The sequence below is a fragment of the Halictus rubicundus genome, chromosome 13 (assembly GCF_050948215.1).
Source record: "Halictus rubicundus isolate RS-2024b chromosome 13, iyHalRubi1_principal, whole genome shotgun sequence".
Lineage (NCBI taxonomy): Eukaryota > Metazoa > Arthropoda > Insecta > Hymenoptera > Halictidae > Halictus > Halictus rubicundus.
The window spans coordinates 80,844-141,791 of record NC_135161.1 but is presented as its reverse complement, the minus strand read 5'-3'; the positions used below and the strand labels follow the sequence as shown (position 1 = coordinate 141,791).

The 60,948-nt window shown below is 44.9% G+C and overlaps 2 protein-coding genes across 2 annotated transcripts; both read left to right on the top strand.

Annotated features, from left to right (window-relative positions):
- The first annotated feature begins 547 nt into the window (after positions 1–547).
- Positions 548–5,637, top strand: LOC143360306 (uncharacterized). Its single transcript, XM_076799020.1, has 2 exons — positions 548–3,335; positions 3,371–5,637. Exons 1-2 carry the CDS (start codon positions 548–550, stop codon positions 5,635–5,637), a joined length of 5,055 nt encoding a protein of 1,684 aa, XP_076655135.1.
- A 16,485-nt stretch (positions 5,638–22,122) lies between these two features.
- LOC143360652 (uncharacterized) lies at positions 22,123–30,349 on the top strand. Its single transcript, XM_076799693.1, has 5 exons — positions 22,123–22,706; positions 22,820–22,992; positions 24,856–25,266; positions 25,350–25,741; positions 26,510–30,349. Exons 1-5 carry the CDS (start codon positions 22,414–22,416, stop codon positions 30,347–30,349), a joined length of 5,109 nt encoding a protein of 1,702 aa, XP_076655808.1. The 5' UTR covers positions 22,123–22,413.
- Positions 30,350–60,948: the final 30,599 nt, after the last annotated feature.

Here is a 60,948-nt window from a genome sequence, read left to right as displayed (position 1 = left end):
GTGTCGGCAGCGTTTCCGCGCCGACGCGGATCGGCGCCCCGCAATTGGCTGGATCGCGGAGAGAAGCGAGATCAGGAATCGATTGTTAGATCGCTCTCTAATTGGCCCGCGCCGACGAGACGGGTTACGATCGATTATCATCGTTTCGCCGGCTCGCTCGCTCGTCCAGTTCGTTTCTAACGCTCTATCAAACTATCTCGCAATCGATCTTGATCTCGACCTCTTGTTCGCGTGAACGCTTCGCGTCTTTTTGACCGGTTTCGTGCTACAAGAGCTATCTACGGCTCCCGAAATAGACGGGAGATATCCACTTCAAGCTAACTGTTCAAACGTGTTTATTTGTGTTTACAAACTGTACAAAGTAATCGGTTATAGTTCGACGATCCTCACGGTGAAATAAAGTCGTTGTGTCAGTAAACCGCGGCTCTTTAGTGTTCGCCTTCCGATCCCAAACATTTGGTCCTTCGAGCCGGATCCAGTATACAGTCCACTAAAGCAAACGTTAAATATATCGTGAAAGATTTCGGTTGAATTCGCGAAGGAGACAATGGCCGACCTTGTCGACGAACAACGTACGCTCGCGCAGCGAATCTCCCGCGTCGCGATCAACCTTAAGAAGAAGGGTAAGGCGAACATTACTCTGGGAATGCTTCGGGCGGCTCACTCTTCGATCCAAGAATTCTGGGCTGACTTCTCCCAGGGGGATCTAAAAATAAGAAAAGCGGCTAAGAACGACGCCAAGTTGAGGGATAGCGCTTACATCGCGGAAGACGAATTCAGCGATGTACATACAACATATTTGGAGCAAGCTGGAGTTCTCCTCGACATGATCGCCGAATTTGAAACGGCGGCAGCCGTTAAGGTGCCCTCTGATTCGAACGTAACGCCCGGCGAGGCGTCGTTTCAGAGGTCACGCGCAGTGTTGCCAAAGATGGCTCTCCCCACTTTCGAGGGTCACTACAAGGACTGGCCATCCTTCCGCGACTTGTTTACCTCACTTATAATCAACGACTCTTCGTTGTCTCCGGTGGAGCGCCTGCATTACTTGAAAACATGCATGAAGGGCGAAGCCATGGCGCTTCTGAAGAACATTCGAACTACGAATGACAATTTCAACATCGCGTGGAACAAGTTGGAGGATCGCTTCAACAATCCCCGGCTGCTCGTTCAGGCGCAAATAAGAGCTCTATCTTCCGTAGCTCCGCTGCGCAAGGAGTCGGCCGCTAAGATGAAACGTCTCTTTAACGAAACGTTCGATGCCATTGACGCGCTTGAGAATCTTGGCCGGCCTGTCACTAATGCAGTCGACTGGATCGTCGAATTGACAGTCGAGCGATGGGATCGGCAATCGCGTCGGGAATGGGAGGATTCCCTCAAGCACTCCAAGGACCATCCTACGCTGGAACAGCTGAGGACCTTTATGGAAGGGCGCATACAAACGTGTGAAGCGCTCGAACCTCAGACGGACGAAGCGTCCGACGGGCGGAAAGCTCACGTGAAGTCCGCGAAGGTGCATGCGGTGTCCAGAGCTAGTTCGTCCGCGAAGGTCTGCGCATTGTGTCAGGGCAATCATTTTGTCTTGTATTGTGGCCGGTACCAGGCGAAGACTCCTGCCGAGCGGAAGGAAACAGCCAAGACACTAAGCCTGTGCTTCAACTGTCTCGGAAAGCATCCCGCGAGTGAGTGCACGTCTCCCAAGCGATGCCAAAAGTGCGAAGGGAAGCACCACACGACTATCCACGAGGCCGCACCATCCACCAAGTCAACGAAGTCTCCGGAAGCCTTCGTGCAGCACGTCTCCATGCACGTGAGTCGCTCCTCCTTCTCAGTTCTCCTCAGTACAGCGCGCGTAGCAGTTTCAGGCCCACGGGGACAGGGCTGCTCAGCTCGTTCTCTTATTGACCCTGGCAGTGAAGTCTCCCTCATCACGGAAGCGCTCGCGCAGCGGCTCGGTGTCAAGCGGAGCCAAGCTCGAGTTCCGCTTCTCGGCGTCGGAGGTGCAAGGGCAAAGTTCACACGAGGAAAAACCACGCTGGTCATATCTCCTCCTGGCAGAGGAGAACTCCGCTTCCAGATCCCTGTCTATATCCTGCCTGAGCTCTCGCGATACCGGCCGTACAACTTACCTGCTCGAGTCGACTGGCCGCACATCCGAGGACTGGAGCTCGCCGATCCGGGGTACCACCTAGCCGATCCAGTCGACATCCTGATAGGAGCGGACTCCTACAACATCATCCTTCGAGAGGGGGTCAGACGGGGGCCGCCACACACTCCTGTAGCGCAGGAAACGGCTCTAGGTTGGATCCTCACCGGAGGCATCGACTCGGGAAACGCCGATGGGTCATCGAGCAGGGCGGAGGTTCCGGTCCATCACTGCAATATAGACCGCGAATTAATAGAGTTTCTCACCAGGTTCTGGGAGCAGGAGGAAGTCGAAACTTCGATTCCAGCCACCGCTGACGACAGGAAGGCAGAAAAGCACTTCCTAGACACTCACCAACGGCTTCCTGACGGACGGTTCATGGTGCGTCTGCCGTTTGCAAGGACACCAGAACTGGGAGACTCTCGCCTCATCGCACTGCGTACACTGGACTCGCTGAGCTCCAGATTCCAGCGTTCTGCCGAATTTCGCCAAGCTTACGGTGAATTTCTGGCAACCTACGAAGCTCTGGGGCATATGGCCGCGACGACGCATCCAATTTCCCGCGCAGGGTATTATCTCCCGCACCATGGAGTAATGCGGGAATCGAGCACCACGACGAAACTCAGGGTTGTCTTCAACGGCTCGAAGGCATCCTCCAACGGGAAGTCTCTGAATGAGTTTCTGCTTCGGGGACCTAACTTGCTGCCGAATCTCGCGGACATCCTTCTACGCTGGCGGCGGTACGCTCTCGTATTCACAGCGGACATAGAGAAGATGTACCGACAGATCATCGTCCATCCTGACGACCGGAAATGGCAGAGGATCCTGTGGAGGCCTGCAGGGAAAAGCAGCGTCGTTGACTACGACCTCAACACGGTCACGTACGGACTCACCAGTGCTCCATATCTGGCGATCCGATGCTTGCACCAACTGGCTAAGGTGGAGGCACAGCGTTTCCCCTTGGGATCTGGCATCTTACTCGAGGAGGTCTACATGGACGACGTCCTCACTGGAGCGGACACACCCTCAGAGGCTAAAGCCAAACAAAGGGAACTACGGGAGCTCCTCATGGCGGGCGGTTTTCCTCTGCGCAAGTGGGCTGCCAACGCGCCGGGTCTACTTGAAGGACTGTCCCGCGACGAGAGGAAGGGCATCGTCGAGTGGGACTCTCCCACGCTCCACAGCGTCCTAGGTATCAAGTGGTTGCCCTCATCTGATTGTTTCCAGGTCTCCGCTGTGAAGTCTCTACCGAGCTCGGGATTCACCAAGCGTGCAGTACTCAGCGGGACAGCGCAGCTGTTCGACCCACTCGGCTGGCTGGCGCCAGTCACGATCGTAGCCAAGGTGCTGATCCAGTCCCTGTGGCTACTGAAGGTCGATTGGGACACGCCACTACCGGAGAAGGAGGAAAAGCTGTGGCGACAGTTCCAGAATGGAATCCCGGAGCTGCAGCATCTCCAGGTACCACGATGGCTCGGAACCAGCTCCTGCAGTTCGCCTCCCGAACTCCGTCGCTCATCGTCGCCAAGTCTAAGGTGGCTCCTCTGAAAAGGGTCTCGCTGCCAAGACTGGAACTCTGCGCCGCTTTCCTGCTGACCAGACTCGTCGAACACGTCGTCCGGGTGCTGGACTGGCCGTCCGTCGACGTACATCTGTGGTCGGATTCCGCGGTGGCTCTCAGCTGGATCCGAGGACATCCCACACGCTGGCCCACTTACGTGGCCAACAGGGTCGCCGAGATCCAGAGGATGCTTCCAGCGGCGAAGTGGCACCACATCCGGAGCGCGGAGAATCCGGCGGACTGTGCCTCCCGAGGGTTATCTCCGGCGGAACTACCGAAGTTCTCGCTGTGGTGGCGAGGACCCGAGTGGCTCGCCTCACCCGGTCCACTTCCAGAGGAAATCAGGTCAGAGGCAACGCACGAAGTAGAGGAGCACCAGGTTCTGCACGTCACCAGCCGGGAGAAGAGCAGTTCCTCGGAACTAGTCGAACGCTTCTCAAGTTTGAATCGGCTGCTCCGGGTCCTGGCCTGGTGCCGCCGATGGGTTCCTGGAAATCGACAAGGAGAGTCACTCATCACGGCAGCCGAGATTCGGACAAGCAAACTCACCCTTCTACGGCTGGAACAGGCCGCAGCGTTCGCGGAGGATATCGCCAACCTTCGGAAGGGTCGACCGCTAGCCGCCAGAAGCCGGCTAGCCAAGCTGTGTCCAATCCTGGACAAAGACGAGGTGCTGCGCGTGGGAGGGCGGATACAGGCCGCGAACCTCCCATACGACCGGACTCATCCCGCGATCCTTCCTGACGAATCCTCCTTAGCTAGGTTGTGGGTCGATGCTGCCCACAAACGATGCTTGCATGGAGGAACACAGCTCACACTGGCTACGCTACGCCAGGAGTGCTGGATCCTCAAGGGTCGCCACTTAGTTAAGGCCTGCATCCATCGGTGCACCACCTGTATACGCTGGAAAGGCCAAACAGCCCCACCAAAAATGGGAAACCTTCCATTATCTCGAATAACGCCTAGTCGTCCCTTTTTCAGATCAGGCATCGACTACGCAGGACCCATACACGTGCGAACCAGTCGGGGTCGTGGCAAGCTGACCTCGAAGGGATACATCGCGGTATTTATCTGTCTGGCCACCAGGGCTGTCCACCTGGAGGCTGTCTCGGATGGGTCCACCGAAACCTTCTTGGCAGCACTGCGGAGGTTTATCTCTCGGCGAGGCCGATGCGCAGAACTTCACAGCGACTGTGGTCGAAATTTCATCGGAGCCAACCACGAGCTCCGAACGCTACTAAAGCAATCCGTGGCACAGGGAGGTGGCCCATTCGCTGCAGCTTCCAGGGAGGGCATCACCTGGAAATTCAATCCCCCTTCCGCTCCACACTTTGGGGGCATCTGGGAAGCGGCCGTCAAATCGGTCAAGCACCACCTGCGGAGGCTCATCGGCGAACAGCGGCTTTCCTTCGAGGAGCTTGCCACGCTCCTGACTGGTATCGAAGCCTGTTTAAATTCTAGGCCAATACTACCGCTGTCCGATGACCCTGAGGATCCAGCAGCTCTAACTCCGGGACATTTCCTGGTCGGGGAACCGCTCCTCGCTATTCCAGAGCCCAGCCTCGAGGAATTGTCAGTCTCACGGTTATCTCGGTGGCAGTTGGTGCAGCAGATGCAGCAGCACTTTTGGAGGCGCTGGTCCCGGGAGTATCTGAATTCACTGCAACCGAGGGGCAAGTGGCGACGAGATCAAGCATGGGTCAAGGCCGGGTCCCTCTGCCTAGTAAAAAACGAAATACTGCCACCCACACAATGGCCACTAGCGCGCGTCGTCCACGTACACCCGGGGCCAGATGGCTCGACTCGCGTGGTCACGTTACGCACCTCCACTTCACAACTGCTGCGACCGGTGCACAAGCTCATCCCGCTCCTGGCTCCGGAAATCGATGAGACTGGCCACGGGAACAACCTCGAGGCTGGACTCTCGGCGTAACTACAAACCATGTAACTTTTTCATTTCGTGGTCGATTCACCTCATTCCATCATGAAGTCATTTCACTCACCTGGTACATAGCTCACTCTGTAAATCATCACTGCATCACTCGGCACCATCTTCGCGTTCACTCGTCACTTGTAACTTCGTAAATTACTACGCACTTCTTTCTGTTGTAGAAACTACGCAACACGTTGCTGACCCATTCAGCCGAGCCATTCATCTGTTTCGCATCTCCCCACCACCTCCACACAGCGGTTTAATTTCGTCATTGGCTGACGAGGCGGGCGGAAATGTTTGAGATTGGCTGAATGTGTCGGCAGCGTTTCCGCGCCGACGCGGATCGGCGCCCCGCAATTGGCTGGATCGCGGAGAGAAGCGAGATCAGGAATCGATTGTTAGATCGCTCTCTAATTGGCCCGCGCCGACGAGACGGGTTACGATCGATTATCATCGTTTCGCCGGCTCGCTCGCTCGTCCAGTTCGTTTCTAACGCTCTATCAAACTATCTCGCAATCGATCTTGATCTCGACCTCTTGTTCGCGTGAACGCTTCGCGTCTTTTTGACCGGTTTCGTGCTACAAGAGCTATCTACGGCTCCCGAAATAGACGGGAGATATCCACTTCAAGCTAACTGTTCAAACGTGTTTATTTGTGTTTACAAACTGTACAAAGTAATCGGTTATAGTTCGACGATCCTCACGGTGAAATAAAGTCGTTGTGTCAGTAAACCGCGGCTCTTTAGTGTTCGCCTTCCGATCCCAAACAGCGGGTATGCGGAGATTACCGCCGTTTGAATAGCGTGACGATACCCGATCGTTACCCCGTGCCTCACCTGCACGACTTCCCGGCTAACCTTCACGGCAAGACCATTTTCACGGCGCTAGACCTGTACAAAGCGTATCATCAGATACCCGTAGCTGCCGAAGATATTTAAAAAACTGCCGTCATCACTCCTTTTGGCCTTTTTGAATACTGTGCAATGACCTTTGGCCTCCGCAACGCGGGGCAAACTTTTCAGAGATATATAAACCGTGCTCTCGGCGATCTCGATTTCGTTTTCACGTTTCTCGATGACATCCTCATCGCCTCTTCCTCTCCGGAAGAGCATGAGACCCATCTGGCGATCGTCCTAGAGCGTTTACGTGACTTTCATCTGCGCGTGAACCTGGATAAATGCCGTTTCGGCGTATCCGAGTTAGTTTTTTTGGGACACCTAGTTAACTCTGAGGGGTTTAAACCCACTCCAGAGAAGGTCGAGGCTATTAGTCGTTTCCCCAAACCGCGCACGATCGACGACCTGCGTCGTTTTCTAGGAATGGTAAATTTTTACCGGCGCTGTATTCCTCACGCTGCCGCCACTCAAGCTCCGTTGAACGCGTACATGCAGGACGCGCGTAAACGTGATAAGCGACCCATCGTATGGACGCCCGAAGCCGAAGCGGCTTTCGTTAAATGCAAGGATGATCTTGCGAACGCTGCCCTTATAACGCACCCCTGCGAATCGGCCACCGTGCGCCTTGTCTCAGACGCTTCCGACGTGGCCATGGGTGCAGTCCTCGAGCAGCTGTGTGGCGATAGTTGGAGACCGCTCGCCTTTTTCTCGCGAAAGTTTTCCCCGGCTCAGTGCAAATACAGCACATACGACCGTGAGCTTACCGCAGCTTACGAAGCTGTGCGCCACTTTCGCCACTTCCTAGAAGGTCGCGAATTAATTATCTACACCGACCACAAACCGCTCATCTACGCCTTTGCGCAGAACTCTGAGCGTGCGTCTCCTCGGCAGACTCAGCAGTTGTGCTATATAGCGCAATTTACGTCGAAGATTCTCTTCTTGCCCGGAAATGAAAACGTCGTTGCCGATTCGCTCTCGCGTACCGAGGCAATCCGTCTGCCGACGCAATTCGATTTGAATGAGCTCTCTCGCGAGCAGGAAAACGACCCCGAGCTCAGGGAAATTCTTGCATCGCCAGACCACTCTCTCGCCCTTAAGAGGCTCACGTGGGGCACAGATCACTCTCCTGTGTATTGCAGCGTATCTGAGGAGTGCATCCGTCCGTATATCCCCGCCTCCATGCGCGAGCGGTTGTTCAAGCTTTTTCATTCTCCCGCACATCCGAGCGCGAAAGTCACTGACCGACTCATACGACAGCGATATGTCTGGCCCGACATGCACCGCGACATAGCTCGCCAGTGTAAGTCGTGTGTTGATTGCCAGCAATCCAAAATTTCTCGACACGTCAAGCTGACTCCGTCCCAGTTCGTCGCGCCCGACGGACGTTTTACTCACGTACACATCGACCTTGTCGGTCCGCTGCCGGTCAGCGAAGGCTTTCAATACTGCCTTACCATGATCGACAGATTCTCTCGCTGGGCTGAGGCCGTTCTCCTGAAGGAGACGTCCGCTCAGACGGTCGGCCGCGCCTTTTTTGAGCATTGGGTGTCACGTTTCGGCGCTCCTGCATTTTTGACGAGTGATCAAGGTCCGCAATTCGAGTCACAGCTTTTCTCAGCCCTCCTGGCGCTCGTTGGCTGCCGGAGAAAGAGAACTACCGCGTATCACCCCGCGTCTAACGGCATGGTTGAGCGCTGGCACCGCGTCTTGAAGGCAGCAATTATGTGTCACGCCAATCAGCAATGGTCGCGCGTCTTACCTATTGTACTGTTAGGGTTGCGTACTCATATCCGTCTCGATACTAACGCTTCTCCTGCCGATTACGTTTACGGAACCTCGTTGCGTCTGCCGGGCGAATTTTTCCTATTAGATAATTTTAGCCCTGATCCGCAGCCATTCCTCGAGGAATTCCGACAGTATATGCGTGCCGTCAAGCCTGTGCCCGTAGCGCACAAGCGTAGCGTTAAAACCTTTGTATACAAAGATCTCGGATCATGTTCGCATGTATTTATGCTTGTTAAATCCGTGCGTAGACCGTTGGAACGGCCTTACACGGGACCCCATCGGGTGCTCCAGCGTATTTCCGAACAAGTGTATTCAATCGAGGTCAACGGTTTACCGCGCAACGTCTCCGTAGAGCTGTTGAAACCCGCGCATAGCGTTTGTGAGGGACTTGCAGTCCCAGTATCGAGCGGTGCCCCGTCGCTGCCGAGCGTGCCTGTGCGCACCTACTCGCGTAAAAGAGTCACTTTTGCGGACTCCGTACATTAGGTTAAGGTTTTGTAAATATACGCGTAGCATGTAAGTCGTAGTTTATAAGAGTCGTTTGTAATTCTATGTAGCCTTTAAGCAAAGTATCTGTTGTTCGCTGCCGCCTTTCCTTGGGGGGGGGGGGGGGGGGAGTGTGTAGGGGCTACGTATGCTGCCGTACCTTGCCGCAGCGCTAGCATCGCCGGCATCAGCCGCGTGCAAGCGGCAAGAGTGAGTCGCCGCTCTCGACTCTACGTGTCCGACGACCCAAGGCGGATGTGCCGCCGCCGAGATTACACAATCTCTCTCTTGTAACAACCTTCGTCGTGATAAGACGTAATAAAGTTTTCTGTACTACAACACGCAACAGTGCCTTCCATCCAGTTTCCGGTTTCCCGGCGGTAGTAGGCCGCAGTCTGGAAATTCCCCAGACCGTAAACCTACACCATCACATGATTAAACGTGATTGGACGTGACTGATGTTCCAATCTTTGCTGCTATTGGACGCTACTATTCCTGCCAAAACCACTGCTGCATGGCATGAATGATCGTGTGACTCGTTGCGGACTGTGATATTATAACCTTCAAAACCTTCTTCATATTGTTTTAATAAGACAAAAATTTAAGTGCATTGAAAATTCGAGTAATAAGCCCAGGAAATATTGAAAAAATATTGAAAAAAACTTTGCTCAGTGTCGAATCAATTTTAGAAATAATTTTTCAAAATTGAGCGAACTCGGTGAACTTATTTCTGAGCTTATTTTTCGACTTTTACTTTGTGCATTAATTATAAAATTTTTTTAAGTTTGTTTTAGGATAGTGAGGTGCAGAGCAGTGCAGCAGCAAGTGTAAAGAGTGTACAAAATAAGTGGATGAAGATATTATCATTTGTATTAGTTTGATATTATATGTAATTATCTGTTACATGTATAATTATGTATTATTATGTTTTGAAATAAAATATTGTAAAAATAATGTATTGTTGCAAAACATATTATATCCTTTTTTTTTATATAAGTTTACTTCTAAATTTATGTAGTAATCGTACTGTACAGTAGATATATGTGTATGTGTATATGCGTATGTGTGTGTTTGTAGAATCGTATAGCTATATATATATATATAGCTTTTAGTTGAGGTCAGGAGGGAATGGGTCTAGGTGGCACTGCTAATGTCCACACATTATATATGGGAGATTGCCCTCCCTAGCTCTAGAGCCCCCCGAGCGTGAGACAGAAAAATACATTGGGTGATTGGTCTACTTCTATACCTCGTCTGTGGTATCGAGCAACATACTGTATTGGTAAAACAGGAAGAGAGAATGTACGAACGTACGACGTAGCTTCGTTGTGGGGCCGGCGGCACAGCCGCTCATGTGCCGCGCAGTAAGCGCTACTGCGCCTGCGCGACCGCGCGATAGCGGTAACGAGCGCGTTGCCGACGAATCTTTCGCTCTCTTCTCGTGACGCCTCTTAAAGTAACCGGACGTGTTCTTTAGTCTCCGTCCTACGCCTCGTCTCTCGGCCGACGACGTCGGGTCGTCGTACAGTGCCGACAAATCGCTTGTTTTCGGCACTTCTCGTAGTTCGGTTATTAATGCATATATACAGGAAATTTTTTACAGACAATTAAATCACCCATATAGTTTATAATTTCAACAAAAAAAATTTATTATTCAAAATTAACAAATTTATTTTTAAAAACTAACAAGTTCAGAACAAAATTAATAATAAATGAACCATAAAATTAACAATAATAAACTTAAACAAATTATAATACTAGTGAATAAAATGAATAAACTCAACAAAATGCTATCCGAGCATGCTGCTGCTGCTTCGCTATCCGAGTCATTCTCAGTACTTTGATTGCGATTCAAAATCATTGACTCTCGTGATCTTGCACATTTCAATCTATCCTTACATTCTTATTACTTTTTCAATAGTTATAAAACATATATTAAAAACAAATTAAAAATACATAAAAATGATTGATATATAATTATTGCAAAATTGTATTATGCATAAAAATGGTTATTATATGATTATTATTAACAATTTCCATCCTAATACGCATGTTTTGCAAAAGAAATGTATTTCATATCGTGATATACACGAATATTGAACTTTCCCAGTAAATTCCCCACTGTAACTGTGGCGAACAAATGGCAAAATTTTTTACAACCAAAATTGTTTACAAATGTATACTTATTGTTAATTATTTACAGAAAATGAAATTTAACAATATAACTAATAGATTTAACAAGAAAATAACAAATTTTCCACGATAGATCCTAAAGGAAAGGTATGGACACTTCTGTAAAAGTTTATCAAATTGAGAGTCGCAAAAAGTGGCAGACAAAACTATGAAATTCTTAAACTATAGTCAGTAATGTATCCGAATATGCATAAATCTCAGGATATATTTTGCCGTTTTTATTTTATGTTAATTTGAAGTTTTATATGCAATTAACAAATAAAACCACCGTTGAAAATTTGTACAAAAAATAAATCTACTTTATTAAATGTATAAAGAATGCATATTCCTTGGTAAGCACTTTCCATTACACAGAATTATTATTGCACACTCATTTACAGTTAATATAACAGTTTTCGATTTTTGGCACTTTAGAGAGTGCCTCCATGGCCAAATTTTTTTACAAAAATCTAAATTTGGTTACTAATGCATATGCAATGGTAATTAGTCATAAAAAGTTAAATTTAACAATAAAATTAATAAGTTGAAAAAAAATTACTTTTATGCATAAAAAAATTTTTAAATGAATAATAATATGCATTTCCTGCTAATAAAGAGTTCTGCCAAAGGAAATTTTCGTGCATCGTCAAATAAAAATGTAGTGAGATGTGCCGACTTGTCCGCACTGTGCGTCGTGCCGACGAGTATGCTCTTTCGCGATTAGTAACTCTTAGCGGGCAGACGTGTTTTATATACCGTGTATTCTGCCGCGTAGTATCTCGTCGCCGTGCCGGCTCTCTCTTTGTACACTCTGTCGCGACTCATGTTCGAGTGTCGCGTGCAGCACCATTCTCCTTTCGTTGCTGTTAATAAAGCTTGTTGTTCGATCGTTAATATACCTGTTTACTGCACGTGAGGTGTGGGCCTCACGCGCGTAACATAGACGGGCCTCACGTAGGCGGTTCGCTCGTGCGTTCTCTCCGGAGGACGTGTGGCCTCTGGCCACTGGTGACCCCGAATACTCGTTGGTTACGAGTTCTACGTTCCACTCCACCACGTCTGTGGTGGGCGGACCATTCAATTCCCACATCGTTGTGGGGATTATTGGTACTGTCCTCCGCCACAGAAGTGGTGGAGTGTAGCAGACTCGTAACAACGAGCCTTCGGGGTCACCAGTGGCCAGAGGCCACACGTTCTCCGAGGAGAATGCACGAAATAACCGGCTTCGTGTGCCGCGTCCAAGACAGACGCGCCACGTGGTCGCGGTAGGAATAAGAAAGGTTACGCGCGTGAGGCCCACACCTCACGTGCAGTAAACATAAGAATTAACGAACGAACAACGAGATATATTGAACAGGAGAAGAACGGTGCTGTTCGCGATGCTCGAATTCGAGACGCGACGTAGTATAAAGAAAGTCAGCACGACGGAAAATTACTGCGCGGCAGAAACACGAGATACGGAGTACAATATTCAAGAGAGAGAGCGACTCGACGGCGACAAGCATGTCGCCGCGATCGCGCAGTAACGCAAGCGCAGTAGAACGACGCGCTTGCTGCGTGGCACATGCGCAGAAGTGCCATCAGCCCCACATCGTTCGAATAGCCGTGCCGCGGCACACTCACACACCGCCTGGTCGGCGTGTACGTGTGCCTATGAAGATCGCAAGGGTCCGGGATGCCTCAAACCATTTCCCAATAATGCAGAGTCGGGACTTGGTCGGCGAGGACGTGTACCCACGAGGGTTGGAAGGGTCTGGAATTTCCGCAAGCCATTACTGGATAATAGTTCGCACTAGATAAAAAGATCAACCTAACATGCTGAATCCCTAAAAAATCCGCAACAATTATTGTTCACGAAATGTAACAAATAGTTTGACAAACTATATTTAAACAATAGATTTTTTTCTAGTTTTCATCTCCAGATAGAAGTGAACGCATTCTAAATATGTTACGGACTACAGAATTTGAAAAGGGTTCACGAGGTCGTAACGGAAACTATTGATAGGAAAGGAATGCACAGAAAGGATCTACAATTTGTAAAAGTCAGCTTCACTGTATTTCACAAAAATGTGTCAGAAGAATACAACTATTGTACTGTATGTTTAATAAAGCCGATAGAAGGAAAAGATAAGAACAATTTGACACGTGGTTTCTGAGAAACGGTTGTACACAGAGAGAGCGCGCCGTCGGTTCTCTCTCTCTCTTTTATTGTTTTGATCCTTTTGGAACGTTCGACACGCACCGGGACTTCCGGTTGTCGAATCGAGAGCGTTCCAGAAGGATCGAGACGCATCGCGACTAATTACGTGGTCGATCGGTTGCCCGCGTAATTTTCGGTGACGCTGATTGCTCGCGTTTTGGCGGGATCACGCCGCGTGAGCTCGGCAATATGGTGCTCGCGCGCGCCAGTCTTGAACAAAATATTTTCAGTAAAAATTTGATTTCTATAACCCTAATGGTCGAAAGCAACCTGTTGCGAATTAGCATCTTGCGCCGATGGCCGGCGCCGTGACATTGACACTAGAGAGTGTCATAAATTGCCCCCTCCCCCCGGACACTGTCCCGCCGAAGACGAAAGAACTTTCTTGAAACCTCGGTGCAAAACACAGTCATTCTCTGAAGTTTGAAACATCGCCGCTTCATATTTTCTCTCTTCTCTCTGTTTTACCGATACAGTGACTGCTGACGACGAGAGAGATCGGGAACAGAGTATAGCACTCGTAGCGAAAAATGCCGGAAATATATTCTGATGAAATACTCAATGATCCAATTTTTCTGGGTGCCTTGAGATCCTATATGTTCCCGCTAGGGTGAAAAGTCCCTACGAACTCCATACGAGCTCTAAATCTCTCGATATTTACAATAATGTCACTCGACAATCAGCATGCTGCTGAATATTGCAAATTACGGCTAAAAAACGCTAAAGTAGGACTTCTGAGGAACTTTTCACCCTAAATTGAACTTTTATCTAGCGCTTTTGAGTACAGAACAGTCCTATCTTTGCATTATTAACAAATGAGAGCGGGCATCCCGTACCCTGGCAAATCTCGTGTACGTGTGTGGAATTAGGGGGGGGGGATGCACCCACAGAATCTTGAGCCCTGGCGCCCCCCTCAATACTCGCACGTGAACATCCCTAGTAAACAATGCTTGCTTTGTTTGCTTTGAATATGGCACCATTTGTATCCAAATTCCTATCCATGTTATGAGCCAGGGCTGCGAGCAACGCGAGAGGCCGGCGAGGGGATTATTACCTCCAGGAATATGGTTTCAATTTGTTAGTTAGGTACGCGGACGCACCCAATGCGAAATCGGAGAGTCACTAGGATAGACACGCGGCGAACCCGGGTACAAAACCGGGAAACTGCTAGGAGGTTGTATAACAGCGCGGACGAACCCAATGCGAAACTGGGAATCCGCTAGGAGTTGGATAACTCACAGACGCACCTGATGTGAAATCAGAGTGCTGCTAGGATACGGAAGAACCCAATACAAAATCGGGGATCCGCTAGGATGGTATAGTTTTCGTGGACGCACTCAATGCGACACCGGGGAGCCACTAGGTTGGAGAGATTGTTGGTTTAAGTTTAAGTTTTGTAAGCCTGCGACGAAACAGCGTTTCACGCGTTCCGTCGCGAGCTTGCGGCATACCCAAGCGCGAGCCAATCCACGAGCCGAGCTCCTCGCAAAGCGAGGCTCACGTAATGGTCCGCGCTCGCCTATATAGACCCGGCCGAAACGAGCGAGCAGCGGATCATGGGGGGATTGATCATCATTCTCTCGCTACCCCTCGTCGAGGGCGCACAGGTGTATACCTGACACCTCGAGTCAAATAATCGCCGACTCTCGCAATTAACCACCGCGCGTGCGCATCGCGTAATCATACGCACACCGCACGAACAACCCAACTCACCCCCGCACGACCAGCAACCACCACCTCCTGCGGACTTCGCCTCTGCGATTCCCTCGGAGGACAGAAAGCAGCTGCTCCCCAAGCTAGAGCTTGGGGAGGAAGACACCAAGAAATTGGGCCCATGGACCAATAAAAGGAACTCCAGAAGAGCCGGAAAACCATATCCCAGTAAAACTACAGGACGCTCACTATCTTTATCAAACTCCTACACAGCAACACTCACTAACACCAGAGAAATGCAAGGAAAGGTAAAAACCCCAACCCCCACACCCCATATCCAAATACCCACATCAAACAGACATCGGCATCGGCATCTTCCAGGACTACATTCATACTGACGACACAGACACACCACCCAACACTTTCACCCAACCAACCTCCACCCCCCCCCCCACGACCCATAAAAACAACCACTTCACCTTCCACCTCCAAACGAACTAAATTTCCACCCATATACCTACATAACAAGAACATAAACCACCCACTATTCATCCAAAAACTTACCCAAACATACGGCACCCACTTCCACACCAAATTCACAAACGACAAACCTAAAATCCAACTCGACAACACCCAAGATTTTCAAAAACTAAAACAAGAATTTTTTTCCGTGGAAAAATGCTTTTGTCATGAAGCCGGGGTTATGTGCGACTACCCCTGGGGGCTATCCCCAGAGGCTACCCACTAAAAACCCACGCCCACCTAAGCTAAAGGGGAGATCACGAATATTCGACAGGACAACTCCCAGCTAACATCATACCCGAGGGAGGGGGTTAGCCTCCCCCATTGCCTACGCTATAAGACCCCGGACTGGAGCCTTCGGATTGGGCTTCCCGAGCCCCAGCTCGGTCCACCCACAGCTCCCGGAGTCTTCGCGCCCCGCTCGGAGCCGGTGTCCCGGAGGAACCAGCCCCGGCCGAGGCAAGAAGACGCCGCCACCGGACGGAAGGGCCGTCCGAGGCGCGATCCGGCACGCCCCGACCCTTCCTACCCCACCCCCCACGGATCCCCCTCCCCTGTTGGGGCGGGACGTACCAACACCCCCCATACCGGGAAACTAACCCGGGGGGTGTCGTCCTATCACGGGGGAGCTATGCTCCGCCCATCGGCGGAGGCGCATCAGGGCGCGGGAAGTCTCCCCGCGCCGACCCCACTCCGCTCCCCAGTCTCGGGGACACCGGTTGACGCGGGGGGGCCCCCGCGCCCTCCCTTCCCTCGCCATCCCCCTCGTGGAGGGCACATGTTGGCGCGGGGGTCGTCCCCGCGCCCAGACTCTCCTAGCCGAGCCCGGGTCACGCTCCCGGGCCCGCTCGGCGGCCTCCTTCTGCAACATAACCTCCTCGCAGAAGGAGGCCACCGCCATCCACGACCCCTGGCTGCCGACCATGTGGTCGACCACGGTCGCTAGCGAGAGGTCCCACCCGCCCACCGCGGCACTCAGGACACGACGCGTCCCTGCCCATGCTGGGCATTCCTCCAACGTGTGCCGCGCCGTGTCGACATCTTCGCCGCAGTGGTCGCACTGCGCAGTCGGCTCCCGCCCCATCTTGTGCAGGTACTCTCCGAAGCAACCGTGGCTGGAGAGCACTTGCGTGAGGCGGAAGGTCAACCTTCCCCGCCTCCTGCACTATATATCGAATATGCCCGGACAATCGGACGCGCGGAGGACGCCAAAAGCGCCCTCAACTCCGTGAACATGTCCGTCCGGGCCTGGCGACTCTGAGCCTCGAGCTCTTCCTCCTCCTCGCGCGTGAGTTCCACCCCCGGCGGGCGACGGAATGAGCGGGCGATGTGGTAATGCTTCGCCCGCTCCGCCGCCACAACATGGAAGGGCGGAACCACGGCGAGAGTCCCGCCGCCTCGGCGGAAATGGTGCGGTAATCCCGTATGGCCCGCAGAGCCAGCCGGCGCCGCACTCTTTCCAAGAGTGCTTGGCTGTGCCGGCCGGCTGCGAGCCAGCGGTGCCATACGGGTGCCCCATACAGGGCAATCGACCGCACCACCTCCACATAGAGGCGGCGGACTTTCAACTGAGGCTCTCCGATATTGGGCAGTAGCCGCGCCAAGGCGGCCGCCGTCTTCTCCAGTCGGGGGGCGAGGTGCTCGAAGTGTCCTTCGAATCGCCAGCGGCCGTCTATGACCAGGCCCAGCTACCTCATCCTGGGCCCGACCTCGAAGGAGGTTGCAGCGACGCGAATCCAGAGGTCCCGACCACGGGGTGGCCGCCACGACCAAGACGGTCCGTACAGCCAGATCGCCTCGGTCTTTGCGGCGGCCACGGTCAGCCCCATTCTTCGGATTCGCCAAACCACGTAGTCCAGGGCAGCCTCTCCCAGGTGCCTGGTCCTCCTCCAGTCCCACCCTGGGCATAAACCAGGGTGTCATCCGCATAGCAGATGACACCCGTATCCGGGGGAGAACGACCCGCAGCACCACGTCGTACGCCAAATTCCACAGGAGCGGCCCGAGGACCGACCCCTGCGGGACGCCGCGGTGCGTCTCCCTCGTGTGCACGGTGTTATACCGGCCGGTGAACACCACCTCTCTGCCGCGAAGATAGTCGCCGACCACCTCCCGGAGATTAAGGAGCACCTGGAAATGATCCAGCGCCCCCATTATCTCCGTCCAGGGCAGGGCGTTGATTGCGTTGGATATGTCCAACGACACGGCGATCAACACCCCGCCCCGAACGACAGCCCGTTCCCGGTGGAGGCGCAAACGCTCCAGGGCGTCAATAATCGAGCGCCCCCTCCGGAATCCATACTGGCTGTCGCTCAGGTCGGGACCACCTCGCGACAGATGCTCGACGAGGCGGGCGGCAATTATTCTTTCGCACAGCTTGCCCGCCTCGTCGAGTAAACACACCGGCCGGTATGCAGAGGGAGACTCTGCGGGTTTCCCCTCCTTGTGGAGGAGAACCAGGCACGCACCTTTCCAAATCGTAGGGAAGACCCCCCGGCGCGGGCTCGCGTCCATGACGCTCCTGAACGCCGGGGCGAGGACCTCTAGGGCTAAGGCCGCTACACCACCTGGAACCCCATCAGGGCCGGGGGCCTTCTTGCCCCTAGCCCGCAGCTCCCGGACGGCCTGGTACAGCTCCCACTCGGTGACCCGGAACTTGTCCGACCATCCCATGATCCGGCCCGGGGTGCGTTCCCACCTCCCCTCCTCCCTATCACTGAGGGGGAAGAGGGTATCTAGGACGCGCCCCAGGAGTTCCGGGTCTAACCTCTCCGTGACCGGTGACGCCCAGGGGCGGAGCTTCCCAAGCACCGCCTTGTACGGGCGTCCCCATGGTTCGTCACGGAGGGTGAGCAGGAGCTCATCCCGGGCCTTGGCCTTAGCAGCGGCTATCGCACGCTTGAGGGCCACGGCCGCCGATCTGTACTCCTTGTACAGCTCGGCGACCCTCGGCTCCGCGTCGCCGCCCAGAAAATGGCGGCGACGGGCGCGGGTGTACCGGCGGCGGGCTCGGCCTGCCGAACTGCGTAATTCGGCCAGCTCCCCCGACCACCAGTAGACTGACTTTCTCGGGGGCTGAGCTCGGATCCGGGGCATCGCCATATCGCAAATCATTTGCAACGTGTCCCGGATCCAAGCCGCCCCCTCTTCTACCCCGCGCTTCCTGGCCAAAGGCCAGGCAGAGCCGATAATCACGGCCCTCAGTAGGTCCCCGTCCAGTCGTTTCAGCACCCATCTGGGCGCCGACAGGGTGCCTCGTCGGAGGGGCGTGTTCACCGGCGAGTCCGAGGCCACCGCAACGTCCATCAGGACGTAGCAGTGGTCCGACAACGTTTTACCATCCCAGACCCGCCAGTTGGACACACGGCGAGAGGCCGCGGCGGTCAGGAACGAAACGTCCACTATCGACCAGCCGTTCCACCTCACGCACGTAGGCACGGAGCCCCGGTTTATTAGCCGGAGCTCCATCCCCTCTGCTCAGTCTGCTAAGACTCCGCCTCGGGCGCTGATCCCGGGGTTTCCTCAGGTAGAGGACCTCGCGTTGAGGTCCCTCAGGACCAACACCGGACCGGCCATATGGGGGGCTATCATAAGCCCCAGCCGGTCCAGGAACCTCCCCAGTTCGGCGGGGATGGCTCTTTTGCGCACAGACGATTGCGCACGACGGCATGGCACACGGTTCTTTTGGACACGGTATTATTGGACACACGGTTTTTTTGGACACAGTAACATTGGACACAGTGGGTTTTCGCACACGCAAGGATTGCCCACATGGTTAAGACGCACACGCTGAGTTACGCACATGTAAAATTGTACTCACGATAGATTGCGCACAGAATGAATTCAAACTGTTGTTTATCATCTTGTGTTGTGCTGTGTGATTACATAGTCTATGATTATATACCTTCTATGCAGAATGTGTCTAAAGTATCAAAATTTGTCAGTGATTTTAATTTTATAGGTGACTGTGTAAGATGTGCTTAAATTATGAATAGTTGATAAAAATGTGAGAAAATGCTACGGTTTTAAGTAATTTATTTTGTGTACAATCTGTGTCACAAGTGTTATGTTAAGTACTATATTTGTTAAATGATCGTAATATACGCATGTAAATAGTGAAGAACATGAAGAAGCTGTAAATAGTTGAAAAAATATTTATGTTGCAGCAGATTCAAAAGGATTGAGAATACATAATTTGGGAGCTAGAATTTGATCAGATTAAGTAAGGTAAGTATTTCTATCTATCAAAAAGGTACGGATGGAATAAACCAGATACTATGTGGCTTATTTTATTTTCTTTTTACTGATGATATAGTGATTGGCAAACAAGAATACGTACACGAATATTAAGTTGCTCTTAAAAATGCGTATATTGACCTGTTGCGGTCCTATTTACGTCGACTTAGTCTAGAAATGTTATTTTTGCACAACTGCTCGCGTATTTTACATATTCATATTCCATTCATGAATAATACCATAATTACATATTATATAAATACCATAATTACATATTACATAAATCCCATAATTAAATATTATATGAAAGCAATTCTAGTTTTCACTGTTCTAAATATATTGCTAATATACTTATTTTATCTGGATTAAAGCTAAATTGTATGATATTATAGCAAGTTCTAAAACTATATGAGATGGAACTGTGTGGACCGCAAGGGATTAAGCATTCTAACAAGGTGTGATAATTTCACCAAATGTGTATATACGTTAGTGAAATAATAATAATTTTTTTATATGACAAATGATCCTTAATTATGTCTTTTATTTAAAATGTAACGACAACTCTTTGAAAAAGCATAAGCAAAAAAATATTGAATTTTTAAATTGTAATATATTTTATGTGTTCTTGATTTAAACACAGTGATTGTTGACACTACCTATCACGATAGAACCATTGATATTAATAAACTTGTAAGTACAAGGTGTATTACCTAATTTATTTCAGAAATCCTTAAGTCATTTAATGTTATTTACAACATTAATAGTAAAAGATGCTTTCATGTTTCAGGTATTTCTTTACATTTTACTTATCTTTTTTTCAGAGCTAGTCCAGTGTATTTGTTATATATGTTACAATAATTATATTTTTATATTGAACTTTACTTATGTACATAAAATAATAGTTACATGTATTAATTCTTGAAAAATTGTTTTAGGTCATTATGTTGCCACTAAGATATGCTGCAGTATTTCTTCCGCCACTTTTGTGGAATACTTACTGTTTACGAGAAAAGCGGTGGTCCGATCTAGTCCAAGACATACATATATATTGGCAACATGTTGGAGACAATTTAATGGGCGATTCTTCAAGACAGTACGAGACGAAAATCAAGAATAAAACATGGTGATATTAATTTTTAATTTATTAGTGATTACACATCCTCCTGATTCGCCAATCCGTATATCTATTTTATATATCTATCTCTAACGCTATTTCATTTATTAGCGTACTCTGTATTGCTGTTAAGCATTTTGTGAATACATTTTTATCAATACTTATCATTTTTGCTCTCGTAAGTTTATTATTTATACTTACCTATACGGATCTATCAGTTAATAAGTAATATGGCATAACATCTCCTGTCACAGTGTAATAGTATCACACGTCGTTACATAATTTTATTTTCTAAAGCTATGGTTTCTTGAACTTTTAACTTGCATTGTTTAAGTACAAAATGGTAATAATATTTGGTCTAAGAGCCGCTTTTGAAAAGATTCGACATTCGTACAGAATGCTTCATGGTGTAATGAATATATATATATGCGTAATTTTGGAGGCATTTAAGAATATCAATCTAATTTCAAGCGGTATACTCTGTACATTTATGGTGGAGTCCGAATATATACCAATTGGATGCTAAAATCTGACTAAAATATTTGAGATAAGTAAATTCTATCTGTAAATAGTTAGTTCAAATGCAATGAACATGATACTTTGTGATTTCTTTAATTATATTTTACAGGCGCAATCTGTGTCAAATAAAATTCTCTGAGGACTACCAAGGATTTGAGAACCTGTTATTGAGATACTGAAAATAAAATTCTCTGCCTCTGTGTATTGAGAAAAAAATTTTCATCATTATATTTTCCATCAATGTATCTATAATATATCCTCGTTCTAGAATACTGTATGTTGCATGTCATTTTAAAGTGTGTTGTTAAATGCAACTTATCCTAGCTTTTGTGACACCATTATGTTATAGTTTCACTACACGGCACACTATTTTGAGTATATAGGCATTTCAAATAAAATTCATAGCTTCTGAGCTAATACTTATTGAACTTAACAACTCCAGTATTTAAAAAAAAATACATATATTCATATATAGCGATCTCAATTTTCTACTAGATAGAAAATTTTTCACTAGTTTTTTCAATTTATATTTTATTCTGATCTGATTACTGACTAATTTTTCTATAAAACTTTTTATATGTATTTATATGTGTATTTGTTATATGTATTTATATATTGTGGATTTTAATTGTATTCAAATCTGATAGTATGCTGCATCTGTGAAAACATGAAAGATACATACAGAATGTACAAGTCTTATTCGTTTTTCTGTTATTATATGCTCACTTATGTTTGGAATATAGAACGTAAATGCCCAATTGTCGTGTAATAGATCTTTACTATCATTTACTCTTTATTAGTGCAAAATTGTATATACCTAATTCTGTGTTTACACGATAGATACGTTCCCGAAGAAAATTCGTGTACATTTTTTTATAGGTATTCTTCGGGAACATCTATCGTGTAAAAACAGAATTAGGTGTATATTATTTAGATGAAAATGTTCTATTTTCGTGCATGTGAAAGACTTCGGAATAAAAAAATATATATGAGTGAAGTAAGTAATAAATAAATAAATGAACCAATCCTAGCTTTACACACGGTCTCTGCAGTCATTTGTTTTGTCGTTAACTTTCGTTTGTTTCAGATACTTCTGTTCGTAACTTCATACATGTTCATTTGCTATTCAATTCTCTTATAGTGGTTTGTATCATTTATATTGTGCTACTTTCACTGTTACGTGCTGTTTTAAAAATGGAAAAACTTCCCGGAAAATCCGTCGGTAGCTTTATTTACGTATATAATAATTATACGTATAATAAAGACAATCGCACAAAAAATATTTTTCGCTGTAATACACGCCGTACTACGGGGTGTCGCGGGGCAATAATGGACGTCGGTGATGGTTGTATTAAATTGTTACACGATCACAATCATTCGAAACTTTTGCATAGGATCGATCAAGAGAAAATGAAGCACGAAATGCTTCAGCTTTGTCGAGAAACGGCGTTTCCATTAAAGCAAATATTCGACGATGTTTGTAGAAAGTAAGTATTAGTTTCTAGTATTTATTAAAAAGTGTGCACTGTAAAATGTAGTCTTTAAATTATGTATGTGTATATAAATTGTGGATTAAGTAATTTATTTTCTTTTATGAAAGATATCCTGACGCTGCATCTGTGCTTTCATATAATAGTGTGAAAGCCACACTTCTTCGTGAGAGACAGAAAAGTTGCCCTCCCATTCCACCTTGTTTAGCTGCTTTATACGAATATTTAAGAACCTCTTCTTTTATGGAAAATATTTATAAAATAATGATAAGCAATGGAGATGGTAAAGTAGCAATTTTATTTTCCACTGAATTGCTGTTGCAGACCCTTAATACCTCTCAATGTATTTATGCTGATGGTATTTTCTCTGTAAGTAACATACAGATTGGTATATGTGATTTAATTTTATGAAGTATGTAAAAATAGATAGTGTTCGAAGCAGTAGGAGCAAAATTAACATTTATTGTCAATATGTTGTTTTATTAGTACATTGTAAAACATAATTTTGATATATTTTAGATTATAAATTACAGTTAATTACAATTAATTTATTGCTCTCTGCTCAATTCGCTTTTATGAGAAATGTTGATAATGCATTTTTCTATAAACATGTCTTTGTTGAATTTGTCTCTACTACATCAAACGTTTTACAATATTGAAAAACCAATGCTTCTCATATAAATGCACCATACACATATACTATATGCTTTTGTATAAAAAAAAGTAATTTAGACAAGAAGGGAGTGATTCCAAGAAGCTGCAATCTGGTATATTACTCGGTTTCTTTATTGATGAATGTGTGGACCTTATATTAAAGTGACATACATTTTTTAAACGGACTGCTATGTAGTTTAATGAACCAATCCACGAAGCTTGTTGCCTTTTATGCAAAAATACTAAACCATTTTAAGTAAAATTGTGATTAATTTTCCATTTTCATTCGAGACCTACATAAAATAAATATCGGTTAAACCCATTGTTATTCAATATAAACGATTTAGTACCTTTTTTCTAAAAAATGGCGAACTGCATCAAATAATGCAACAAAAAATATGTGATTCCATTTAAAAGAATGAAATTGACGATCACATGTCCTCTATGCGTTGATACGTAACAAAATGTACTTATCAGAATGTTGTTTCCAGGAGACTATACACTTGTCCAAAGTATTTTTCTATGGAACATATATTGTATGAATAATTTATATTTATATCATGATATACATAGTTATTTTATTTTTTAAGGTTTTACCTACTCGGCCACCTATAGCACAGTTATATATTATCCACATTCAGTATATGGATACTGTGAGTACAACAATTTATGTAAATATATTATTTTAATGCACTTGTGCAGTGATTACATTTGTACAACTAGTATAGAGATATGTATCCATGTTTGTCCAATATTCCAATTTATACTTATGAAAGCTTTATTTTAAAAGGGAGTTGCTACTGTTTTCGTACTGTGTGAGACATTAACAAAGACTATGTATACAACACTGTGGCGCAAAATTAATGAATTATCTCCTATGCTTAATAAGAATTTAAGAATGACAATGACAGATTATGAAATTGCAGCAATGAACACATTGCAGCAACAATTTCCATTAAGCTGTGTAAAAGGCTGCTGGTTTCATTATAACCAGGTTTGTATACAGGGAGGTCCGTTTAAATAATAAGACCTAAATGTCTCTTCAGGTTATTGCGATGCAAAAAATATTTGTTACGTAATGTGCATGGAGTCAATGGATCAAATATTTGGCACGAATATTTTTCTCAGAGGGTCAGTTTTTTCGGAGTTGTCAAGGTCATCGATGTTTTTTGATACATAACTACATTTTTATTTTATTGCATCTAGTAACTGATGGAAAAATACATTCAGATATGTATAATGACATGACCTTGATCCTCGAAAATTGGCGTTCCTTTGCACGGACCATCTCTTTCGGCTATTGTGATGCAAAAATATTTGTTGCGTAATGTGTATATCATCAATAGACCAAATATCTGGCAAGAATATTTTTTTCCTAAGGTCATATTTTCGGAGTTATCAAGGTCGTCCATGTTTTTTGATACATAACTACATTTTTATTTTATTGCATCGAGTAACTGATCGAAAAATACATTCAGATACATTCATTCAGGCCGGAGACACGGTAGTGATCGTGACATAGTGCAAACGGGTGTACCAGACAATGACGCTGGACCAAGCGGCACAAGACGGGCCCAGGATAGTGAGGAGAAAAAAGAAGATAGTCACCCCGGTTCGCGTGGTAGTATAGCAGGCTCAGGAGCCTCAAGCATTGTGGCTAGGAAAAGGAAACTGGAATATCAAGCGGCGGAGGCTAGGACGAAATTGATGAAGAAGGCGCTCGAAGAAGGTGCTCGCTTGGAAATGGACCTAATACAAAAACGACTGGAGGCCGAACTAGCAGAACTCGACGAGGAGGTCGAATTCATAAACGAACATCCAGAACCAGCAAACAATTCGGCCACAGCGCAGAACATAACGGAATGGCTGAGGAATTCGGAAAAACAATCAACGGCAGCCAAACGTAATGAAAAGTCTATAGATCAGGAGAACGATAAACTCGATAAATTGACAACAGTACTAACGGACGTGATTGCCACGCTAAAGCCACACGCAAAAACGTCACCAACAAACCTAATGACAAGACTCACGTCTGCTCGAAAACTGCCTATATTCGAGGGAAATCCACGGAATGGATACCGTTTAAAAGGGCTTTCGATATCACCACCGAACTAAATGGCTTCACCGATAAAGAAAACGTGCTACGTTTATGTGAATGTTTACGCGGAGAAGCAAAAGAGACAGTGGATTCATTGTTGTTGACATCTGGAAGTGCAGAAGATATTATGGCATCGTTAGAGTTGCGTTTCGGTAATGTCGATGTCATATTGGGAAAAGTCGTGGAAGAAATGAAACGACTGCCAAGAATAGGCACAAGGGGTATGGATCTTCCAACGTTGGCAGCAAAAGTGCGAAACTGTGTAGTGAGCATGCAAAGCGTAAATCATCTGGGTTATTTGCATAGTCCGGAATTAATTAACAATATTATCCAAAAAATGTCATCTGCGATGATATATAATTATAATCGGTTTGCGAATATGAGACCGACCGATGAACCGAGACTCGTCGGTCTATCGACATTCCTAACGATGGAGGCAGAAATGGCGTGCAAGGCAGGGACTAGTGGTGTCACTGTAACCTCAGGGAACGCTCGAAAAGATGATTCTCGGGGGAAGGGACGAGGAACAAATGAAAGGAGAGAAAGAACAAGACGGGTGTATGCAGCAGCGAAAGGGAAAGACAGCAATGACAAACAACCAAGAAGCAAATATAGTGGGCTTAAATGTAGTTTCTGTAATCACAGAGAACACCGTCCAGTGGATTGTGAGAAATTCCAAACAGCAAATGTGGATCAGAGATGGAGATGGGCAAAGAGACACAATTTGTGTTTCCGCTGTTTGAAGAAGGACCATCGCCGGCTGCAGTGTCAAGCAGAAAAGTGCGGTATTGGAAATTGCAACAAGTCACACCACAGACTGTTGCATAAGAAAATGGTAAACCCCAACACAATGACTACAGCAAATAGTGAGGGTGGGACGGACGTCATCACAGAAACAACAGTCTACGCGCGGAAGGAAGACTGACAGAAAGGGCAGAGCCAAGTGTTTCTGAAAATTGTTCCGGTAATACTAAGTGGTCCGGCGGGTCAAGCGAAAACGTATGCCTTCCTGGACGAAGGATCAACAATTTCCCTAATCGACAAACAGATTGCCAGGGAAATAGGTACAAACGGACCCGCGAGCAAACTGGATATACTTGGGGTTGGTGGAATGATGACAACGGAAGGACGAAGCCAACGAGTTTCTTTGGAGATCTCAGACATAAGAAGAGTACAGAAACACTTAGTGCGAAATGTCCAAACCGTAGCAAAGCTGAAGCTACCCCATCAAACATTGCGGAGAAGCGATACAAACAAACACGAACACCTTAAAGATTTACCTATTTCTTATTATGTGAATGCAAAACCTACGATTTTACTGGGTCAAGACAACTGGTATTTATGCATTCCAAAAGAGTTGCGAGTCGGAGGTCGGAATTTACCGGTCGCATCACTCACCGAACTCGGTTGGGTGGTTCACGGCTACACAATGACGGACCATGAGTTTACAAATCGTTTAACAAAGGCCTTTGGGTTGACAGAACACTCAAAGCCAGAAACTGACCACGCCAAAAGTTTAAACGAAGTGATCCAAGAATATTTTGAATTAGAATCCATTGGAATTTCCAACATACTTCGCACGAACCGGCAAGAAGAAAGAGCGCAGCACCTTCAAAATACCACGACTAAAAGAAAGCTAGGGAGATGGGAAACTGGATTGCTCTGGCATACAGAAAAGGTGGATCTACCGAATAACTACTCGTATGCTCTTGAGCGGTTAAAAAATTTGGAAAGAAGGATGGACAAAGAACCAGAATTAGCAAACGCATATACCAGACAAATAGAAGATTTGATCAAAAAGGGATACGCAGAAAAATTAACTGCGCAGCAAATTGAAACAGGATCTCCAGTGTGGTATTTGCCGCACTTTGGAGTAAAGCATGTGGACAAGCCGAATAAACTGCGTATTGTCTTCGATGCAGCAGCGAAATGTCATGGCACTAGCCTCAATGACGTGCTCTTACCAGGACCGGTCTTGTTGAATTCGTTACTCGGAGTTTTAATGCGCTTTCGTCAAAGAAAGATAGCGTTCGTCGCAGATATTAAAGAGATGTTTCTTCAAATAAAGATACGAGAAGAAGATCGCGACGTACAACGATTCCTATGGCGGGAAACCGAACGGAACCAGAAGCCAGACGTATACCGCATGTCATCGATGATTTTTGGAGCCATATCATCTCCATCGTCAGCCCAATATGTGAAGAATCGCAACGCTGACGAGTTTGCAACTTTATATCCTGAAGCGGTAAATGCCATCAAATATAAACATTATGTAGACGATTATTTAGACAGTGTGGACACGGAAGATGAGGCCAAACGACTAATTAGAGAGGTAACAGAGATACATCGGCGGGGTGGCTTTCAAATGTGCGGCTGGACAAGTAATAGTGACGCTGTTATGAAAGAAATGTCCGGAGGAAATGTGACTTCAGGAACTGTTCAATTAACAGCGAAGGAAAGACGAGCATCCAAGACACTAGGTCTCTACTGGGATGCGATGTCAGACACGTTCAGTTTTAATACAAATAAAAAGCAAAATGCGGTGAGCTTACCACTACAAGAAAAAGGAATTACTAAAAGGGAGATGGTACGAACAATCATGTCGATATTCGACCCGCTTGGATTTCTGGCCCCCTTTACAATTAAGAGCAAGATACTGCTGCAAAACGTATGGCGTAGCGGCATAACTTGGGACGAGAATCTAAGGATAGCTGAGATGGGCAAGTGGAAGGAGTGGACATCCGAGCTACAATCACTAGGTGAACTAACGATACCACGATGCTACGTGGCTCGATGCCATGTAACCACCACAGAGCTACATGTATTTTGTGATGCAAGCGAGTTAGCCTACGCGGCAGTTGCCTATTGGAAATTTACGTATAGCAACGGGCGATCCACCGTAGCGTTTATCTGCTCTAAAAGCAGAGTAACTCCATTAAAACCTACGTCAATTCCTCGCCTGGAGTTGCAAGCTGCATTACTAGCGAGTCGTCTAGGACGGACAATCGAAACGGAGCACGAGTTAAAAATATCACGCCGTATTTTTTGGACAGACTCAAACACGGTATTGTCGTGGATTCAAGCGGATCCAAGATCGTTCAAAACGTTCGTTTCTAATCGGTTAGCTGAGATCGACGAACTCACGACTACAACCGAGTGGAGATGGATTTCCGGGAAACAAAACCCAGCTGATCACGCAACCCGGAATAGACCTGTTGCAATCCTAACTGAATCCAACTGGTTCCATGGACCGGATTTCTTAACAGACGCTGAAAACAGTTGGCCAAGATCACGAGCGGGGAAAAGCAAAGAACAGGCGACAGAAGAAGAGTGTCGAACAGTGGCAGCAATCGGAAGAACAACAAACCCGGTGCTGCTCGACATCCAAAGGTTTTCATCGTGGTTGCGTTTGATACGAACTACGGCAAGAATACTTATATTCGTTGAACGGTGCAAGAAGAAAAGAGGCGTAGAATTAACAGAAGACATAATGCAACGATCTGAAAAATTATGGATTAGGCAAGCGCAAGAAGAAAGCTTTGGAAATGAAATCAGATCAATAGAACAACGACGACCATTACCCGCTGACAGCCGACTCATACAATTTTCACCCGCGATGGATGACCAACAAATATTAAGATTAAAAGGCCGGGTTAGCAACATAGCTGGAATTGCCGAACAAATGAAAAGACCGGTCCTCTTAGACGGGAAACATCCATATACCAGATTGTTGGTACGTCAGTATCACGAATCAGCGGGACATGGCAGCACCGAAACTGTATTAAATGAGCTCAGGCAAAGGTACTGGATATTGAAACTCAGACCTACAATTAGGTGGGTAGCGCATCAGTGCGTAACGTGTCGCATCCGAAGAGCGAAGTCAAATCCTCCAAGAATGAGTGATTTACCATTGGCTAGATTAGGACATCACCAACGTCCTTTCACTCACTGCGGAATGGACTACTTTGGACCATTGACCGTCACAGTTGGAAGACGTCATGAGAAAAGATGGGGCGTCTTATTCACATGCTTGACAACACGAGCCATCCATCTAGAATTAGTTAACTCCCTGACTACAGATTCAACGATTATGGCTCTGAGACGAATGGGAGCGCGACGGGGTTTCCCTTCCCAACTGTACTCAGATAACGCCACGAATCTGAAAGGTGCGGACCGAGAGATTAAGCAACTAATACAGGATCTCGACCAACAAAAACAAACGGAATTCGCTAGTAGTCACCGAATGATATGGAAGTTTATTCCACCTGCCTCACCCCACATGGGTGGAAGCTGGGAACGGCTTGTGAGAAGCGTAAAAACGGCTTTGAAGGTAACCTTAAAGGAAAGGTCACCTAAAGAAGAGACGTTGCAAACAGTGCTGCTAGAGGCGGAACGGACAGTAAACTCACGTCCGCTGACACACGTATCGGTAGATCCTAGGGATCCTGAAGCCATCACACCGTACCACTTTCTAATAGGAACCTCGTCAGCTGACCCATTGCCAAATGTACCCGATGACATCGAACTATATAGCAGAAAACAATGGAGAGTAGCTCAGAGGTTAGCAGACCACTTCTGGAACCGGTGGGTACGAGAATATCTACCCACACTGCAGCCACGTAGGCGATGGACGCATGACACGAAATCGATAAAAACCGGAAGCATAGTTATTATCGCAGACCATCTAATGCCACGGAATATGTGGCTAAAAGGAATCATCAAAGCAGTGTATCCAGGAGCCGACGGAAGAATTCGAGTAGCGGAAGTGAAGACTCAACATGGGACGTTGAGAAGACCTGTAGTAAAACTAATAGTGTTACCTGTGTTAAATGTTAGTGCTACGGAGGAAAAAGCCCCCGCAGCAGAGGGGGAGAGTGTTAAGGACTGAGTTAATTATTATGTTCTATGTTAATTCTTATATAAGTTAATTTCTATGTTCGAGTTGAGAGTTAATTGGAAGATGGAAAGTATACTCTGTTAGTGTGGAACCCCGCGACAAATATGCAGGGGTAGGGGTAGATTAAATAGAAGAAACCACGAGAAAACGAGAGAGTCGTGCTAGTAGAAGGCAAATGGAATGGTCGCTTCTGTGAGTAGTCACCGACTTCCGTCAATATCGTCAGGTATGAAAGAGTTCCAAGAGATCGTGGGTCGGACCATCACTCAGTGATCACCTTGGGTCATAAAAGGAGTATGGTCGACATTTAGGAACCTAATGTGTAGTGAGCGACCCATGAAGGGGAACTATTACCTGAGCCCAAACAGGTAGAATAATACACCGTCAACAATAGTGAGCCGGACCGTCACTCAGTGACCACCTTGGGTCACAAAAGGAGTACGGTTGCCATATGGGAAACTGTATGTGCGGTAGGCGGCTCACAATAGTTGGCGATACCTGAGTCGGACCGTCACTCAGTGATCACCTTGGATCATGAAAGGAGTACGGTTAACATATGGGAAACCATATGTACCCCAGACGGCTCAGGATGGTTGCTGCTACCTGAGCTTGCGAAAGGGGAAACGATATACGGTGACTCGGGAAAGTGACCTGCCTATAATTAGCAACATCTGGTATATTCTAGTGTATTCGGTTACATTTTAGTATATTCAAGTGTATGCAGGAATATTCAAGGCTATTCTGCTATAAACTAGTACATTCAAGTATATTCTAGTATATTCTAGTGTATTTTGCTATATTCTAGTATATTCAAGTATATTCTAGTATATTCTAGTGTATTCTGCTATATTATTTTATATTCAAGTATATTCTGGTATATTCCAGTGTATTCTGCTATATTCTAGTATGTTCAAATATATTCTGGTATATCCTAGGCTATTCTGCTATATACTAGTATATTCAAGTATGTTCTAGTATATTCGAGAGTATTCTGCTTTATATTATAGTATATTCAATTATATTCTGATATATCCTAGGCTATTCTGCTATATTCTAGTATATTCAAGCATAGTCTGGTATATTCTAGCGTATTCTGCTATATTCTAGTATATTCAATTATATTCTGATATATCCTAGGCTATTCTGCTATATTCTAGTATATTCAAGCATAGTCTGGTATATTCTAGCGTATTCTGCTATATTCTAGTTTGTTCTAGCGTATTCTGCTATATTCTAGTTTATTCACGTATATTGTGGTATAATCTAGTGTATTCTGCCATTTTCTGATATATTCAATTACATTCTGGTACATCGTAGGCTATTCTGCTATATTCTAGTATATTCAAGTATATTCGGGTATATCCTAGGCTATTCGACTATATACCTGTATATTCAAGTATATTCTAGTATAGTCTAGTGTATTCTGCTATATTCTAATATATTCAAGTATAATCTGGTATATTCTAGTGTATATCTGCTATATTCTAGTATATTCAAGTATATTCTGGTATATTCAAGTGTATTCTGCTATATTCTAATATATTCAAGTATAATCTGGTATATTCTAGTGTATTCGGTTACATTTTAGTATATTCAAGTGTATGCAGGAATATTCAAGGCTATTCTGCTATAAACTAGTACATTCAAGTATATTCTAGTATATTCTATTGTATTTTCCTATATTCTAGTATATTCAAGTATATTCTAGTATATTCTAGTGTATTCTGCTATATTCTAGTATATTCAAGTATATTCTGGTATATTCTAGTGTATTCTGCTATATTCTAGTATATTCAAGAATCTGCTGGTATATTCCAGTGTATACTCCTATATTCTAGTAGATTCAATTATATTCTGGTATATCCTAGGCTATTAGGCTGTATACTAGTATATTCAAGTATATTCTAGTGTATCCTGCTATATTCTAGTATATTCAAGTATATGCTGGTATATTCCAGTGTATTCTGTTATATTTTAGTATATTTAAGTATATTCTGGTATATCCTAGGCTATTCTGCTATATTCTAATATATTCAAGTATAATCTGGTATATTCTAGTGTATTCTGCTATATTCTAATATATTCAAGTATAATCTGGTATATTCTAGTGTATATCTGCTATATTCTAGTATATTCAAGTATATTCTGGTATATTCTAGTGTATTCTGCTATATTCTCATATATTCAAGTATAATCTGGTATATTCTAGTGTATATTTGCTATATTCTCGTATATTCAAGTATATTCTGGTATATTCTAGTGTATTCTGCTATATTCTAATATATTCAAGTATAATCTGGTATATTCTAGTATATATCTGCTATATTCTAGCATATTCCAGTATATTCTGGTATATTCTAGTGTATTCTGCTATATTCTAATATATTCAAGTATAATCTGGTATATTCTAGTGTATTCTGCTGTACTCTAGTATATTCAAGTATAATCTGTTATATTCTAGTGTATTCGGTTACATTTTAGTATATTCAAGTGTATGCAGGAATATTCTAGGCTATTCTGCTATAAACTAGTACATTCAAGTATATTCTAGTATATTCTAGTGTATTTTGCTATATTCTAGTATATTCAAGTATATTCTAGTATATTCTAGTGTATTCTGCTATATTATTTTATATTCAAGTATATTCTGGTATATTCCAGTGTATACTGCTATATTCTAGTAGATTCAATTATATTCTGGTATATCCGAGGCTGTTCTGCTATATTCTAGTATATTCAAGTATATTCAAGTATATTCTAGTATATTCTAGTGTATTCTGCTATATTATTTTATATTCAAGTATATTCTGGTATATTCCAGTGTATACTGCTATATTCTAGTAGATTCAATTATATTCTGGTATATCCGAGGCTGTTCTGCTATATTCTAGTATATTCAAGTATATTCTAGTATATTCTAGTGTATCCTGCTATATTCTAGTATATTCAAGTATATGCTGGTATATTCTAGTGTATTCGGTTACATTTTAGTATATTCTGGTATATTCTAGTGTATTCTGCTATATTGTAGTAGATTCAAGTATATGCTGGTATATTCTAGTGTATTCTGCTGTACTCTAGTATATTCAAGTATAATCTGTTATATTCTAGTGTATTCGGTTACATTTTAGTATATTCAAGTGTATGCAGGAATATTCTAGGCTATTCTGCTATAAACTAGTACATTCAAGTATATTCTAGTATATTCTAGTGTATTTTGCTATATTCTAGTATATTCAAGTATATTCTAGTATATTCTAGTGTATTCTGCTATATTATTGTATATTCAAGTATATTCTGGTATATTCCAGTGTATACTGCTATATTCTAGTAGATTCAATTATATTCTGGTATATCCGAGGCTGTTCTGCTATATTCTAGTATATTCAAGTATATTCAAGTATATTCTAGTATATTCTAGTGTATTCTGCTATATTATTTTATATTCAAGTATATTCTGGTATATTCCAGTGTATACTGCTATATTCTAGTAGATTCAATTATATTCTGGTATATCCGAGGCTGTTCTGCTATATTCTAGTATATTCAAGTATATTCTAGTATATTCTAGTGTATCCTGCTATATTCTAGTATATTCAAGTATATGCTGGTATATTCTAGTGTATTCGGTTACATTTTAGTATATTCTGGTATATTCTAGTGTATTCTGCTATATTGTAGTAGATTCAAGTATATGCTGGTATATTCTAGTGTATTCTGCTGTACTCTAGTATATTCAAGAATAATCTGGTATATTCTAGTGTATTCGGTTACATTTTAGTATATTCAAGTGTATGCAGGAATATTCAAGGCTATTCTGCTATAAACTAGTACATTCAAGTATATTCTAGTATATTCTAGTTTATTTTCCTATATTCTAGTGTATTTTGCTATATTCTAGTATATTCAAGTATATTCTAGTATATTCTAGTGTATTCTGCTATATTATTTTATATTCAAGTATATTCTGGTATATTCCAGTGTATACTGCTATATTCTAGTAGATTCAATTATATTCTGGTATATCCGAGGCTGTTCTGCTATATTCTAGTATATTCAAGTATATTCTAGTATATTCTAGTGTATTCTGCTATATTATTTTATATTCAAGTATATTCTGGTATATTCCAGTGTATACTGCTATATTCTAGTAGATTCAATTATATTCTGGTATATCCGAGGCTGTTCTGCTATACTCTAGTATATTCAAGTATATTCTAGTATATTCTAGTGTATCCTGCTATATTCTAGTATATTCAAGTATATGCTGGTATATTCTAGTGTATTCGGTGACATTTTAGTATATTCAAGTGTATGTTGGAATATCCTAGACTATCTTGCTATAAACTAGTGCATTCAAGTATATTCTGGTATATTCTAGTGTATTCTGCTATATTCTAGTATGTTCAAGTATATTCTGGTATATCCTAGGCTATTCTGCTATGTACTAGTATATTCAAGTATGTTCTAGTATATTCGAGTGTATTCTGCTGTATTCTAGTATATTCAATTATATTCTGATATATCCTAGGCTATTCTGCTATATTCTAGTATATTCAAGCATATTCTGGTATATTCTAGCGTATTCTGCTATATTCTAGTTTATTCTAGCGTATTCTGCTATATTCTAGTTTATTCACGTATATCGTGGTATAATCTATTGTATTCTGCCATTTTCTGATATATTCAATTATATTCGGGTACATCGTAGGCTATTCTGCTATATTCTAGTATATTCAAGTATATTCTGGTATATCCTAGGCTATTCGACTATATACCTGTATATTCAAGTATATTCTAGTATAGTCTAGTGTATTCTGCTATATTCTAATATATTCAAGTATAATCTGGTATATTCTAGTGTATTTTGCTATATTCTAGTATATTCAAGTATATTCTGGTATATCCTGTGCTATTCGGCTATATACCTGTATATTCTAGTATATTCTACTATATTCTAGTGTATTCTGCTATATTCTAGTATATTCAAGTATAATCTGTTATATTCTAGTGTATTCGGTGACATTTTAGTATATTCAAGTATATTCTGGTATATTCTAGTGTATTCTGCTATATTCTAGTATATTCAAGTATATTCTGGTATATTCTAGTGGATTCTGCTATGTTCTAGTATATTCAAGTATATTCTAGTATATTCTAGTGTATTCTGCTATATTCTAGTATATTCAAGTATATTCTGGTATATTCTAGTGTATTCTGCTATATTCTAGTATATTCAAGAATCTGCTGGTATATTCCAGTGTATACTGCTATATTCTAGTAGATTCAATTATATTCTGGTATATCCGAGGCTGTTCTGCTATATTCTAGTATATTCAAGTATATTCTGGTATATTCTAGCGTATTCTGCTATATTCTAGTTTATTCTAGCGTATTCTGCTATATTCTAGTTTATTCACGTATATTGTGGTATAATCTAGTGTATTCTGCCATTTTCTGATATATTCAATTATATTCTGGTACATCGTAGGCTATTCTGCTATGTTCTAGTATATTCAAGTATATTCTGGTATATCCTAGGCTATTCGAATATATACGTGTATATTCAAGTATATTCTAGTATAGTCTAGTGTATTCTGCTATATTCTAATATATTCAAGTATAATCTGGTATATTCTAGTGTATTCTGCTATATTCTAATATATGCAAGTATAATCTGGTATATTCTAGTGTATTCTGCTATATTCTAATATATTCAAGTATAATCTGGTATATTCTAGTGGATTCTGCTATGTTCTAGTATATTCAAGTATATTCTAGTATATTCTAGTGTATTCTGCTATATTCTAGTATATTCAAGTATATTCTGGTATATTCTAGTGTATTCTGCTATATTCTAGTATATTCAAGAATCTGCTGGTGTATTCCAGTGTATACTGCTATATTCTAGTAGATTCAATTATATTCTGGTATATCCGAGGCTGTTCTGCTATATTCTAGTATATTCAAGTATATTCTGGTATATTCTAGCGTATTCTGCTATATTCTAGTTTATTCTAGCGTATTCTGCTATATTCTAGTTTATTCACGTATATTGTGGTATAATCTAGTGTATTCTGCCATTTTCTGATATATTCAATTATATTCTGGTACATCGTAGGCTATTCTGCTATGTTCTAGTATATTCAAGTATATTCTGGTATATCCTAGGCTATTCGAATATATACCTGTATATTCAAGTATATTCTAGTATAGTCTAGTGTATTCTGCTATATTCTAACATATTCAAGTATAATCTGGTATATTCTAGTGTATTCTGCTATATTCTAATATATTCAAGTATAATCTGGTATATTCTAGTGTATTCTGCTATATTCTAGTATATTCAAGTATATTCTGGTATATTCTAGGCTATTCGACTATATACCTGTATATTCAAGTATATTCTAGTATAGTCTAGTGTATTCTGCTATATTCTAATATATTCAAGTATATTCTGGTATATTCTAGTGTATTTTGCTATATTCTAGTAGATTCAATTATATTCTGGTATATCCGAGGCTGTTCTGCTATATTCTAGTATATTCAAGTATATTCTAGTATATTCTAGTGTATCCTGCTATATTCTAGTATATTCAAGTATATGCTGGTATATTCTAGTGTATTCGGTTACATTTTAGTATATTTAAGTGTATGTTGGAATATCCTAGACTATCTTGCTATAAACTAGTGCATTCAATTATATTCTGGTATATTCTAGTGTATTCTGCTATATTCTAATATATTCAAGTATATTCTGGTATATCCTAGGCTATTCGACTATATACCTGTATATTCAAGTATATTCTAGTATAGTCTAGTGTATTCTGCTATATTCTAATATATTCAAGTATATTCTGGTATATTCTAGTGTATTCTGCTATATTCTAGTATATTCAAGAATCTGCTGGTATATTCCAGTGTATACTCCTATATTCTAGTAGATTCAATTATATTCTGGTATATCCTAGAGTATTCGGCAGTATACTAGTATATTGAAGTATATTCTAGTGTATCCTGCTATATTCTAGTATATTCAAGTATATGCTGGTATATTCCAGTGTATTCTCTAATATTTTAGTATATTTAAGTATATTCTGGTATATCCTAGGCTATTCTGCTATATTCTAATATATTCAAGTATATTCTAGTATAGTCTAGTGTATTCTGCTATATTCTAATATATTCAAGTATAATCTGGTATATTCTAGTGTATTCTGCTATATTCTAATATATTCAAGTATAATCTAGTATATTCTAGTGTATTCGGTTACATTTTAGTATAATGAATTGTATGCTGGAATATCCTAGGCTATTCTGCTTTAAACTAGTACATTCAAGTATATTCCAGTATATTCTAGTGTATTTTGCTATATTCTAGTATATTCAAGTATTGTGGGATCAGGACCCCCAGACCAAAAAGTATGTAGGAGATCGGGAAGAACGGGAGGGTTCCGTGGGTGAGCGCGTTAGTCGATCGGCTACCACCAGTGAGGCCGTGGGTTCGATTCCCGGCGGCGGTGCCCTCGTTTTTCCCGAGATCCTACAATTGGGGGCTCGTCCGGGATAATCAGCGACCGGTGAATAAGTGTCGGAAAGTACAGTAGATCGCGAAACGGTATCGGGATTAGAGTCGCGAGTGTGTGCCAGTTCGAGACGAGATGGACGACCGAACGCTACAAGGCCTCACCACGGTACAACTGAAGGAGATCCTGAGGAGGCGCGTGCTGTCCACGAGCGGTACGAAGAACGAGCTAGTGGCAAGGCTTCTGGAGCACGGAATTGGAGAGGACGACGTCTTCGGGCCGTGCGACCCGTCGGGCACCGGAGACAGCAAATCTACGCCGACGCCCGATGTGCATACGCCAGCCACCGAAATGCAACTCCTGCAGCTTCGGCTCGGGCTGTTGGAAAGGGAGAAGGAGATGGCTGTCAGGGAAGCCGAGCTGGCCAGACGCGAGCTGGAATTTCTACGGCAAACGCAGGGCTGCAGCGAACAGCAGTCCACGGCAGCAGGCACGGTAACGGAGCCCCTCCGCATGGGCATCACGGCCATCGCGGATTTGCTCAGCTACTTTGACGCGACGGAAGGCACCTTCGAGACGTGGACGAGGCAACTCCGGTTGCTGCGCGACACCTACGGGATGCGAGACGACGCGTGCCGCATCCTGATAGTTTCCAGGCTCCGGGGAAAGGTACTGGACTGGTTCCACTCCAGACCGGAACACATGGGGATGCCGATTGACATGCTGCTGGAGCAGATGGGCTCTATGTTCTACTCCAGGCCCAACCGGCTGCAGGCAAGGCGACTCTTCGAGGGAAGGACGTGGCAACGAGGAGAGTCCTTCGCCGATTACCTCCACCAGAAGGTGATCCTGGCAATCCGCGTGTCCATAGAGGAGGAGGAGCTGATCGACTGCGTCATAGACGGGATACCCGATCCCGTTCTCCAAGACCAGGCCCGGCTGCAGCGGTTCCGGACGAAGACGGATCTACTGGAGGCATTCGGGAAGATCGCGATCCGGACGACGGCTACGAACGCACCGCCCAAGAGGGCAACTGTAACGCCAACACCCCGGCCCACCAACACAGCGAGCGCCACGCCGGGGCGATGCACCAACTGCGGCGATCGAGGACACCCCGCAGCGAGCTGCCCCGCCCAAAACCGAGGTCGTAAATGCTTCAATTGTAACGATTACGGCCACATCTCGCGCGAATGCCCTAAGAAACCGCCTGTGAAAGACGTCCTCGCCGTCGCGGCTTCCACCGGGAGTAAATGTCGCAAAGACATTCGCGTCAACGGACGCGCCGCGGTCGCCGTGCTCGACACCGGGAGCAACGTGTCGCTGATCCGCGAGGATATATACCGCGAAGTTGGGGCACCCACGTTAACACGCGAAGAACTGTACCTACGCGGGATAGGCGCGGAACGCTGCGGCACGTTGGGGAAATTCGGAGCAGAAATAATTGTCGATGGGGAAATACGTGAGGCAACACTGCACGTCGTGAAGAACACGGTCCTGGAATACGGCGTGTTGCTCGGCTTCGATTTCATCGGCACCGCGGAGTGGTCGGTGAAAAACGGCGTGATGACGTTGGTGTCACGGTCACCGGCCAGCGTCCCCGAAGTCTTGCACATACGACACGAACCTCCACGCGACACGATGGACGTTTCCCACGTCGATAACACGAAAATACGCGACGAGAACGAAACGCCTGACCATGATTACAGGCCAAACGCGATTCGGAAGGTCGGAGACACGACGCGGATCGCTATAAACGATAACGAGTCGGTTCATCAGCGGCCAAGAAGGCTCCCCTCTTCCGAACGACACGAGGCCAATCGGCAGGACGACCGGCGATGGAAAAGGGCCACCGTGCACCACGAGGGGGACCTAGCCTCCGTGCAACGCACCCAGGCCGGACCAGGGTGGAAAGTGGTTGGGGAGTACCAGGGACCGCGCGAGATGACACGCGTTAGGCGAAGTAACCATCACCTGGTGACGACGAGAGCGGAAGAGGAGGAAGACATCTGAGGGCAGATATCGATGCAGGACGGCCGAGTGTGGGAATGATCGCATCAGCTGTGAAGGCCATCAGCTGACCGGGTCGTTGCCCTCGCGTCAAAAACAAGCGTCGCGCACCCGATCGTCGAATGCCGGACGTCTTTTGAAAAAACGCGACGATACGGTCGGAACCACGGATACGCGATAAACGACAGTTTGACGAAAACGCGATCAACGGTAGGATCACGAGAACGCGATTAACGATTACGATTACGATTTACGGCTTATGTTTAAAGGACCACGAATACGGATATGTTTTATTGTTCTTCTCACGCGATATTCTTGTAATCTTTCGACATTTCTATAAATAAAGGGCAGATACTTTTTACCTATAAAAATCCTGTTCCTACCGGGGCTCAGCCGGGATTGGGGGAACACCGATCGCCGCACGAGGTGGCGCTGTGAGTTTCTAAGTTGTTACGACGAGTTGTGTTTGGTGGCTCTGTGTATGGCCACAGCACAAAAAAGACGATGAGACGACGCTGTGACGGACATTCGAGGGCGAATGTCGTTGCAGGATGGCCGAGTGTGGGATCAGGACCCCCAGACCAAAAAGTATGTAGGAGATCGGGAAGAACGGGAGGGTTCCGTGGGTGAGCGCGTTAGTCGATCGGCTACCACCAGTGAGGCCGTGGGTTCGATTCCCGGCGGCGGTGCCCTCGTTTTTCCCGAGATCCTACAGTATATTCTGGTATATTCTAGTGTATTCTGCTATATTCTAGTATATTCAAGTATAATCTGGTATATTATAGTGTATTCTGGTATATTCTAGTATATTCAAGTATATTCTGGTATATCCTAGGCTATTCGGCTATGTACCTGTATATTCTGGTATATTCTTGTGTATTCTGCTATATTCTAGTATATTCAAGTAAATTCTAGTATATTCTATTGTATTCTGCTATATTATAGTATATTCAAGTATAATCTGGTATATTATAGTGTATTCTGGTATATTCTAGTATATTCAAGTATATTCTGGTATATCCTAGGCTATTCTGCTATATACTAGTATATTCAAGTATAATCTGTTATATTCTAGTGTATTCGGTTACATTTGAGTATATTTAAGTGTATGCAGGAATATTCTAGGCTATTCTGCTATAAACTAGTACATTCAAGTATATTCTAGTATATTCAAGTATATTCTGGTATATTCTAGTGTATTCTGCTATATTCTAGTATATTCAAGTATATTCTGGTATATTCCAGTGTATACTGCTATATTCTAGTAGATTCAATTATATTCTGGTATATCCGAGGCTGTTCTGCTATATTCTAGTATATTCAAGTATATTCTAGTATATTCTAGTGTATCCTGCTATATTCTAGTATATTCAAGAATCTGCTGGTATATTCCAGTGTATACTGCTATATTCTAGTAGATTCAAGTATATGCTGGTATATTCTAGTGTATTCTGCTATACTCTAATATATTCAAGTATAATCTGGTATATTCTAGTGAATATCTGCTATATTCTAGTATATTCAAGAATCTGCTGGTATATTCCAGTGTATACTGCTATATTCTAGTAGATTCAAGTATATGCTGGTATATTCTAGTGTATTCTGCTATACTCTAATATATTCAAGTATAATCTGGTATATTCTAGTGAATATCTGCTATATTCTAGTATATTCAAGTATATTCTGGTATATTCTAGTGTATTCTGCTATATTCTAATATATTCAAGTATAATCTGGTATATTCTAGTGTATTCTGCTGTACTCTAGTATATTCAAGTATAATCTGGTATATTCTAGTGTATTCGGTTACATTTTAGTATATTCAAGTGTATGCAGGAATATTCAAGGCTATTCTGCTATAAACTAGTACATTCAAGTATATTCTAGTATATTCTAGTGTATTTTCCTATATTCTAGTGTATTTTGCTATATTCTAGTATATTCAAGTATATTCTAGTATATTCTAGTGTATTCTGCTATATTATTTTATATTCAAGTATATTCTGGTATATTCCAGTGTATACTGCTATATTCTAGTAGATTCAAGTATATGCTGGTATATTCTAGTGTATTCTGCTATACTCTAATATATTCAAGTATAATCTGGTATATTCTAGTGAATATCTGCTATATTCTAGTATATTCAAGTATATTCTGGTATATTCTAGTGTATTCTGCTATATTCTAATATATTCAAGTATAATCTGGTATATTCTAGTGTATTCTGCTGTACTCTAGTATATTCAAGTATAATCTGGTATATTCTAGTGTATTCGGTTACATTTTAGTATATTCAAGTGTATGCAGGAATATTCAAGGCTATTCTGCTATAAACTAGTACATTCAAGTATATTCTAGTATATTCTAGTGTATTTTCCTATATTCTAGTGTATTTTGCTATATTCTAGTATATTCAAGTATATTCTAGTATATTCTAGTGTATTCTGCTATATTATTTTATATTCAAGTATATTCTGGTATATTCCAGTGTATACTGCTATATTCTAGTAGATTCAATTATATTCTGGTATATCCGAGGCTGTTCTGCTATATTCTAGTATATTCAAGTATATTCTAGTATATTCTAGTGTATCCTGCTATATTCTAGTATATTCAAGTATATGCTGGTATATTCTAGTGTATTCGGTTACATTTTAGTATATTTAAGTGTATGTTGGAATATCCTAGACTATCTTGCTTTAAACTAGTGCATTCAAGTATATTCTGGTATATTCTAGTGTATTCTGCTATATTCTAGTATGTTCAAGTATATTCTGGTATATCCTAGGCTATTCTCCTATATACTAGTATATTCAAGTATGTTCTATTATATGCGAGTGTATTCTGCTATATTCTAGTATATTCAATTATATTCTGATATATCCTAGGCTGTTCTGCTATATTCTAGTATATTCAAGTATATTCTAGTATATTCTAGTGTATCCTGCTATATTCTAGTATATTCAAGTATATGCTGGTATATTCTAGTGTATTCGGTTACATTTTAGTATATTCAAGTGTATGCTGGAATATCCTAGGCTAACTTGCTATAAACTAGTGCATTCAAGTATATTCTGGTATATTCTAGTGTATTCTGCTATATTCTAGTATATTCAAGTATGTTCTATTATATTCGAGTGTATTCTGCTATATTCTAGTATATTCAATTATATTCTGATATATCCTAGGCTATTCTGCTATATTCCAGTATATTCAAGTATATTCTTGTATATTCCAGTGTATACTGCTATATTCTAGTAGATTCAATTATATTATGGTATATCCGAGGCTGTTCTGCTATATTCTAGTATATTCAAGCATATTCTGGTATATTCTAGCGTATTCTGCTATATTCTAGTTTATTCTAGCGTATTCTGCTATATTCTAGTTTATTCACATATATTGTGGTATAATCTAGTGTATTCTGCCATTTTCTGATATATTCAATTATATTCTGGTACCACGTAGGCTATTCTGCTATATTCTAGTATATTCAAGTATATTAACGTTAGCACCTCAAATATCTTTGTTGTTTCTAAAGATACGTAAAATATGGTAAGGACAAAGTTGAATGGTACAATGGGGCTGACACGATGCAAAAAAATTTTGTTTTTATGTCATTTTTTTGGAGATATCAAGGTCACCTTGACTTTTTTAAATGGAACTACCCTTTTTTAAACACCTACAATGATAGTCCCTTTCATTAGGAATTCAGTGACTATAATTAGTCCAAGGTCATTCAAGGTCAAGGACAGAAAAAACATATAAAACTAAAATATGGAAGCAGAATACCTGTATTTTATAAATGTTCGAAATGATGGCCGTCTGCGTCGATACATTGTTGTAAACGAGCTCTGAAGGAATGTTGAACTCTGATAAGTGTATTCGACGTGATATTAGATCATGCTGTGATGATACGCTGACGCATATCTTCAACTGTTGTTGGAGCATCCGTGTACACGGTCTCTTTTAGCAGACCCCATAAAAAGAAATCCAGTGGATTTAAATCAGGCGAACGTGCTGGCCATGAAACTGTTCCGCCTCGTCCAATCCATCGGTTTGGATATCGAGAATCCAACGTTTCTCTTGCTACTCGTGCATAATGAGCAGGACAACCGTCATGTTGGTACCACATATCGTAGCGATTTTGTAAAGGGACATCTTCTAACAAAATTGGCAGATCTTCTTGCAAAAATTGAGCGTATTTCTGTCCCGTCATCATTCCGTTAACGAAATATGGTCCAATTACTTTGTCGTTCAAAATACCACACCACACGTTTACGCTCCATTGTCTTTGATGATCAATTTCTCGTAGCCAGTGCGGATTATCCACAGACCAATAATGGGCGTTCCGTAGATTAATTGAGCCATGATTAGTAAATGTTGCTTCGTCCGTAAACAAGACATTAGAAAAAAATGAATGATTTTGAAGCAATCCCCATTGACAAAAGTTAATTGTATTTTGAAAATCATTCCCGTGCAATTCTTGATGGAGCGATATGTGGAACGGATGAAATTTATGTCGGGCCAGAATTCGTATTACGCTACTTTGTCTTATGCCTGCTTCCCGGGCAATTTTTCTCGTACTCACGTGAGGATTGACAGCTATAGCTGCTAAAATATTAATTTCATTGTCTTCATTAGTCGTGGGATTCTTCCGTTTGTACTGTCTTGCATGTACACTTCCAGTACTTCGAAACAACCTGGACGTATTAGTGAAAGTATGTCTAGAAGGAGTGTTTCGCTCGGGGTACCTTTCTTCATAAAGTAGTCGGGCCTGCACTGCATTTTTTCTACATTCACAGTAAATCGTGATCATATTACACTTTTCAGTCATCGAATATAACATAGCAGAATCGCGTTTGGAAACATACTGATAGTAAATAAGAATGCTGAATAACATTAAAGGACCTTAGTATGTTTACTTTAACTACGACCATAGTATGTTTACTATTTCCTACAAGTCTCAACCGTGATAAACGTATTCTGCTTCCATATTTTAGTTTTATACGTTTTTTCTGTCCTTGACCTTGAATGACCTTGGACTAACTATAGTCACTGAATTCCTAATGAAAGGGACTATCATTGTAGGTGTTTAAAAAAGGGTGGTTCCATATAAAAAAGCCAAGGTGACCTTGATATCTCCAAAAAAATGACATAAAAACAACATTTTTTTGCATCGTGTCAGGCCCATTGTACCATTCAACTTTGTCCTTACGATATTTTACGTATCTTTAGAAACAACAAAGATATTTGAGGTGCTAACGTTTGGTGACTCACCCTGTATAAGTTACGAGGCTTACTAATCTTAAACTTAAACCAACACAGATTTCTCCAACCTAGTGGCTCCCCGGTTTCGCATTGCGTTCGTCCACGAAAATTATATCATCTCAGCGGATCCCCGATTTTGTATTGGGTTCTTCCGTATCCTAGTAGCTCCCTGGTTTCGCATCAGGCGCGTCTGTGAGTTATCCAACTCCTATCGGATTCCCAGTTTCGCATTGGGTTCATCCGCGCTCTTATACAACCTCCTAGCAGTACCCCGCTTACGTACCGAGCCGGTACGCTTTCGCCGCGTCTATCCTAGTGACTCCCCGATTTCGCATTGGGTGCGTTCACGAAGTTTCATCCTCCTAGTATATCCTCGGTGTCGCATCGGGTGCGTCTTGCGTTTGACTCCAACCTCCCAGAGGTTCCCTGATTTCGCATCAGGTGGGTCCTCGACGTCAACTATCCTAGCGGCTCCCTGATTTCGCAGCCCTGGCTCGTAACAACACTAAGGAATAGTTCAGACACGGCGGAAACAGCGCATTTGAACGAATATAAACACGTTAATGTAAATAAACACCGCGCGGTTTCCGCCGTGTCTGAACTAGACCTAACGAAATCGCTCGAAAGTTAAACGAAACACAACCCTGAACGGTTGGGGTGGTCCACCGCCCAGGTGATAGGGCTGGCACCACGACCGATGTAATGCTTCCGCTGCCTGGCCCTTGGCCATGTCCGGCGGCGATACACTGCAGAGATCGACCGCAGCGGTCACTGTTACCGCTGCGGGGATGTCAACCACCGGGCGGTGAAGTGTAAGGCTCCGCCCCATTGTGTGATCTGTGCGGCCTTGGGGAAGCCGGCGGGCCACAAGGCCGGGAGCAAGGCGTGCTCCCCGCCACCGAAACCGAAGACAGGCGCAAAGGGGGCTGGCGGTGTGGCGCCATCCCAAAGCGCGGCGGGGCGGGGGGCATCGGGGGATGCGGCGGCCGCTCCCCCCACGTCCACCTCCAAGGAAGATGTGGCGATGAAGTTGGAGGCGGTCCCTGGTGGGACGGGGGACCCATACCCCTCGCAACCCGCGAAGACCGCTGAGGAGGGGACAAGCGTGGACGCCAAATAATGGCTCACGCGCCACGCCGGTCCCCTCAGGCGGTCCTCCAGGCCAACCCCAACCACTGCCGTTGGGCACAGGACCTGATGGTCCAGGAGGAGGAGGAGTGGGGTGTTAGCCTGGACGTCGCCACGGAGCCGTGCAGCGTCCCGGACCATCCACACTGGTTCGGTGACGCTGACTGCTCCGTGGCGGTATGGTGGCATCGCCACTCGGCGACTGTGCCCCCCTGCTCCGTGGTCGAACGGGGCAGGGGGATGGTAATGGTGAAGTGGAGAAGACTTCTGGTCGTGGGGTGCTACAACTCACCCAGTTGTGACTCCGCCGAACTCGGGATGTTCTTGGCCCGGCTGGGGCTTATGATAGTCCCATATATAGCCGGTCCGGTGCTGGTCCTGGGGGACCTCAACGCGAGGTCCACCACCTGGGGAAACCCCGGGACCAGCGCCCGAAGCAGAGTCCTGGAAGAATCAGCTATGCAGATAACACTCTGGTTTATGCCGAGGGGGAGGACTGGAGGAGAACCAGGTACCTGGGCGAGGCTGCCCTGGACTGCGTGGTCGGGCGAATCCGGAGGATGGCGCTGACTGTGGCCGCCGCAAAGACCAAGGCGATCTGGTTGTATGGATCGTCTCGGTCGTGGCGGCCACCCCGTGGTCAGGACCTCTGGATTCGCGTCGTCGATACCTCCGTCGAGATCGGGCCCAGGATAAGGTACCTGGGTCTGGTCATAGACGGCCGCTGGCGATTCGAGGGACACTTCGAGCTTCTCTCCCCCCCCCCCCCCGACTAGAGAGGACGACATCCGCCGTGGCGTGGTTGCTGCCGAATGTCGGGGGGCCGCAGTTGAAAGTCCACCGCCTCTATATGGAGGTGGTGCGGTCGATTGCCCTGTATGGGGCACCCGTATGGCACCGCTCGCTCGCAGCCGGCCGGCGCAGCCAAGCACTCTTGGAAAGAGTGCGGCGCCGGCTGACTCTGCGGGCCATACGGGATTACCGCACCATCTCCGCTGAGGCGGCGGGAATCCTCGCTGTGGTTCCACCCTTCCATTTGGTGGCGGCGGAGCGGGCGAAGCTATACCACATCGCCCGCGCCTTCTGCCGCCCGCCGGGGGTGGATCTCACGTGCGAGGAGGAGGAGGAGTGCAAGGATTCCAGATTCGCCAGGCCCGGACGGATATGTTTGCGGAGTGGGGGCGCTTTTGGCGACCGATTGTCCGGACCCTCCTGCCCATATTTGATATATGGTGCAAGAGGCAGGGAAGATTGATCCGGGCGGGAGCCGGCAGTCGGTAGTGCGCAGTGCACTATCACCACTGCGGCGAAGATGTCGACACGGCGCGGCACACGTTGGAGCCACGGGCAGAGCCGCGTCGTGTCTTGAGAAACATAGTGGAAGGGTGGGACCTCTCGCTCGCGGCCGTGATCAACCACATGGCCGCGAGTGAGAGGTTGTGGATGGCAGTGACCTCGTTCTTCAAAGTCGTAATGACACAGAAGGAGATCGCCGAGCGGGCCCGTGAGGGCGCGGGGACCTCCTCCGCGTTGTTGTGTGCCCTCCACTCGGCGGTGAGCGATGGACGGGAGGGCGCGGGGGACACCCCCGCGTCAACTGGTGCCCCCAGGAAGGTGGAGTCTGCGCGGGGGGCTCCCCCGCCTCGACGTTTGCTTCAGAGGGGGGCGGTGAATTCGGGGGTTTGTGGTGTGAGCTGTCCCCGATCCCCAGAGAGAGCATAGCTCCCCCGTTACGGGTCGACGCTCACCGAGTTAACTCTCGGTGTGGGGGGTGTTGATCCGCCCCCCCCTAACCACACAGTTTGGGGGGATGTATGAGGGGTAGGGTGGGAAGGATCGGGGTGTGCCGGATCGCGCCTCCGACGACACTTCCTTATCGGTCACGGCGTCTTCTTGGATTGGTCGGGGCGGGGACCTACGGGTTGCTTGCTCCGGGCGTGGCACGGAGGCGCCGGGAGCCGTGCGTTTACCGAGCTGGGGCTCGGGAAGCCTACCCTGACGGCTGTAGGGATGGGGACACCGGGCGTATCCTTCCGTTGAGTACTCGCGTGATCCGAGGTAGTCTCCGGAGTAGTTTCCGGAGACTCTTCCCGGGGATAGTCCCATATAACCCCGGCTTCCCTCAGCGAAACGGAGTATGAGTAATGCATTTTCTCACTGGAAAAAAAGGTTAGGTAAACGCGGGAGGAGAGAGAAGAAGTAGTAGGTGGGGCAATCTAGTGGGAGATAGAGGTAGGTAGTGTAAGCGGGAACCTTAAAAAGGAGTAAGGTAAAAGAGGTGACAAAGGGGAAGAGAACAAGGGCGATGGAAGGGTAGGAGGAAAGGTAGAAACAGGAAGGTATGAGTAGCTGGAGCAGTATGGAGAATTTGTGGAAAAAAGGGGAAGAGAAAAGGGGTAGGAGGGGGACAGTGAGGGGTAGGAAAGGGCAATATTTAAAAGGAGCGCGGTGACACAAAGGTCAGCGAAGGAGGATCGGAAGTAGACTGGAGGAACGTTTAAAGGATTGGAGGGAATGGTAAGGGAAATGATGTGGGAGATTCGAGAGATGAAAGAGGACACGTAGAAAGGCAGGGAGGAGTGGAGAAAGGAGAGTGAGAGGTGAGAGGGCGAGATGAGGGAGGAGAAAGTAAGGGGGAAAGGATAGAGAAGACTGGAAGGAAAGGTAGAGAAGGCAGAAGAGGTAATAGGGGACATGGAGAGGTGGGAAAAGGAGGGAGAAGGCATGGAAGATAGGATGGAAAAGGAAGAAATAGAGGAGAATGGATAGAGAATAAGGAATATGGAGGTTAAACAAGATAGGAACGAAAGACAGGAAAGGAGGAATGATGTGATAATAAGAGGGATACAGACACAGGGAAAGCACCTAAAAGAGGAGGTGAAGAGGGTGTGGGAGAGGATCGGTCTGAAGGAGGTGGGAATAGAAGAGATAAAACGGATAGGGAAGGTAGGAAAGCATGGGAGAGGGGTGGCGTTGATGAAGATGGCCGATAGGGAGCATAAAAAGAAAGTGATGGGGGAGAGGAGTAACTTGAGAGGACAAAAGAAATGGCTGGATGATATTTTAACGGAGGAGGAGAGTAGAGCAAGGTGGAAAATTGAAAGGGAAGCGGAGAAGGAAAGGATCAAAGGAAAGAGTGTACAGGTGGGCTACATGAAAATGTGGAACGACAGAAATATAAAGAAATGGGACGAAATAGAGGAAAATTGGTTAAAGGAGCAGGGAAACGGATAAGGGAGGAATACACGTTGGAGGGAGAGAGGAGGGTGCGGATGGGAGAATGAGGCGAGGGAACATGGGTGAGGAAAGAGGATGCCAGGACAGGATGTGGGAAGTGTTGGATGATCAAGGGGGAGAGACTCGATGATTCGATGATTTGTTTTTTTTTTATGGCTGTGTGTGTGTATTTATTAAAAAATTTTTAAGTAATATAAAACAATAAATAACGTCTTAAAGAATAAATATATAAGGCCGAACACAATACGGAATGCAGAATGACAGAATCAAAACCAGAACCGAAATAATATCGGTTCTCCAGAACCGTAACCGTAACCGATATAAGCCAGAACCGATATTCTCATAACAGTTACAACATCATAATGATGCGGGGTAGCGTTGCCGAACGGTTCGGCGGCAACCGTCTTCTCGAGGCGCGACCTCCGTTCGAATTCACTCGGTGCGGACGACCGTTGGCGGGCGCGCTCGCTTGTTTGGGGACCGTGGCGGTCCTTTCGGTCGCGCGGTCGATGCTCCCGTTTCGTTGTCGGGCTCGGCTGACGGTTGAGCCCGAACAAATACGAAAGATATTTAGGTGTTCCCATTTATGTGGCACACCCTGTATAATATGTATTTTTTTAAAGTATAATATATATAATTTTTAATTTATGATGTACGTATGTTAGGTATTGCGCGTTACGCGATCGCGCAGTGCAGTTTGCGACACCAGAGCGGAAATAACAGCTCTCACGAGGAAGGTGTTTCGAAATACGTGTTACTGCCTCTAGACACGCATCTGATCTCATCACTGGTTCTGTCGCGTGTGATTAGAGATTCGTTTGTTGAGCCTGGTTAATTATTTATTCTGGTATTTAAAACAGTACGGTCTGCGTTACAAGTTAGTGAATTAACTCTGTAAAGCAGTGAGGAGGTGGATTGGGAGGACGGAAGCATAGAAGCAGAAAAGACGTCGGATAAGTAATATTACGTGGTATTGTTATCAATACTCGTAAAAAATATTATATATTTTGATATGCATTGAATTTGCCACAAAAAGTCTACAAATTCCGACCCATCTATTTCCGCATTAAGCGCGATATTTGAGTGCACAGTTGGCAGCCAAAATTCCATGCCAAATGGAAAGCGAATTGATACCAAACCTTGGCTTCCTCGTAAGGGGTAGGTCGGTCGCACTAAGAATCAACATCGGGCAAAATCGGAGGAAATTTTGCTGTAGGGGGGAAAACACTATAATTTTAAGATCTCTAAATATTTTCGTATTAAAAAATAAATAAAACTTTTGCTCTCCATTTGGCATGGCATTTTGCATGCATGCTTTTGACACCAAAATGACCACTTTTTGATCGCAAAGTACGATTAGATTTGCTCGAAACAAGTTTGGCTTACTGTGCTCTTTATTCACTTTTCTTTATCCCCATGGATCGTATAGTTTAGAAGATGTGGCGACCATGGTGCGTGGGAACGTGGAATTTTCGAACGCGAAAATTCCATCCTTCTCAAGTGCGTACCATGGGAGGTCGGGTTGAGGGCCTGGTCATTTAAGTGACGATTGCCAGGACCTCGGCTCAACCGTTACAGTATCTTTAAGAGTGAAGTCCCCGGATGCAATGTTTTGGGGGAGGAAACTTTCTCCATGCCCTTGTGGGGGTGGAGAACCTCCCCTTATTTTAACGGTTTTTGGGGACATTACTGAACGCGCCTCAGAAACGAGAACGACAGAAAGCTTTGGACTCTCGCGGAGAACGACAGCTCCAGAGAGTGAGTCAGAGTATCGCGACGGTTTTATACACTAGGTTTAGTTGTATCTTTATCGCGTTTTCTCATTGACTCGAGTTTTCTCGTTTTGTTTTATTGTTGTTATTATTTGTTGATTATTAATCGTTTTCGTTAATAAACTTTATTTTTGTTATCTGTTAAATATTCGTACTCCATAAACATTTCATTTACCCCACGTCACCTAAAAAGACATCAGTTTCACGAAAACCATATGTTCGGGATCGCCGTCAAGGCGCCCTCGCGCCGGAATCAAATTCAAATCGCCACCGGCGCTCAAACCGTCGTGCCCCTCTGGGGGTTTCGAACCCCATATAAACGGGCGAAAGGGTTACAGCAAAACCTGCGAATTCAGTAAGCCACAAGTTTTCAAGCATTCCGCGCCGTACGCTTTAGCCAGTCTTATATATCCCAGATAGCACAGAGACGTCTTAAAGACGTCTATAGTTGGACATTCGGGACGTCTTTAAGACATCTGTTTGACGTCTAAAATACGTCTTTTAAACGTCTTAGAGACGTTTATAAATGAAAATTAATAAATTAATTAATAAATAAATTTAAATGTATAAAGCAATATTTTATTGTTATTGTTACTATTTATTATAATATTCAAAGTGTACATTAAAATTAAAATTAAAATTAAAATTAAAAATCACAATTAAAATTAAAATTAAACATTACAATTAAAACTATTGTAACTATGGGTACCTAAATATTAATACAATGTTGTTAATAATTCTAAGATATGTTGTTAAAAATTAATAATTAATAATTAATAATTATGTTACGATCCAGGGCTGCGAGCAACGCGAATGCCGGCGAGGGGGTTATTACCCCAGGAATATGGTTTCAATTTGTTAGTTACGTACGCGGACGCACCTAATGCGAAATCGGGGAGCCGCCAGAATAGTTGACGTCGAGGACGCACCTGATGCGAAATCAGGGAACCTCTGGGAGGTTGGAGTCAAACGCAGACGCATCCGATGCGTAACCCAGGAGCTACTAGGAGGATGAAACTTCGTGAACGAACCCAATGCGAAACTGGGGAGCCACTAGGTTGGAGAAATCTTTGTTGGTTTAAGTTTAAGTTTAGTAAGCCTCGTAACTTATATATAATTTAGTTGATACAACCCGAGCGGTAAGATTGTATCGTGTGGGAACGTTTAATTATTAGATTAGGATATTAGGCAATAATTGAAGGTTGTAGATTGCGCGAGTTAACAAACAAGACAAATATATTCTGAATTGAAATAATTACAAGTGTTGTTGTTTCGGTCGCGAATGAATTTAATGGATGTACAATTGGAGAAATTGTTACCTATGGGGCATGGTTTTGACGCACTGGCAATGCGGGGTCAGAGAGCAATTATTCAATGCCAAATAGAATACATACCGAACTAACGGAATCTATAAGGTTACGATCTGATTCGAAAGGGACTTTAACCCGAACTCACTAGAATTGACTCTTATGCGTGTAACGCGACGTGACTGAACGATTACTGAACCGCTACTGAACCAAAGAGGATTAAAATGAACGGGTTTATATACCTTGAAAATGAAAGGGGTACTCTGTTTAAGATTTAATGTCACGTAGGGTTACAATCACATTTTTTGTCACTTCCAATGAAAACCAGGCCTCAGTTAGATTTTCGTTAAAAGGGGTTAATGAAGAATTATCAGAATCTTAATTAACGGATGCCAGAAGGAAGTGTTCTAAAGATTTTCATATACACAAGTCATACAGTATCTTCCATTAATAAAAGGGGCCTGTTGGGACGCTTTTCGTTCTCAGAAAAGAGATTAGAACTTCTAATCGAAATGAATGTGGAGAAAACGCCTCCATACGTAACAATAAGCCCTTTGCACTCGAAGCCATTTTAACTCTAAAACGAAACATTTCTTCCGACCTAGAATATTTACCTTCTATATATATTTTTTCATGCTATACATACGAAAATGGTGCAATTTACTCGTAAAGTAATGAAAAGTTTAGTAATTTATTAAATACAAACAAATTTAATAATGTAAAAAATATTTTGAATAATGATACAGCAACTTTTAGTGGCGCCTTACAGTCGCCATTCGAGTGCTAAGGGTTAATACACTCGGTCGCCCTCTTCAGCCACATCTGTATAGCCGCCTATGTGTCCTTTTGGCTTCTAAGCATTTTCGCCTCTTGTGCACTTTAGGCACTTTGTTTACAGCAACACTTCGAGTAGCAATCAGACAAATTGTAACCTAAAAAAAATGAACTAAAATTAAGAAAAGTTATAAAACAACACTGAATTAAATATAGTAGAATGGCATAAGCAAGAACAACAACGGTACAAATAATAGCAATTAAAATACTTACTTGTCTAAATAATATGTAAATAACGACGTGCAATAACGATGTGGAATAACGCTGTCCAAAGTCCACAGTTCACAACACTCGACCACTCACAACACTAAGGGATAGTTCAGACGCGGCGGGAACAGCACATTTGAACGAATATGAACATGTTAATGTAAATAAACACCGCGCGGTTCATCTGCGTAGTTTCCGCCTTGTCTGAACTAAACCTAACGAAATCGCTCGAAAGTTAAACGAAACACGGCCCGGACCGGTTCTAGGGTAACTGACGAGAAGTCCTCCCCCACTCTGTGACCAGGTCCCTTAAGAACATGTGGTTCTTATTCTTTTGAGAGGGGCACAATGTTGGGTGTAGGCCATAGAAAAGATCCCTAACCTTCGAAGCAGGAGTCAACGAATGCGCCCGTCGGTTCTCAGTACAATTTTATAATCGTCTATATATATACATATATGCAGCCCATTTTCAGCACAAATATAATGTATATATTGTGACGTGGCAGATTTAGCCACGTCCCTCCAGAGTGTAGACCTAGAGACCGGGCCGCCCTTTGGCAGCGCTGCCGCGATAACGGCTGTCGTGATCGCTCTCCCTGAGAATATCCGAGAACCCAGATTGGAGAATGACGCGGTTTAAACGCCGCGCCACTTGGCGCGACGAGAAGTTGCAGATCCGTGGCCGGGTCCCAGGGGGACCCAGATTCTTTTCCCTTCTCCCAGGAGCGCGGAAAATTCGGGAAGAAACGCTCGGGGGACGGCTACGAGGGACACCCCGCAGGAAAATATCGAGGAAAGCACTGAGCCCGGGTTTGTCAACTCGGAGGCGCCGCCGAGAAATTACGGACCTGAGGAGAACATCATCTCGACCTCGACGCCGCCTCGCCCCGGAAAGCTGCAAGAGTCCGTCGAGGGAACGGCTCGATGTCTTCCTCCGCGGGAATCGGCCGATCATCGCGGGCCATCTTAGACAAATTGGCCGATAAGTCCGATGCCGAGTCGCGCGGGAGCAGGGAAAATTAGGAAAGTGGGGGACGCCTCGCTTCCGCGTTAGCGAGTCATCGCGAAATAGGGCACTGTGTCGCCGAATTCAGTCCGGGATAGTCGATTAACTATTGCCTAAGAAGTCGAGTACTTTTGAGTATTACCGCTGCCGGACAAACGATCGGAAGAAGCTGCCGAACAACGAGAGAGCTAAGCAGCTGAGAAACCACGTTGCCGCGTGGTAAGTGCCGGTCAGGCTTCCGCATCATTATTATTTTCGCGTTGGCTCGGTTGGCGTTTTTGCGAATCGGCCGGACTTCGAGTCGAATAAAAGACGTTACCTCGCTCGCCGTGAATCGCGGGGGGGCGCGTGACCGTCTCATTACGGTTGTACGTCGACGGGTTTGTAACGCGGAGTCGCGGATCCGCGGGGGATTCGTACCGTTGCCGATTTTTGGCGAATGTAGCCAATCTGGGGCTGTCCTACGGTGGGACGACGCGACGGATACCGTATCGCCGTTTCCGATTGGTTCCGACGGCCACAGTCATTTAGAATTTGCTGCCGCGTATTCCATCGGAACCCGGTCGCTTCTCGACCGGCTAATTGTCGATAGAAGGCGCCGTACATAGCGCCCGCGATCGAGTTCGACGCGTAGAAAAGTATATCCGGGTGTAAAAAGCGCGAGCGACCGTCTAACTGTTGTACATTTTTGTAAAACCGCGCGGGCTTCGTTTCCATCGCTGACGGGCGTTCCCGGCAGCCCCCTGTAACAACCGGATTAAATAAATGTTCATTCGAAGCCCACAGTCGTGTACACTTTCTCGTGAGAAACCTTTCCGCCGCGGGAAACGTCCCGTATTCCCTCCGCGTACAATCCTGGCCCAGGTTGCTGCTATTCAGGACCTCGCGCGGCTCTCGTAGGTTCGATGTTATAATTCGCGTCTCGCGTTCTTACGAATTGTTCGTGTGACACTTGCGAGTGTCTGGTGCCCGTTTCAAGTCCTGAACCTTGTAAGATCCGTCGGGAAAATCGAGCCTACGAGATACCGTTTGTCACGGGTGGACCACGTATCGCGCGGCCGAGCGTGGCCCGGCCTCACGGCCTGTAAAAACCCGCCGTTGCCCAGGTTTTCTCCCGTCGGACGGGCCGGAAAATCAGGGCAACGTGACAATATATTACACTGTATATATTATTGCGTATATACAATTGTATTGTGCACTATGTACCTAATCCACGTGTTTGTAATAAAGGAAATTTATTTTTTTTTGTCATTCCAAGTAATAGCAAAATTAAAAAAACAGTATTTTAGTCATTGTACAGTAAACTAGTCCCTATCACAACATCTCCAAGAAATTCAAGTTATTTAACCTCAAAGAAGGCATCTTTTAGACCTTTGAAATAAAACGTCTTGAAAAAGACGTCTTAAAGACGTTTTATTTCAGACGTAAAAATGACGTCTCCAAAAATACGTCTGAAATGAAACGACGTCTTTAAGACGTCTTAAACGACGTCTCAGGGACGTCTTTTTAGGACGTAAGACTTTCAGACGTAAAATGTACGTAAAAAAGACGTCTTTAACCCTTTCGCGCCGAGCGCCGCATACATGCGGCATCCACTCGACGACCTGCGGGTACGGGAGCCGCATATATGCGGCATCGAAATGACATGTATACAAATGCCATCTATTAAATAAAGTTAAATGTAATATAATTTCGTTACATCACGACGATCGTTTACTGTGTTATACCAAATATTCTATTGAATCCATTCGACAGTAAACGATTTTCCATATCCGGTTTTTACAGAAGTTAGAAATAGATCGGCTTAAGGTATACTTCTTAACTCTTAAAAATTAGAATTTGAGGTTAGGGTTTTGTTTGAAAATGTATTTACAAAAATAGTTTAGGCCCTTTCAGAATGAGTACAAAGCATAAGAAAAGTATTATGTTTGAAACTGAGGTAACCGATTCTGAAAATGAAAATAACGTCCACCGGTGTAAAAAACATATTTCCGGAGTGAGTTTCCGTTCAGTGACGGTACTTCGGCGGATGGAGCTGCCGTAGCGAAAGGATTAAGACGTCGCGTGCTATCTGGGTAGTACTTCTCGGATCATCGGAATTCCGCGACTGTATTACCTTTGTATATGCGTCTCCGTTGTGGCCGCTGTATCCTGCAAAAATACCAATAAAGTATGCAGTGATCGAACAACTAAGATTTCTCGCGCTGTGTTCATTCCAATAGGATAGGGATCACTTCTTACAAGTCACTTCGTGTCACACTAGACAGTGTAGTGTATACGCTCTGAACGTTGCCGTGAGACCCGCGGGTATGTGTGCCCGAGCGGGGTGGGAGTAGTATGCGCGACAGTCGAGACAAAGCGTTCAGACAGTAAATACGGAACCTGAACATATAAAGATACGAGTGTTTTATGTTACATCTAATTTCCCATTATACAAAGTATTCTGAATAGTACAAGTGGCGACGAGGAGAAAACGTGAGTATTAACTATTTAACTTGAAAGAAAAAGGCAAGAGAATGCAGAAAACGTGTTTTGCCATGCAATGGACCATGCTCGAATAATAAGAGAAATCGAAATAACAATAAAGGGTCACGCAGTTATAAACTGTTGCACGCAAATAAGACGGTACTAAACTACCATGCGAATGCCTGGTCCGCATAAGACAGATCAACGACATTGTTCATGTTGTCGAGTTGTGTTTGAGGTTGTGTTGGCTCGTGTGGTCGAGTTTGTTTGTTTTGTTTTGTGTGTTTTGCATTGCAAGTTTGAAGGAGGCCATAGATTTTCAAAATTGACCAAGTTGGTGCGCACATAATCTTTCTATATTCCTGCACCGGCTCGACTGTGTTAGATAGTGTGTTATCAGTAAAGCTATGCAGCTATGGTGCTGTTAGCAAAAGCTAAAGGGCCAGACAAACCTATGATTAGAAAATAGAACTGTGCGAAATGAATAACCAAGGGTTACGCAGTTCCAATACTGTTACTAAAAGTAAAGGGCTATGCATAAAAGGTTGACTGGATTTTCAGAGAATAGATTTTGGGAATTTGATTTCAGATCAATCCAAATGGCTCAGACACAGATATCCACAATAGGTCTAGAAACATTCGACTGTGAATGGGACCAAATTTCAGTGGGTATACGTTGGGAAAAATGGAGAAAAAGAGCTCTAGAAATATATCTCTTAGCGCTTAACATAGACAAACCTATAAAAAGAAACCCGCTACGCTTTTACATACAGGAGGCTTACAATTGCAAGAGATATATTATAACATACCAGAAGCTCACATTGAGGAAAACGAGGGAATAGATGTTTATGAAATTGCTCTGGGAAAATTAAACGACTACTTTTCTCCAAAAAAAAGTTAATTTTGTGGGGAAATGGATCCCAAATTTAGCATCACATACAGAACCCCTTAGAGCATTGTTACGATTGAAATTGAACAGAGCAGCGAATATTGAGAAATACTGGACAGCCTATCAGGACAAAGCATTCCAGCAGTTAAAGAATTGTTTGTCTAAAATACAAACATTAGGCTATTATGATCCTGTAGACAGAACTCAAGTTTTAGCGGATGCTTCTCCTGTCAGACTAGGAGCTGCCCTCACACAAACAGGACGACATGTCCTCGAGTGATAGCGTACGGCAGTAAAAGCCTCACTGAATGTGAGAAACGTTACAACCAAACGGAGAAGGAAGCTCTAGCACTTGTCTGGGCGGTACAACATTTCAAAGTATATTTGCTGGGGAAAAGGTTTGAACTCATAAGTGACCATAAGCCGCTCGAGACCATTTTTGGACCAAGATCGAAACCCTGTGCCTGAATAGAAAGCTGGGTTCTTAGACTACAGGCTTATAAATACCAAATTATATATCGACCGGGTAAATCAAATATTGCAGATCCCCTTTCACGGCTGTGTAAATCGAGAACATTGGAACCGTTTGACAACGAAAATTACATTAATGAGGTCGTAGAATACAGCAAACCAACAACAGTATCCTTGGAATAAATTGAAACGGTTTCGAGGCGCGACGAAGAAATCGCCAGAGTGAGGAAAGGAATTTAAAAGAACATTTGGGATAATTCAGTCAACGGTTATAACCATTTTCAGTCGGAAATATGTTTTCAAGGAAATATAGCTTTAAGAGGGAGTAAAATTATAATTCTCAAAAGCTTGCGTCAAAAAATACTGGAAGCAGCTCATCAGGGTCATCTTGTCATAGTTGCCATGAAGGCCCGCCTCCGGACTAAAGTGTGGTGGCTTAGAATTTACAAGGACGCGCAAAACAGGGTTAAAGCGTGTAAAGGATGCATTTTGGTGTGGGGTCCGAGAACCTGTGGCCTCTGCAGTGGGACCATCTGTCCCACTGTCGAGCCGTTCTCTCTATTTGAGGGATCTCACAGGTCTAAAGTCCTCTCGCTCCACCTCCTCGTGGTGGACCCTGGGAACACACATAGTTGTGTGTTGCTAACGGAGCGAGGGGCATTCCGCGGGAAGTAGTCCCAATGATGTGTGAGGCGATGCCGGCGGGATCTTCGGATCCTGGCAGGGCCTCCCATGCCGGTAAGGCTCACACGGAGGGGTGAAAACCGCGGGCTTTCAATGTGTCCTGCGAACAACCGGGGAGGTCGCTGCAGGGCCCCATACCGTAAACCGGTGGTCATGTTTTACAGGAACGGGGGGCTTGCCTTAATCGGCCGGCCTGCGAGGAGGATAAACCTCTATAAAAAAGTCTCTATCCCAAGCTATCGTAACGTGGCGATGGGAAACCCCCGGAGTAAGCGCCGGTGGTGGGCGGTGGATGCATCCGCTCATGAGCGTTGTACAACCTCGGGATACCTGCCGACCTCCCGTTGCAGCTAGGCTTACCGGGGTAAGCAGCTCTGCCCCGGTGAACACTTACTTCCGCTGAGTACTTGGAGGGTATCGAGTGAGGCGCCCCCAGAAATGGGGGCGTAGTAACCAGGCCCGTATATGCAATCATGGAAGTTTTGAACGACGAGCCTCGGAACGTAAATGAAGAGGTGAAGGAGGGGATACCGCACCCGGAAGCGGTCGAGAAGGAGCGGTGGTGGAGGGAGAGCCACCAAAGCTCATGGGGCCCCCAGCTCCATTTGACAAAGGCCGGCCAAAGCCCCGGCCTGGAAGGGGCACCCTGATGCCCAACCCAGACGATGAGCGGTGGTCGGTTGCCTCGGGTGCCTCCGCCAACGGCGCGGCCAAGAAGCGCTCTCGGTCTGGGAGCGTCTCGCCGACCCCGTCGGTAGGTAAGCGGGAGAAACTGGAGGTAACCCCCCAGCCCACCCGACCGGAGATAAGGAGCCTGCTCCCCGGAGAGCTGACCGCTCTAATTGTAGAGCGGTCCCGCGACAACCGGGATATGGCCGAACGGAGCCGGAACCTGAAGAGGACCTTCCTCAAAGGGATCCGGGACAATCACGATTGTATCGAGGAGGCGGCGCAGGAGCTAGACCGCAGGGGCGTCCAGGGGGGACACCCTGCTGCTGGCGCCAGCCCCGCCTCTCACGCGGAAATGACGATTTTGCGAGAGAGGAACTCGGAACTGAAGAGGAAGTTGCGGGATACGCGCGACACCCTCAGGGCAGATAAATGGGAGCTGATGCTGACCAAGCGGCAGCGCGACGCTCCACCCCTGCCGAAAATACCCGCCCCCAGAGCCAGCGGGGTCACCCCGACACCGGCGGCGCTTGGAGCACCTCATACGGGGGAGGCGGCGCCAGACATGATGGCCCAGATGCGGGCCCTCATGGAGGCGGGCCTGAGCTCCCTCCGCGAAGAGATGCCGGACTTGGTGCGCGCGGGACCCCCCAACTAACGCCTCCCGCGCCTCTGGCGTCGCCGCCGTACGGCTCCTACGCCCGCGCCGCCGATGCCGCTGTGACTCCAATTAACAGCCCTGCCGGTTCACCCGACACCAGGCGATATCAGACCTAGACGTAAACCGTCCGGCTTATCGCTCCCAGAAAACACCGACCGTCGGTTGTCGAATTTCAATAACCACTTGTATAAATAGGACCACTCGACCTGGCGACAGTCAGTAATTTTTATCGTCTCCAACCTGCGACATATCGTGCTACTATTGTAAAAACTGTGTAATAAAGGTATCTTCTGGTACGCCAGAAGAACTCGCATTTTTTTTATATTATTCCATTAAAATTTACGTGACATTTTGGCGATCCTGCCAGGATCCACTAGAGTCAGTGTAAACGAAATCACGCGTTTCGGCCCACGGGAACACTCGACCCAGAGGATCAGCGGACCACACCACGAGTT

Coding starts and splice junctions, on each gene's coding strand:
- LOC143360306 (XM_076799020.1), top strand. CDS start 548: ATGGCCGACCTTGTCGACGAACAACGTACGCTCGCGCAGCGAATCTCC. Junction 3,336..3,370: donor CACGCTCCACAGCGTCCTAG/GTATCAAGTGGT, acceptor GATTGTTTCCAG/GTCTCCGCTGTGAAGTCTCT.
- LOC143360652 (XM_076799693.1), top strand. CDS start 22,414: ATGGAAAAACTTCCCGGAAAATCCGTCGGTAGCTTTATTTACGTATAT. Junction 22,707..22,819: donor TTCGACGATGTTTGTAGAAA/GTAAGTATTAGT, acceptor CTTTTATGAAAG/ATATCCTGACGCTGCATCTG. Junction 25,267..25,349: donor ACAATCAACGGCAGCCAAAC/GTAATGAAAAGT, acceptor GCCACGCTAAAG/CCACACGCAAAAACGTCACC.